The sequence below is a fragment of the Uloborus diversus genome, chromosome 1 (genome assembly GCF_026930045.1).
Source record: "Uloborus diversus isolate 005 chromosome 1, Udiv.v.3.1, whole genome shotgun sequence".
Lineage (NCBI taxonomy): Eukaryota > Metazoa > Arthropoda > Arachnida > Araneae > Uloboridae > Uloborus > Uloborus diversus.
In genome coordinates this window covers 226,690,184-226,762,272 of record NC_072731.1, presented here as the reverse complement: position 1 = coordinate 226,762,272, position 72,089 = coordinate 226,690,184, and the positions used below count along the sequence as shown (strand labels likewise).

General features: G+C 32.9%; 1 protein-coding gene across 1 annotated transcript; it reads left to right on the top strand.

Moving 5' to 3' along the window:
• The first annotated feature begins 28,497 nt into the window (after positions 1–28,497).
• LOC129225388 (mitotic checkpoint protein BUB3-like) lies at positions 28,498–55,919 on the top strand. Its single transcript, XM_054859916.1, has 6 exons — positions 28,498–28,592; positions 30,559–30,773; positions 36,313–36,382; positions 39,352–39,503; positions 43,040–43,220; positions 53,647–55,919. Exons 2-6 carry the CDS (start codon positions 30,570–30,572, stop codon positions 54,024–54,026), a joined length of 987 nt encoding a protein of 328 aa, XP_054715891.1. The 5' UTR covers positions 28,498–28,592; positions 30,559–30,569; the 3' UTR covers positions 54,027–55,919.
• Positions 55,920–72,089: the final 16,170 nt, after the last annotated feature.

The window sequence follows — 72,089 nt, the reverse complement described above, 5'->3', positions numbered from 1 at the left end:
GATAAGTAATTTTACCAACAATAGTGTTAATAATTCATTGAAATTTACACAGAACGAGTTTTTAAGCTTTAAAAAATGAGACATCCCTTTTTTTCTTTCAAAAGTTCTTCAGTTGTTTCCTCATCAGACGTACGTCAGACCACAAACCATTTTTGCTGATGTTTTTGACTGTAGTACTGCTCCTTAACTAGGTCTTTTTCTTGACGTGTCCAATATGTTCTTTCACTTGTTACCGTTGACACAGGGAGAGTGGCCAGTAATCAAAACAAGAAAGTAAAAAACGGCTCTCGAAAGTTAATTAGACTACTTTGGCATCTCTTGCATATCTGATTCCAAATATTTTATTTTTCACACGTCCTTCTAGAATCGAAACGCTCTGCAAGGGACTAAGCCCGGCTTAGATCTTCTCTAGAAGGGTAAAGACTTGAGACTGTTCACCATACTCATTTTCCTTCAGCTTCATATATCAAGTATCAAGTTTAAAATTAAAAAAAATATATATTAATGAAGGGAAAGAAATAAGAGTGATTCGGTGAGTTAGTAAGTTTAATACTGAGAAACACTTTAAAGCTACAAGTACTAGAAACACTTTATTACTGCTTGGAAGGAAATATAGATACCAAAAGTCACTCGCTTGAATTCCCGAAATTTTAGGTTTTATTTCGTGATTTGGGGCCTCCGTGGCTCTGTGGTAGAAGCTTCGTCTTCTAAGTCGGAGGTCGTGGGTTCGATTCCTGCCGGTGCCCTGGGTGTTATTTCTTTCTCTTGCGTTGTAAATCTTTCCTGTGTGTGTCCAGAGGCAAGGCGCTTGGCACGCAGTCCTCTATGTATGTGAAGCTGTTTAGCTTCAAAATAAATAAATAAAATTTAGTGATTTTGTGGGGAGAGCAAAGGTGAAGGTTGGGGGATTTCTCACGGAAATGTTTTGAAATTGAGTTTTAAAAACGAAGTTTTGTCAATCTTCGGAGGGGTTAGGAAAAAAATGTTTTGGGTACTGGGTAGAAGCAGCTTTTACCTTTACTTTATGAGACGAACCGCACTATGCTTGCAGGCCACCCCCGGACTGTTAAATTGGTTTTAGCTACCAATATGAAGGTAATCTTAGCTTCAATGAGAAGACATCTGCCTCCCGATCGACTATCGTTATTCCTGATGATGATCCATAATAATTGGAACACTGTTGAATCTGGATATCGTAGTTGGGTTGTCGACATATGCCTATAGTTCTGCCGTCGCACCGCCTTGTTGTAGTAACTTGTAGCTCATTTTGTAATTAATTAGACCACAATAGGTGGACTTCAAATTTTACGTTATTTATTTATTTATTTATAATGTATCATTATCTCCGAATGAGTAATTTTTTTATGATGTTTCCTGACGTATTATGAGTTATCACCTCAAGAATAAAAGAAACTCAATGAAGAGACTTTTCCAGGTCCTTTTCGAAACATTCGCTTCAACTCCCCCAGTCCGATTTTAAAAAACAATTTATTTTCTTCATCATTTCGGAGGATTTATGGTTGTTGTTTTAATACCACTCGTTGTTAGCAAGTAATTCTAAACGATGACGAAGAATCGGTCGTTCACGAACAAGCGATTAAAGACGGATTCTCGTGACTGTTGTGCCATATTAGCAGGTGGTATTTTTGTCGAAGTTAGGAAGAGGTCACGCCCCAATGCGTGAACTCAACTCTTTTGACACCTGGTGATCCATCGCATCCGTTCTTGCTCACTTCTTGACTTTGCGAAATGGGTTCCTCTCTTCCGAATTCGATATGGTCGAACGGATGTTTGCCATGTTATTTGCATTCGCCCAATTGCACACACACATTGTGCAATGAGTTCACTTTTATTTACTTTCATGTTATTCAAAATTTTCACCAGCATATAGCACCCCTAAAACAGAAGTGATGCATATGAAAAATATATCATGTGGAGAAAATCAAGGTTTTACGCAACACTACTTTGAACTGATTTAAATACTATACGCCCAAAACATGTATGAATGTATCATGCTTAATGGTTTTTTTTTTTGAAGTTTAAACTAATAATAAATTCAGGTCATTAATAGTGTAATTATGAAAAATAATGCAACCAGACCCGCGCCAAGCCTGATCGGCGCCGTCGTGCAAATGTCTTTTGAGCGCCTTTATGCAGTGACGTTCCAAGAAAATATAGTTAACAACTGAACTGAGGTTTTGTAGGCACATATGACGTAGAAAAAAAATACGTTAGGCATTTAATTTATTAAAAAATTGTGTAAAAATGTGTGCAATTTTGGATTACAGTGTACGTTTTTACTTCATATCTCGAAGTTATTACGAGTTCAGTATCTGATATGCAAATGCGTTTTGGAAAAAGAAAATATTTTAAGTATAAAAGTTGAGGCGTTCTAAACATCCCTCCAATCTCTAATTGATGAATAATTAATCAAACTTTTATGCCTGTTAAAACATGACAACAGGGCATGAATTAATAATTTTCTTTTTAAATTGAAGTATAGTGGATATCCTACCTTAAAATCTGAAACTTAAATCCCTTTTGGTAAGTCCAATATTTCTAAAATATGGAAGGTTTAGAATATGATATCTAAATACATTGTCCGCAGCTCATTTTGACACACGTAAGTTCGAGCAATTATGATCAAGTCGTTACTTTTTGGAACTGAAAAGTTAACCAAAATGGTTATCTACAATATACAAATATTACGCGCAAGTAAAATATATGCAAATGGGCTTTCAGTATTTTTTTATGTGTGATAATATGAAAGAGTTGAATTACCACGAACAATAATTAAAAATCACAAGAAAACATATTGCACAAATTGTAATGCAACATATTGACCTCAAGATCAAAATGGGGATTGAAAATTTTCTTGCGTCTCCTATGCTCGACCTTGTGTACTATAGACACATCGAATTAGCATTCACGGCCACGGCACCACATTAGTGAGAAAAATGCTACACCAACAAGGCAATATTTTTTTCTTTTAGATAGACAGCGAGAGGATTGCTTGTTTCAGTGAGCAGTGTAATTTCACCACCATCACCATTAGATATAATCAGGGCCTGATGAACGCACGGTCCGGCAGGTCCATGGACCTCGGCACCACAAATTTAGTGTCACCGAAATGGGGAAAATTCCTTTATTTCTTCCCTTTTTTGAAAGATTCCACCTGAAAAATGTGTAGATTTTCTTGTTAAAGGGTCTCTAAATTTTTCCAGGGTCTGGGCATTACTTTGACTTGACCGGGCACGGGATAGAGTGAAAAGTTCAATTTTATTTTTTTGGTTAAAGGGATTCCAACCATTTGGAGTATTTTTGATTGGAAGAGCTCGGCACCTTTTTTAACTCTTGCGGCGTCGTGCACCATAGGGACGGCCCGGCCCTGAGTGCAACTTAAAGTTAAAAAAAAGTCTTCTAAATTAGGAAATTTTATTGATGTGCCACTATCGATTTTTCCGTTTTTCTCCTCCACGTGCCAGTCATGCAAGTTTTGCAAAAGAGGGTATTAAATTTAGATATCTAAATCTATTTTAAATTAGTAGCGTCATCGGTAAGGCGTTGGGCTCGTAACTGGAGAGTTCCGGGTTCAATGCCAGCCGGATCGAAGATCCTTCGTGATTGCTGATGATGATTGGGGCACGTTAAATCTGTTGTGGTCAAACAGTAAACCAAGTGAATCAATACCTCTGAGCTGCTGAACCAGGAGTTAAGCTTAGTTTAAGTTAAACTTATTTTTTTATATTTTTTATCTGCCTTATTTCATCTAACCCTGGACGCATTCTTTCCACAATTCTCGTTGGTCAGCTCGTTTTGCCTAATAATTATTTTATGATAATCAAAAATAGCTTCTGACTTCTAAGAAATAATGTGCATCATGCTAAATCTCTGCGGTGGAAAATACGCTAATTTTGAAAATGTTAAGATTTTTTATTTATAAAGCATCTTTTACTGAACGGGCAGTGTGCTCAACCTTTTTTCACTCAAGGGTCACATCTTCATATAAATAATAGCCGATGATAAAGTAACCCGCTTGTTTCAACAATGAAACTCGCGCCACGGCATTATAATTTGATAATATGTTTCGGTAATGTTTAACATGCAGGGAAATGCTTTATCGTGATAATGCTGAACTCGATCCGGTGACTTAACTGTTTTACTGGCAAGACTGTCATTTTAGGAGAATACAGAAATGTGAAAATAGGGGGAGGGGTCAACAATGACCACTATCTACTGGAGTTAGGATTCTGGAGTTAATGTTTTATCCACTGGAGTTAGGGTTAAACTACCAAATTTAAATTAAACTACCGAAATATAACCAAATAGGCAATCGCTGCGTTCAAATGTACATACAAGCAAATTTTCACCCATCATACCATGATGGGCGACTTTCTAGTCTCATATTAATATGACTCCTGCGGGTCAAAACATTGAAATATATTCAAATTTTTTTCTCGGGAAAAAGAAAGAAATTTTTAAACTAAGAATCGTTGTTATCAATATACTTATCTTCTTAATACGGTGATTTCGCCTGTTTTTCCAGAAACCGATTTCTGACTATTTGGCTCCAAATTTGCAACATCCGTTCTTCATTTGGAAGTTTACATAGTTTCCGACTCGTAACTTTGAGCAGAATAACCGAGAACCGACTACATGGCTCAGCTTCGCTTTCCGCGGACCTTACGATGGGCACCACAGCGCTAGTAGAACAAAAACGATCTACAGAACCCTTAAATTCAGTTGTATTCAAGCAACTTGGAAAAAAAAAAAGGAAAACCGTGGTTGTTCTCCTCCATGAAAAAGGTTCTAATACTTTCCCGCGAAAATTTTAAGTTCAATAAAGCTTCTCAACTCTCTTTTCTCAAAGATAAGTAAAAAAAGAAGGTGTTTTTGAATTGTGTTAAGAAGTGGTGAACTGATTCTCTTGCAGTTATTCTCAATGGAGTCGTTTCCAAAATCGTAAAAGTATTTTTTTTTCTGAAAGAGCATGCTTAAAAACATAGGATCTGACCGTTTTTAAAACTATTTGACTAAGTTTAATATTAAAAAAAAAAAAATTACTTTAATCCGTACGCTTTTATTGTTTACGCTTCTACCGATGACATCACAAATGATGAAATGCCATTTAGTGTTGCCATTCATTGAGCAAAATATTTAATTCGCATCTTTACTCACGTGTATTGGCAACGATATGGTTGATAGAGAGCACAATATTTGATTCGCTTGTTGATTATCATAACGTGGAAATGCGGTTGACATATGCGCCGAAGTGCATCATTTGGGACGTCATAAAGACCACGCCCTGTTTGAAAAATCGGACCTTTAAAACAATTAATTAAAAAATAACAGTTGGGAAAATTAAAGTATTTTCTGGGTCCATGTTATTTTTTGCTTATGGTAAAATATATTGCTGCAGGTGGAAGGAAACTATTTTATGTAATGGGAATTGTTTAGGCATCGGAAAGACTGAGCCTGTCATGAATGATGTATTATTCCCAGGGTTCGAAAATATCATGATATTTTCGAAAATATCGAAAATATCCGATATTTTGATAATATCGGATATTTTGATATATATCCGATATTTTTAATCAACACAAAATTAAGTCATTAAATAGTAACTGCGCCCTCAAATCACTGCTGTTTTTTCTTATGTTATTACCATAGTGCATCAGTTTTAAAATTAATGCTTCCTTCATTAATTGTAATCATAAATATGTATTTTATATAAAAATTTATATACTTTGAATGACCTAAATACAAATCATATTTACAATCATTTGTAAACTGTCATCATTTTATCTATTAGAAATAAAATATAGCATAACTTAAACATATCTATTAATTTTAATTGAATTACTTAAGCATTAGATGCTTTACTCATTTTTCTTTGGTCAACTACTTTTACAAATTTTATATATTTCAGAAATAAAAAATATGCATAAGTCAGTACACATCCATAAAATTCTTTTTTTCTTTTCTGTCCAACTAAAATTGCTACATTACTAATAATTTTATGAATCTTCTTTACTAATAATAAAGTCTCTCTGTCTGGAGGATATCTGTAGGGTTTCTAGATGTCTGGATCTCTGTGATGCGCATAGCGCATAGACCGTTCGGTCGATTTTCATGAAATTTGGCACAAAGTTAGTTTGTAGCATGGGGGTGTGCACCTCGAAGCGATTTTTTCGAAAATTCGATTTTGTTCTTTTTCTATTTCAATTTCAAGAACAATTTCCGGAGCAAAATTATCATAAGATGAACGAGTAAATTACGAAATTATCATGACGTGGAATGGGAGATTGAATAAACATAGCCAATTGGCGAGAAATTCGTCATCCATTATTTGTAAATACCGAACAGGTATTTACAGGCGAACCGAATGAACTTTTAATTTTCAACTACGGGCAAAGCTGTGCAGGTACCACTAGTAGAAAATAAAGAAGGAAGATCATATTATTTACATTATATTAATGATATATTAGTATGTTACATGAATGTATTACTTTGGGTTATTTAATTAAAAAATATATATTAGTATGATTAATGTATTTAATTTCTATATGGCAAATATCGTACTTTGAAAAAATAAATATCAAAAATATAAAAAAATCATGATATTTTCAAAATAAATATCGGATATATATCGTGATATAGATCATGATATATATCGACCGATATATATCGGCGAACCCTGATTATTCCCAAACTAATCTCTCTTTAAAGTTTTGTTTTTCTTATCAAAATTATCCATTCTGCAAAAAAAAAAAAAAAAAAAAAGCGTTCCACGTTCACTTTCATAGTAATTGATCTCTTCAATGAAGTGTGAGGCCGGCCTTCCCCTAGGAAGTGTGCTCTACCCTATGTTCTACAGTACGAATGCTATTGATTCAAATTTTAATGATAAACTTTTGGTTTGAACATTAAATCATTTAGTTTGAACATTACATTTGTTTCTGAACTTTGCAAATAATAGTTTTCCGTTTCTGGCTAGGGACCTTAGGAAGAAGTATGTCAATGAATTTAGTAAATGCAGTGGCTATTTTAATAAATATATAGGTTGCACGAAAACAAAGCAGAATTTGTTTGCTTTTGTATAGAAACTATTGAAACATCTTGCGATTATAACTTGATTTTTTTCCTGTAGACTTCAGCCCAAAAGTGAAATAGTATCTTGAAAATATTTTTTATTTTATTTTTCGGTTTGTTTGACCAAGGCTTCACTCGATGCCTGTCTTATCAGGCTCAGTCATTTCTCAAAAGATCAAAGGCGCCGCCTCGCCCGTAAGATGGCGCTGTAGTATAACCGGGGGAAATCATTTGTTTACATTAGTTAACGTATTATTTCTGCTGTAAAAAGTGATGTTTTTTCATTCTTTAACGTAAAATTTCATTGATATGGTTAACCGATGTGTAGTAGTGTAGTACAGGGTGAATTGATACCGGAACGGCGTACTAGGTCTGTTTTTCAAGGAAAATAAATTCCCTTTTCAGGTAAAGCTAGTCCCAACTCAGTATTCAACTATTTCTCATTGACGTTCACTTCTGGTAAAATGCATCCCTGAAGCACAGGGAACTCCAAAGCTTTTTGAGCCTTGGTCCCACTTTTAGTAAGTCGGCCCCAGAGATTACGTATACATTTTTTGAGACATTTAATGTGAGTTGATATTGAGAAGGGTTCGAACATTACTCTTCCTCTAAATTAAAAAAAAAAAAATGTCTGAGAAGGAAACCTTGTTGTTTATAAATTATATAATATTTTACTGCATATTTAAAGGAGGTATTTAATGGCGCAATCGTCAAGATTTCGACAATAATTGTTTTATTTTCACAATATTGGTAAGACTGTAATACATATTTGCTCTTTTGATATTATTTAGTTACAGGTACGTCGCTCAGCTTGGTGAATTTTCTCTTTACCTTTACTTGGCGAAAACTGAAAAATTGCACTTACATCATCGTCGGCGAAAATTAAAAAATAAGGCTTACATTGTCGTATGTTTGCTTCTTTTTCTAATTTTACAAAATTTACACACTTTCAATTTTTACTTATGACAAGGTTAATTTATTCTGCTGATTATGTCACATAATAATGGAGAATCGAAATTGATTTAGCGAAATATTTTAACGAGATTCCTCATATTATTTTAACATCTCGTTTTTATTTGGCGAATTATTTTACTTTGTTTAATAAAAAATCCGCGAAAAAAAAAAACAAAATAACATACTACTTCAAAAAATAAATAAATTCGATGATCGAAAGCATTTAAAGTTTTATTACATATAATTCTATTACCATTTATTTATTAAAAGTTTCAATAATCCTCTCAGTAAATGAAACTACCCACGAAACGACACTAAAAGTTTCAGTAAAATATAAAAAAAATATGCTGAACAAACTATATTCGACAACTATAAAAGCTTCATTTTATTGAAACCAAAAAATCGAATACGGGGACAACAAATAAAATGAACGAGCTGATGTGTGCCTCACATGACTTCCTTTTACTCCATTTTAATGTCATTTTCCCATTATTGGCAATTTTAATGTGATTCAATAGTTTAATCTCTAAATATTAAAAACAATGGCCAAATTAAAACCAGATAAAAAAAAATCGCCAAATTTTCCGCCAAGTTGGCGACAAAACTTGGCGACCAAAAGACTGGCGATATATCGCCAAGTGTCCGCCAAATTGTAACACCACTTAAGTTTGCATTGATATTAACAATGATTTCCCCCAAAAAGGTGCAAAAGACCCCCTTAGGAACATCCGAAAGCAACCAAAAGGGGAGGTGCACAACTAGACCCCACTACGAGTCTATGTACCAAATTTCAACTTTCTAGGACATACCATTTTTGAGTTATGCGAGATACATACGCACATACGCACATACGCACATACGCACATACACACATACGCACATACATACAGACGTCACGAGAAAAGTCGTTGTAATTACCTCGGTGATGGTCAAAATGGATATTTCGCGTGTCTATACATTCTTAGGCACTTTTCCGCATGTGGTCGAATCGAAAAAAAAAAACTCAACATTCATTTGGGGGTGAGCAAAATGGAAATTAAGGGCGATTTTTGAGTGAAAATTTTTTCGCGAATACAATACTTCCTTTTTTGTAAAAGGAAGTAAAAATAATCGCCAAGAGTTGAAATGCATCGTGACGCACATATATGAAATTCTTTGGCGTCACAAAATTTGACAGCATTATATTTCTTGCCATTTAATATTCACATTAAAATCATGGGGGAATTATCGAGTCGCGGAACATGTGAAATTGGCAAAAACTTTTTCTATTGCTAAAATTGCTGTCGCCAATGTTTGTTCTTTTGATACTTTGATGGAACTTTTATTGTTTTTTAATTAATTAATACATTTATCTGGCGAATTATTTTACACTTTAATGGATCCTTGGCTGAATACAGTAACATGGTTGCTTCCTAATACTGTTAATTTTGATTTGGCGGATTACGAAATAGCTTAATTTAATTTTCCAATTTTTAAGCAATCACGATTGCTTATTGCTTTCATTAGACTCTTTTTGATGTCCTATCATTTTTCCCACCGCCATCCTCCACAGCATCACCGTCGACCGGGTCCTCACGATGCTGCACCTCTAGCGAAAACCGTCTCCAGGTTTTGTCAATATCCTACACTTACACGCATACATACACGCACCTACATACATATACATATATATACCTACACACATACACAAACACATACACACACAAACACACACACACACTCACATACACACAACTACCCACACACTCATGCCTGCACACAGACACAAACACATATGCCTACACACACATACACATACCCCCACACACACATACACACAACTACCCACACACTCATGCCTGCACACAGACACAAAAACACATGCCTACACACACACACATACCCTCCACACACAAACACACACGCTTACATATACACACACACTCGTGATTGCGAAAAACATAATTTGAATTCAAGATGACAAAATTCAAATTATTTATTTATTTTCATTTTAATGTAACTTTTTATGCTACTTAATGGCTTTTTCTTAAATTTGATCTTTAACAAATAATTTAAAAATTTGTGGAACTTTTCATGTTTTTTTTTTGGGGGGGGGCATAATTAATTTATGTGGCAAAGTTTCTCCCCTTTAAATTTCCTCACAATGCGTAAACATTGGAATACCGTTTACCTTTTTAACAGGCTTGTTTTTATTTTTTTTAACTGTTATTATTATTTTTATTTATTTATTTTTTCAACAAGCAAAAGTTTTGTTCAAAAAAAAGAAGAAATTATTATTATTTTTTTTTTAAAGGCTGGAATGTGTAGGTTTATAAAAATCTTTAAATGAAAAGCTGCCATGTTTCCCTTTTCTGAAATTTTTATTGGCATGTTTTTCCGGGTGAATTCATTATTGTTTCAATGTACTTTTAAATGATTTAAATTTCTTGTTTTTTAACACTCCTTTATGATATAAATTGTAATTTATAATGATCGATACTAACGATCAGTTTTATGGCAAAATTTTTATTTGATATCTTTTCTACTTACTTTTCTTTAGAAAAATTGTATCTCAATGCATTTTTTGTGCATTTTAATAGTTCTTATTGTAAAAAAAACTAAAGATATCAAATTGAGCTATTCACCATTTTCAGAAAATGTTTTTAAAAAATAACTAATTTTGAATTAAACTTTAAAGTATAAGAAAAAAAATACTAAAAGCTCTCTGAATGTTTCCAAAAATATATTTATCAACTAACAAAAATATCCGGCGTTGCCTGAGTTAGTAATAATTATGAGAAACAATCGCTACCTTCATTTGTTTTCTGTTTTAACTGATAAATATATTTATCAGTTGTGCTTGATAAAGCATATGTAACTAATTTTTGCATAATAAAACCAAAAAAAATACTTTTTCTTGATACAAATTATTAAGCATAGTTCATACGTTTAATAGACAGTATGGTTTCGTCCATAAGATGTAATGTTTAATTATATAAAATTACGCATTATTTCATTCAGAGCCAAATTTCCAATGTTTGTTTTTTATTAATTGGAAGCAGAAATACCCCCCCCCTCCCCCCCCCCCAAAAAAAAGAAAAAATAACAGTATTTCCAAAACATTTATTCACATACGTTTTCGAACAGAAAACTTCTTTTTAAGCTCGTTTGAAATTGTTATTCAATGTATAAATTGCAATAAATGCTCACTCCTATTTATATTTATTGAAGGTTTGCAGTTACATTACTCAAATAATTTTGAAAATGCTTATTGCGAAAAGTTGGAATAATTAATCACAACATTTTTTCATACACGGAATTTACATTGATTTGTCTTCCTCAGCTTATATTCATCTGATTTTGTTTCCAAACTTAATTTTTCTTGAAAACAAAGTTTCATATTTTTTCACTTTTTGCCTAAAATATCTTTTCAAACACTTTTCCTCAGGAAGAAAAAAAATCGCTTTTAAATTAACTCAAATACTTTTGAAATCAATTTTGAATAACTATTCTCTTTAAGAATAATCTTATCTGTTGTTTATATAGTTAAAAGTTGCCACAAAATCCACCAGATGTCACTGGAGTCTGACCAGGTTTTTTGTTTGATTGATTGGTTTCATACTACAACTTTTATTGAAATGACTGAGCCTGATAAGACGCGTATCAAGTGAAGCCTTGGTTTGACTCATGAGCATTGTTTGACGATCAGTTTCACAGCTTAAACATCTACACTCAGGAACTCGATGATTAGCTGCCCACCCTAGAACATGTATTTGTGTCAATCAAAAATATTCCAAACTGTTTCCGGCAAGGACAAAAAATCTTTTTTTTTTCTTCGTAGTGAAAGTTTTAAAGTAGATGGTACGCTTTCATTTAAGTTTTTTAAATGCTATCGTACAAGGACGGATACAAGGGAGGGGCAATGGGGGTTATCACCCCTTCTTGAGCCGAAATACAGGAACTCTCCTGCGGCATATTTTCGATTTTTAAAATTCCACAAAAAAAGTTTTAGGGGAAAGGGGCTTTCCCAGCAAGGAATTATTTCGGAATTGAAGTCTTGAAAACGCTATTGTAACCCATCTCTTACTACTGTAGGGTTATGGGTTTGAACTTTTTTTACGAAAGTTCAAACGAAAGTTTTTACGAAATTGAAACTCCAAAAACTCAATTTTAGACCATGATATTAGAGAAGGTTCGGGAGCTCTCCTCTGAAAATTTTTCGAACTTGAAGTCCAAAAGCCCTATTGTAACGCACTTTTGATCACTTATGGTATCGGGTGGAGTTTAAAGCACTCTCAGGAAATTTGCAGAAATTGAATTTAAAAAAAAAAGGGGAATTTTAGACGACCTTCCATGACATTAGAGGAAGAAATAAGGGAACGTAGACAAAAGTAATTAATAAAAATCGCCAATTTCCTTGGAAATTTTCTAAATCCGCCGTTGCTATTGTGAAGCTTTTTTTTTTCTTTTGTCAAAAACGTTTTTACTTGATTTAAAATTGATTGTGTGCCCCTCACAGCCTTTCATAGGTCCGAATGACATAAATTCTTCAATAGCAATTGTTTTTCGTTTCGGAGGGATTCTCATATGTGACACCATCGTGACCAGCGAGATCTCAGCATCAAAATTAAAACATAAGGAAACCGAGGTCGTAGAGTGGGTGTTTGTCGACAGATTGTGCGGCAGGTGTTGGCGGGCACGATCAAAGAAATGGCGTGCTTCTAAAACAAGTGAAAATCTGAAAATGCTCCTCTCCGAAATAGTGTCCTGTTGTTCATGAAACGAAATTACATAAAATGCAGCGATAGACGTAGAAGAAGAAATCAGGCTTAGTCGGCTCAGTTTCAGTTATTGCTGTGGCTCTTTTATAAGGGTGAATATACGCTATTTAAATTTCAATGGCGCATGGAAAATTTTTAGGTACAACTAATGGGGTTGTTTCCTACAGTCAAAAGTACTACTTTTTGTCACTGAAATTGATAGAATAAGCAAAAAATAAACAAATAAATAAATAAAAAAATAAATAAAAATAAATAAATAAATAAATAAAATAACACGGACCCAGAAAATACTTTAATTTTCGGAACAGTTATTTTTTAATCAATTTTTTAAAATGTCCGATTTTTCAAAGTCACAAATGATGTACTTGGGCGCATCTGTCTGCCGCGATTCCACATTATGATAACCAAGATGCGAATTAAATATTGCGCTCTACGCTTGCTATCAACCATATCGTTGCCAGTACGCGTGGGTAAAGAAGCGAATTAAATATTAAGTTCTTTGAATGGCATTTCATCATTTGTGATGTCATCGGCAGAAGTGGTAACAATGAAAGCGCATCGATTAAAGTAATTTTTTAAAAATATTAAACTTAGTCAAATTATTCAAATAAAAAATTTTGAAAAAAAAAGAACCGAATTCAAAATTGCTCTAAAAAGGGAAAAATAATTTTATTCTTTAAACACCATCGATAATACTTATTAAACATTATTTTGAAGTTGGGGCAAAAACAAAAAGTAAAATCCAGTGCATAATGTATGTGGTAGTGACGAAACTGGGCCTGGTTAAATTTGTAGTTGTAGTTGAGTTATGACTGTGAATGATTTTATCTATCGTTTTTGCGCCAACTTCAAAAATTATGTTTAAAAGTATTATGGTGTTTAAAGAATAAAATTGTTTTTCCCTTTTTAGAGCAATTTTGAAGTCGGTTCTTTTTTTTTTTTTTTTCAAATTTTTGTTATTTCATTCTTTTTGGTGTAAATGTGTTTCATAAATAGTAAGAAGTTACCGTCACGAAACTTCACCTTATTTTTTCATAAAAATGCTCCATACTAAAAAACAAAAACTATGAACACGCCTTAAACTTTAAGCGATTGGCACTAAAAATTAATCTTTGTTCCTCCCTGGAATTCATTTGTGTGTTAATTTAACTATAATCATTTAAATATTGCGTTTTGCTTAACTGATTTACATTTCACAGCATACAAGTTGCTTGTGATGCAATCCTGTATCGCCTTACTTAGCCCAGATCATTTGTTATTGGTACATAGATGATAAAGATAAAAATACTTCTATACTATAATTTATTATTATTATTTTTTTTTTCAAACGTATGAATAATCACATGGAGAGTGGATTCAACTTTCTGGTTTGGGATAGAGTCATTTTACTTGATGCATATCTTTATCTTCTTTACTAATAATAAAGCTGAAAGTCTCTCTGTCTGGATGATGTTTGGATGTCTGGATATCTGTGACGCGCATAGCGCCTAGACCGTTCGGCCGATTTTCATGAAATTTGGCACAACGTTAGTTTGTAGCGTGGGGGTGTGCACCTCGAAGCGATTTTTCGAAAATTCGATTTTGTTCTTTTTCTATTCCAATTTTAAGAACATTTTCTGGAGGCAAAATTATCATAAGATGGACGAGTAAATTACCAAGTTATCATAACGTGGAACCGTAACATATTAATTGGCGAGAAATTCACCATACATTATTTGTAAATATACAGGCGAACCAAAAGACCTTTTAATTTTCTACTGCGGGAAAAGCCGTGTGGCTATCACTAGTACAATATAAACCTTGAAACGAAAATATATAGTCACTTTCTCCCCCGGAAAATTTTCGAAATTGTAGTTTTAAAACTACAGTTTTAGACACTCTCTGGTGATGTTTGAGGAATAACAGGTTCGGTGGCCCCTTCCCGGTAATTTTTTAATACTGAAATTTCAAAAACGCAATTGTAGATAGTCTACCGTTGTGTTAAGGGGAGGGAAAGGGTTCGGAGGCTCTACGGTTAGATTTTCAAAATTGTAGTTCTAAAAACGCAGTTTCAGACTATCTGTGGTAATGTTGGGGGAAAAAGAGATTCAGGGGCTCGCCTCTGAAAATTTTCGCGATTAAAGTCTTAAAAACGCTATTTCAGGCTATCTATGGTTAGGGGACAGGCAAATTTTCAGTTCATCTAAAACGCAGTTTTAGATGAGTCTTGATTGTAGAGAGGCTGTTATTCGGGCGTTACAGTGAGGGCGTTCTCCTGGAAGTTTTCCAAAATTGAAGTCGCAAAGCCAAAGAAGATGAATCACACACAAATACCCTGTAACAGATATTTTTCGAAAACCCTCAAAAATGGATTTCGCTATTCAGCACACATCGAAAATCAGAACTCGAGAATTTTAACGAATCAAATATCCTTCTATGGCATGTCAGATATAGAAGAAAGCAAAAATGATTTACGAAAAATAATTAAAATACCTTAAGAACAGACTGTTCTGCTTCCATCAGTGAAAACCAACATCACTGAAAGTTTTAATAAAAATCATCTAATGATAAATTTAAACAATCAGTTTAAAAATGGTAGAGAAGATGATAGTAAAGTGAAATGAAAATTTCTCCATAAAACTTAAGCTACTTTATGAAGACAATATGGTAGGGGAACATGGGGCAAAGCGAAATGGCGGAGCAAAGTGAAATGCATAGGCGGATTTACGGGGGTGCCAGGGGGTGCGCCGCATCCCTAACAATTTTGTTTGGATATTGAAAATAATTAAAATTAATAATTTTTCATCCGGGCACACAATTTAAAAAATAACTTTTCTCTAATCTACAATCCAAGTTAATTTGCTTGAAGACAAACTCAAAAAAAAAAAAAAGAAAAAAAAAAAAATTTGAATTCTGAAATTTTGAATTCAAATTATGTTTTTCGCAATCACGAACTGAGACAGGACCCTACTCATTGGAGTTATTGTTTCTAGAAACGGCTCCTGTCCCCGCCCCCCTAAGTCTGCCTCTCCTCCTGGGCGGTTACTTGTGCATAGTTGTGTGTGTGCGTAGACCTAGACCTGTGTGTATGCACGTAGGCGTGTGTGAGTGTATGTGTGTGAAGTCGTGTGTGTGTATGTGTGTGAACGTGCGTGTGTGTAGGACATGGACGCCTCCGACCAGGAGAAGCGGATAGCTGAAAACCGGAGCAGCCGCGCCGCGCCGCCAGCAGAGGACGGTGGACGGTGGTGCTGCAAAGGCTTCTGGTCCAAGTTGAAAAAGGCACGGACACCAAAAACGGTCAAATGAGAACAATAAGCAATCGTGATTGCTCAGAAAAGAAAAAAAAAACAATAATAAGCAGTTTATTGTGTAAACTGCGTGTGTCACCAAACTTCGCCAGTGCAAGAGAAATTTTGCAACGTATAAAGAAGAAGAGTACTTTTATCCATTTGAAAAAAAAAAAGATAAATGAACACATTTCTTAAATTATTTAGTATTCAATGCTGTATTATTGAATAATTGTATACTCTGTAACTGAATATTTATGAGTACAAAGTACAATCAGTACAATTTCTTTTACATTGAAACAACCATGGCTAATAAAGTCAAAAAAAAAAAAAAAAAAAAAAAAAAAACATTGCTTTGTTATATACTTTATTAAAAATCATTAAAACTGTTTCAAGTTCTTGCACATCATTTCAGTAAACTGCTGTAAAATATCTTCTGAAACCAATTAAAAACCAACTTTTTTGAGGTAAATTTTCAAAAGAAAGCCCCTTCCCCCCACGTCCCACTAGATCCATGTAATTGTTGCACCCCCAGAATTTGCAGCCTAAATCCGCCTATGGTGAAATGGTGAAATATTTTTTCTGCTTTTTAGCTCCACCTATCTGGTATTATTTTAACTATTTAGTACCATATGTAGTCTATTCCACTCAGGAAAAAAATACCGCCGAAGATTAAAGCATTTGGTAGTACAGGATTTTTTTTAAAAATGATACTCATATTGTAATATTTTAGTCAAAAATTATTTTTGTTACTATACAATGATAAAGTTGCTGTTATTAACATTTTAAATATTAATTGAGACCGCCTAATATTTAATGCAGTATTAATTTAGTTAATATTAAGTTTATTAGTATTTTTAAATAAATTGTACAATTAGTCAAGTACAAGCGGGGCAAAGTGGATGGGACAAAATAAAATAGTTTGTTTCATTTACTCACTCAACCATTTAACATAAATCATTTGCGTTTTCATTCATTAATGAATTCATTTACGTTCCTTCATTTAGTAATTCACTTATTTATTCTTTTATTTACTTATTTTCTTATTTATTCATTCTTTTACTCAATCATTTATTTTTCTTAATATATTTATTCATTTAATTATTCGTTTATTTCTTCATTATCTTTTCATTTATTCATTCAACCTTTTATTTACAGATTCTTTTGATCAAAAATATGTTTTATAATCGAATGGAAAATATTTAATTGGAAAAATATTTCATTTTTCACTTTGCCCCATGAAAAAAAAGTGAAATTTTTTAACTTTTTTTGAAGACTTAAATTTACTGCCAAAAATAAAAAATACTGTTTCAACACAAGTTTTATTATAAAATGCAATTTTCTTTCTTTATGTATTGTAATTTTCAAAACACATTTCCGATTTGTTCATTTTGAATTACCTCAGTCATCTTAACCATTTCACTTTGCCCCACATTCCCCTATTTGTTGATCAGAGGGATTTTTAGTGTTATTCGCAAACTTCAAAAATAGTTCTTATCGATTGTTAAGGTGCAAATGAATCAATGAAAGACTAGAGCATAGTGGTCAAAATTATTACAAACAATAAATAAAAGAGAGAGAAAAACTTTTTATTTTATTCATTTTTGATCTCTCTCCCTCTCATCACTGTCACACATATTCATCATGCAGAATTATACTATTTTCAGAATATTTATAAAAAATTAAACAGAAAGCAAATCGTTTGATTCAGCTTTGAAACGCACACCAATTCCATCCCGTCTCTGAGTTCCCTTTATTGAAAAAGAGACACGGTCATTAAATTTTGGGAAGGAATACGTGAAAAAAAAAAAAAAAAAATGATTTATGCAACTATTTCTTGTTGAATAAGTTAAAATATTTTTTCCTTCAAAAAATCAAAAATCTCATGTTCTAAAGATAAAAAAAACTTTTGGAAAAAAAATCCCCCCCCCCCAAGAAAAAACTTTTGATGGCACAACTTGCGCCATAATCCCCCCCCCTCCCCCGTGGGCATTCATGCGTCCTTTTACAAAAACAATGAAGTTTTCGAGTGAAAACACTAGGGTTTCTAATCCCGCGCCGAATTCAGTTCCGCGGGATTGTAAGGAACCTATCCCGCGAGATCCCGGGATCCCACGGGATTAAATTTAATTTGAATGTCAAATAGAAAGAGTTGTGCTTTTCAGTAGCGTAACTAGGGGTTGGCAGGAGTGACTCTCGCCAGGGGCGCAGCAGTCAGGCGGGTGGCATTTCGACTGATTAAAAAATTATTTTTCAAAGAGTTTTTTTTCTTTTTTCTGATTATAACTAGGGGTTGGCAGGAGTGACTCTCGCTAGGGGCGCAGTAGTCAGGCGGGTGGCATTTCGACTGATTAAAAAATTATTTTTCAAAGAGTTTTTTTTTCTTTTTTCTGATTATAGAATTTGAAAAATGCTTTAAAAAAATAAAATAAAAAAAAATAGGAATCTGAAAAAAAATAAGAAAAAAAATTACGATGCTGCCTCCTATTTGTCGAATCAACTAATCAAAATGTTCCAAAAAAAGGGAGGTCACCATGACCTCCGATGACGTTCCACGTCGGCGACCCTGGGGGGGGGGGCGCAATTTCTTTAGTTCGCCAAGGGCGCTGGACCCCCATAGTTACACTACTGGTGTTTTTTAGGAAGAACTGCTTATTTGAATTAGTAGTTTTCTCTAACTCCGTACAATGATGGGGTTGTTTCCTTCTGTCAGAAGTACTAATTTTAGTCACTGAAATTGATAGAATAAGCAAAATAAATAAATAAATAAATAAATAAAATAAATAAATAAATAACACTCAGAAAATATTTTTATTTTCCTATAGTTGTTTTTTAATTTATTTTTTTAAATGTCCCAGTTTTCAAACAAGGCGTGAGATTGATGACGTCACAAATGATGCATTGTGGTGCATCTTTCTACCATTGTTCCACGTTATGATAATCAACAAGCGAATTAAAATTGCGCTCTACGCTTGCTATCAACCATATCGTTGCCAATACACGTGAGTAAAGATGCAAATTAAATATTTTGTTCTGTGAATGGCAAGGCATTTCATCATTTCTAATGCATCGGCAGAAGCTTAAACAATGAAAGCACCGATTTAAGTAATTTTTTTAAAATATTAAACTTAAACAAATTATTTAAAAAATGATCAGATCCTACGTTTTTGAGCATGCTCTATCAGAAAAGATTATTTTTAAAATTTTGGAAACGACCCCATTGTGGAGCACTACAAATCTCAATTAGCAATTATCGTTTGGTATACAAGAGTGTGCCCTAAAAATGTCCAATGCGTTTTAACAAAGCATCGCTCTTATGGGACGAGAAAGGATTTTTGCTCATAGAATACAGTAGACCCTCGTTTTACGCGGGTTTATTTTACACGATTTCGATTGTACGCGGTTTACGATTTGACACCTTCACTTTATTTTAAGCGGATGAGTTTCGGTTTTACGCGGATGCGGCAATGCAAACAGATAAAATTTTCCCCTCTTTCAAAATCCAAACTCCTAAAGTTTGCAGATTACTCGCAATCAACTGCATTTTGGCGTGCTAATAATCGAGCTTGGGCCACTGGAGAGATTTTATGCGATTGGTTCCAGAGAAAAATAGTATTTGTGTTGCACTTTGTGCAGGGGCGTCAAGAAGGGGGGGGAGGCAAACCTATGCATTGCATGAGCCCGCGAAGCGGGCCTAAGAAAAAGAAAAAATCCCTCCCACCACTTTTTTTATTTTTTTCTTTCTTTTTCTTTTCTTTTCTTTTTTTTAAAAAGCTTTTTAGTTTAAAGAAATTCTTTCTTCTAGAGATTACAAGTTCTCAATCTTGCAAGTTCGAAGTGAGATTTTTTTTTTTTTTTTGTCCTTATCTTCAGAACCCTCTATCGATTCAATCAACCAAAAATAAATATGATTTTTTTTTTTTTTTGCGTAAATTGCAAGGCTGAAAAAAACGCTTATTTCTGAATGATTACCAGAACTTTAGTTAAATGGACAAGGAGTAAAAAATTTAAAAAAAAAAAAAAAGCGCTTGCATTTTTAGCGTTCGAAACTTAAAACATTGGCAAACGGCTCAGTTTGATGAAATATTTTAAAATATGTATTGATTTGAGTTTTAAGTTCAGTGATACAAAACGAAACTAATTCTAGCGTTGTTTCAAGAGTAAAAACGGTTGCCTAATTTGGGAAAACATTTTGGACGAAGCACTTCTCATCAAATGTCTAAAAGGGGCACTGTTATGTCACTCAAGGGTGCCCCTCTGGGGGTCAGGGTCATTACATTTTGGGGGGGGGAGGGGGTGCCCTTTCTCTTGGGGGAGGGAGATGGGCTCCACTGTGTCACTGTATTAATTAGAATCAGTGTTGAATTTACCTATAAGCTAAACAAGCTATAGCTTTAGGTGAACTTTCTGAATGGTTAGGGTGTTGTTTTCTCATTAGTTTAGTACCTATTTTTACTTTCTTCTATATCTAATATATAGAAGAAAGTATTGGATTCGTGCAAATTTTCGAATTTCGAATTTTGACGGATTCGAACGTTTTGAGGTGTGCTGAGTCCATTTCGACCATTTTTGGAAAATGTCTGTCTGTCTGTGTGTGTGTATGTATGTATGTGTGTGTGTGTGTGTGTGTGTGTATGTATGTGTGTCACGTCTGTGTGTGACCAGTTTTTTGTGGCCGCTCTACAACAAAAACTACCGCATGAAATCGAACGAAATTTAGTACACATATGTGCCCCTATGTGAACTTGTGCCCATTAGTTTTTGGCGCGAATTCCTCCAAGGGGGGTGGAGCAATGGGACGTTTTTCGAGTTACGCGTGCTTGCTATTCCTCAGGAAGTTACAGGAGGAATCAAACAAAATTTGGTCCATATGTTGGTATTAACAGGAACAGGTGCTGATTCAATTTTGGTGTCAATAACTCAAACGGGGGTTGAGCTGTAGAACGTTTTTTGTTGTCAATTGTGACTGCTGTATCTCAAGAAATAATGAACGGAATGAAAGAAAAATTTATCGGCAAGTAGCCCTTAGTGGGTATAAGAACTGATTTTATTTTTGTGTCAACAGCTAAAAAGGGGGTAGCGCAATCACCCGTTCTTTTTTTCCATTTTGAGTGCCCTATCTCAAGAAGTAATGCTACGTTCTGGTTGAAATTTGGAATATATGTGAATCCATATGTAAACAGGCTTTGGTTCTATTTTGACGCCAATCGCTCCAAGAGGTGTTGATTTTTTTTTTTTTTTTTTTTTTTTTTTTTTTGCGAATAAAAATATTTTTATTAATGCAACAATAAGAAAGATAAATCGTAATAGATCGTCGTCTGCGTATTTCTCGTGATTTTAATTGTATGGAAATGATAGGAAATATTATCTCAATGATTTAAAATTTTGAACTGTTGCCATCTTATGTTTGTTAACAAATAAAATATTTGTAATTCATTCAAGCAAGGCTTTTAAAATAACTTTCAATTTTCGCTCTTTGCTTTGCTTTTGCAATAATTCAGACATTGGGATAGTCGTCAAGTTTTTGCATGTGTCATTTTGTTTTTGTTGGGAATATTGCTTCCTCGTCAAGCATGGGGAGGGATCAGAAAAAAAAAAAGAAAAATATAGAAGAAAGTTTCGTGATGGCCACAACATACTAGTTACTTTCTTCTATATCTAATATATAGAAGAAAGTATTGGATTCGTGCAAATTTTCGAATTTCGAATTTTGACGGATTCGAACGTTTTGAGGTGTGCTGAGTTCATTTCGACTATTTTTGGAAAATGTCTGTCTGTGTGTGTGCGTGTGTGTGTGTGTGTGTGTATGTATGTATGTGTGTGTGTATGTATGTGTGTCACGTCTGTGTGTGACCAGTTTTTTGTGGCCGCTCTTCAGCAAAAACTACCGCATGAAATCGAACGAAATTTGGTACACATATGTGCCCGTATGTGAACTTGTGCCCATTAGTTTTTGGCGCGAATTCCTCCAAGGAGAGTGGAGCAATGGGACGTTTTTTGATTTACGCGTGCTTGCTATTCCTCAGGAAGTAACTGGCGGAATCAAACAAAATTTGGTCCATATGTTGCCATTAACAGGAGCAGGTGCTGATTCAATTTTGGTGTCAATAACTCAAAGGGGGGTTGAGCTATAGAACGTTTTTTGTCGTCAATTGTGACTGCTGTATCTCAAGAAATAACGAACGGAATCAAACAAAATTTTTTTGACAAGTAGCCCTTAGTGGGTATAAGAGCTGATTTTATTTTGGTGTCAACAGCTAAAAAGGGGGTAGCGCAATCGCCCGTTCTTTTTTTCCATTGTGAGTGCCCTATCTCAAGAAGTAATGCTACGTTCTGGTTGAAATTTGGAATATATGTGAACCCATACGTAAACAGGCTTTGGTTCAATTTTGACTCCAATCGCTCCAAGAGGTGTTGATTTTTTTTTTTTTTTTTTTTTTTTTTGCGAATAAAAATAGCTTTATTAATGCAACAATAAGAAAGATAAATCGTAATAGATTGTCGTCTGCGTATTTCTCGTGATTTTAATTGTATGGAAATGATCGGAAATATTATCTCAATGATTTAAAATTTTTAACTGTTGCCACTAATGTTTGTTAATAAATAAAATATTTGTAATTAATTCAAGTAAGGCTTTTAAAGTAACTTTCAATTTTCGCTCTTTGTTTTGTTTTTACAATAATTCAGACATTGGGATGGTCGTCAAGTTTTTGCATGTGTAATTTTGTTTCTGTTAGGAATATTGCTTCCTCGTCAAGCATGGGGAGGGATCAGAAAAAGGAAAAATATAGAAGAAAGTTTCGTGATGGCCACAACATACTAGTAATTGTATGGAAATGATCGGAAATATTATCTCAATGATTTAAAATTTTTAACTGTTGCCATCTTATGTTTGTTAACAAATAAAATATTTGTAATTAATTCAAGCAAGGCTTTTAAAATAACTTTCAATTTTCGCTCTTTGCTTTGCTTTTGCAATTCGGAACTCCAGCGCTCGAATACGCTACCTTGCGGTGATTTATAAAACTGCGTCTGCACCTAAAACATTGCCACGTTGCGCATCACGTGTGTCTGTTGACGTAAACACAGGCAGTTTGTTCTGAGTATTTATTAACGCAATCGATGTGTCTTAGTTTGCTTTCAGCTACAGAAATTAATTCGTCCCTTAGTAGTATTCTCGAGCTTCTCAAAATAATGTTAGTTTTTCTTATTTCTTTCAAAAAAGTATTAAATGGTGGAAGCGTAAACAAGAAAACTCTGGATTAACAAAACTGGATAACGTTATACCAGGTAAAAATTTTTATTGTTTTGTATGAATTTGTAAGAATATGAGTTTTTTTTAATCTTAAATTAATTTAACTAATCATATTTTACAGCAGCATTTAGTTGGAATGGACAGTATGCAAAATATTTTCTTGAATATATTATCGTAGAACAAAATGAATAACCGAGAAAGAATTTACTTTATTCCTTTTATTCTCAGCTGAAAGGATTCGCCAAATTTGTTTAGGGTTATAGTAGTTTTAGTATTGTGCAAGCAAAGTAGCCTTGGCGAGTTTTCGCGTTTTTAGTTAAACCATTTTTAATTTTTATCATGAGTGGAATAAAATGATAGTAAGATTACAGAATTCGATAAGTAAAAAGAAATAATGGTCAATCAACTGAAAAGAAAACTACCACCATATATAAACTGTGAGTACACATTTTATTTATTTTGTTCTGAGTGAATTTGAATAAATATCAGTTTTTCAATTCGATGAAAAAAAAAAAAACGAACTTAACAACATTGACTGGACACTTTTCTTTAACCTAATTCCACATAAATGATTTAAATAAAATTTGTTACTACAGTATCCTACTGAAATAGACAGTATGCAAATAAATTTTCTTGAAAATATTTATCGCAGAACAGATTGAAAAATCCAGAAAGAACGTTAAGAATTTGAACAATAAAAAATAAAAGTTCGCCAAAAATCTGTTTATAGTGTTATGGTTTTAAAATTATGTGAAAGAATAATGTATCTTGACAAGATTTCGCATATCAGGTAAATTATTTCCATGACGAATGAATTAAATGCATGATTTCTTTGGATATCCAATCATATAGTCATAGAAATAAATTATCTAGTGTTAAACGTTACTCTTGACAGTCTGCCACGTATGTGCACTATGTGACAAAAATGTCAACAAATGCTGGAAATGTCACGAAACTGAACTTAATATGTACTAATGTATAGAAAAAACGGTACAAAATGAAAATGCCGTTCGAAGCGAACCAAAAATTTATGAATTCCGAATTCAACATCGTGAAAATGGCTGCTTCAGAACAACTTACTGTGTGTTCTACATTAATTGTTTACTTTCGTAATACTTTTTGGTTTCTAATCTCTTTCTATATGGGTCAGAATATCCACAAGACTTTGAAAAATCTTTTCAAACGAATAAAGCGAAAAAATCATACATACGAACAAAAATCACAACACTTTTAGCATTTTCTTCGCTACCACATGCGTTTGTTTTAGTTTTCAATTCCGCCATTAAACAGTGACTGCAGTGCCCCCTATAGTTCGTTGGAGTTGCGAATAATTCAGACATTGGGATGGTCGTCAAGTTTTTGCAAGTGTAATTTTTTTTTTTGTTAGGAATATTGGTTCCTCGTCAAGCATGGGGAGGGATCAGAAAAAGGAAAAATATAGAAGAAAGTTTCGTGATGGCCACAACATACTAGTTTAAATATTTCCACCATTTCTTTTAAAGAATTTTATGCATTGTTTAATCTAGATAATTTTTCAATTCGGAACTCCAGCGCTCGAATACGCTACCTTGCGGTGATTTATAAAACTGCGAATGCAACTAAAACATTGCCACGTTGCGCTCCACGTGTGTCTGTTGACGTAGACACAGGCAGTTTGTTCTGAGTATTTATTAACGCAATCGATGTGTCTTAGTTTGCTTTCAGCTACAGAAATTAATTCGTCCCTTAGTAGTAGTCTCGAGCTTCTCAAAATAATGTTAGTTTTCCTTATTTCTTTCAAAAAAGTATTAAATGGTGGAAGCATAAACAAGAAAACTCTGGATTAACAAAATTGGATAACGTTATACCAGGTAAAATTTTTTATTGTTTTGTATGAATTTGTAAGAATATGAGTTTTTTTTAATCTTAAATTAATTTAACTAATCATATTTTACAGCAACATTTAGTTGGAATGGACAGTATGCAAAATATTTTCTTGAATTTATTATCGTAGAACAAAATGAAAAATATTTAACCGAGAAAGAATTTACTTTATTCCTTTTATTCTCAGCTGAAAGGTTTCGCCAAATTTGTTTAGGGTTATAGTGTTAGTATTGTGCGAGCAAAGTAGCCTTGGCGAGATTTCGCGTTTTTAGTTAAACCATTTTTAATTTTTATCATGAGTGGAATAAAATGATAGTAAGATTACAGAATTCGATAAGTAAAAAGAAATAATGGTCAATCAACTGAAAAGAAAACTACCACCATATATAAACTGTGAGTACACATTTTATTTATTTTGTTCTGAGTGAATTTGAATAAATATCAGTTTTTCAATTCGATGAAAAAAAAAAAACGAACTTAACAACATTGACTGGACACTTTTCCTTAACCTAATTCCACATAAATGATTTAAATAACCTTTGTTACTACAGTATCCTACTGAAATAGACAGTATGCAAATAAATTTTCTTGAAAATATTTATCGCAGAACAGATTGAAAAATCCAGAAAGAATGTTAAGAATTTGAACAATAAAAAATAAAAGTTCGCCAAAAATCTGTTTATAGTGTTATGGTTTTAAAATTGTGTGAAAGAATAATGTATCTTGACAAGATTTCGCATATCAGGTAAATCATTTCCATGACGAATGAATTAAATGCATGATTTCTTTGGATATCCAATCATATAGTCATAGAAATAAATTATCAAGTGTTAAACGTTACTCTTGACAGTCTGCCACGTATGTGCACTATGTGACAAAAATGTCAACAAATGCCGGAAATGTCACGAAACTGAACTTAATATGTACTAATGTATAGAAAAAACGGTACAAAATGAAAATGCCGTTCGAAGCGAACCAAAAATCTATGAATTCCGAATTCAACATCGTGAAAATGGCTGCTTCAGAACAACTTACTGTGTGTTCTGCATTAATTGTTTACTTTCGTAATACTTTTTGGTTTCTAATCTCTTTCTATATGGGTCAGAATAACCAAAAGACTTTGAAAAATCTTTTCAAATGAATAAAGCGAAAAAATCATACATACGAACAAAAATCACAACACTTTTAGCATTTTCTTCGTTACCACATGCGTTTGTTTTAGTTTTCAATTCCGCCATTAGACAGTGACTGCAGTGCCCCCTATAGTTCGTTGGAGTTGCGAAATTAATTCAGCGTTGTGTTTGTCGGTGGGCAAAAGGGATAATCAAAATTAACGGGTCGAAAAATAAAATATGTAACCGAAAGTCGATGTGAGAAAGTGATAGACTGTGCGTCATATCGTTTCTTCTCGCTCGCTCTTCCTCTCTGTCGATAAATATCAACGATTTGTTGAACCAAGGCAATTTTTCTTTTGTATTGCCTTAATTTGAAAAAGAGTGCATAAGTTTTAAAAAATTCTTTATTTTGTTCTCCTATTTTTACTTTCTTCTGTATCTAATATATAGAAGAAAGTATTGGATTCGTGCAAATTTTCGAATTTCGAAGGATTCGAACGTTTTGAGGTGTGCTGAGTCCATTTCGACCATTTTTGGAAAATGTCTGTCTGTCTGTGTGTGTGTGTGTATGTATGTATGTATGTGTGTGTGTATGTACGTGTGTCACGTCTGTGTGTGACCAGTTTTTTGTGGCCGCTCTACAACAAAAACTACCGCATGAAATCGAACGAAATTTAGTACACATATGTGCCCCTATGTGAACTTGTGCCCATTAGTTTTTGGCGCGAATTCCTCCAAGGGGGGTGGAGCAATGGGACGTTTTTCGAGTTACGCGTGCTTGCTATTCCTCAGGAAGTTACTGGCGGAATCAAACAAAATTTGGTCCATATGTTGGTATTAACAGGAACAGGTGCTGATTCAATTTTGGTGTCAATAACTCAAACGGGGGTTGAGCTATAGGATGTTTTTTGTCGTCAATTGTGACTGCTGTATCTCAAGAAATAATGAACGGAATTAAAGAAAAATTTATCGGCAAGTAGCCCTTAGTGGTTATAAGAGCTGATTTTATTTTGGTGTCAACAGCTAGAAAGGGAGTAGCGCAATCGCCCGTTCTTTTTTTTCCATTTTGAGTGCCCTATCTCAAGAAGTAATACTACGTTCTGGTTGAAATTTGGAATATATGTTAATCCATATGTAAACAGGCTTTGGTTCAATTTTGACGTCAATCGCTACAAGAGGTGTTGATTTTTTTTTTTTTTTTTTTGCGAATAAAATATTAATGCAACAATAAGAAAGATAAATCGTAATAGATTGTCGTCTGCGTATTTCTCGTGATTTTAATTGTATGGAAATGATCGGAAATATTATCTCAATGATTTAAAATTTTTAACTGTTGCCATCTCATGTTTGTAAACAAATAAAATATTTGTAATTAATTCAAGCAAGGCTTTTAAAATAACTTTCAATTTTCGCTCTTTGCTTTGCTTTTGCAATATTTCAGACATTGGGATGGTCGTCTGGTTTTTGCATGTGTAATTTTGTTTTTATTGGGAATATTGCATATTCTCAAGCATGTTTTTCCCCCCTATTTTGATTTCTAGTATTGGTATTTGTTTCACGTCCATTTTTTTTTTTTTTTTTTGCTCTTTACTTTTTACAATCATTTCATATCTTTTTCATTTCTAATTTTAGCTTTGATTTATTGTCTACTATCTCCTTTTGCCACTGTTGGTGTTTATTTCTACACAGGAAGATTGCTTATTGTTATTCGCACTGATTAATCTAATTGTTTTCGTTCCGATATAAATACCAAGTTTCCGAAAGAAAATGTAGCTAGAAACATATTTGTATCATAGCAGATCATATTAATTTAGCAAACATATCAACTCAGGGTCAGTTTCCCAAGTGGTTTATGTTGCAAAATATTTTCGTGTCACACTTGGATGAGTAGGATGATCGTGATAGTAGTATGAATGACAAGACAAGTTTTATTACGATGGCTTTTTTCAGATTTATCAGAAAATTAACGGTAAAACAAGAGTTTCTGCAAACACAACAGCATGAGAGCTTTTCATTTTCGCTCATTTTAAGCGCGTCTGGTTATTCATCGGTTGACCGGCTACTATTTTCGAACATAGCCAAGGAGAAAGCACTCCGAGCGTCACTCCACGTTAGTCATACTTCAATGCTCTCCGTTAAGAAGTCTTTAAACTACAACCGTGAAAAGCATTGGCTGTTTTGTTTGAATTGCCAAACTAGAGAATTGACGGCAGTATTTGTGAAGTTTTTTTTTACAGTATTAATATTGTTCCTGTTATTTATTTCACAAGATTTTGTACCAAAAGTAAATATACCGGATTATTCATCGTATCTTTTGGCCATAATCATTTACTATGTCATATTCGAGTTAGAATTGTTGGTTAAACAAATGAAATGATGTTACATTTTAATATGGAAAAATCACAAAATATGTTCATATTCTTGTACTTTAATGTTTCTATTTTTTATAAAATGATATTGCAATCTCTGTTTCACTTCCTCATTCATTCCATTTTCCATAATGTATAATAGTTTATGGAATAACACAGGAGAACTCTCGAGAGGTCCTGAGTCACCCCAGTCACTGAAATCTTCTATTTTCGAATGTGTACTTCAATAGATTTGAACCCGAACTTTAGTAGCTTAATTTCTAAATGTTTCCTCTCCAGAGCACATGCCTGTAATTATTGTTTTTCATTTGTTGCAAAACCAGTTTCATTTTTTGAAGGAAACTTGTAGTTGGAGGCCAATTCCAAAAAAACGAAATCGCTTGAGTAAAATGTGGACAATTTACTTTCAATTTCAAGGTTCATACCAATTATACCTGTGAAAAATGCATAAAATTTAAAATGGGTATGCTAAACTTGGATGCCACATTTTGATTGTGTTTAAAGAATTTATTTGTATCGTTGAAGATGAAAGAGTTTTCAGTTGATTGAAATTTAAATGTTAAATTGTAATATGTTATCACTTACTAATACTGCTTGATTCATAAACTATGACTGGTATTACTTCTGAAGTAATCTTAACTTACTACTTAAAGTATAAAAATTATTGTTTAAACATGCAGCTTGTCATGTAACCAATTTTTTGATATTTTAAATGGCTAAGTTTATAAGTTGTAACTGATTTCAAACTATTTTTATAGAGATTTTTAAAGCTAATAAGATGTCACATACACCTTTTTGTTCTTTGTGATGGAGGTTGCCAAGAATTTATGAAGCTTGTTTTTAACTTTTAAAAGTATTTGTTGTGGTCTAGTTTAAAAGTTATGAAGTTTTTTCATTGAGTTGTTATCATTTATGACTGGCATGTTTCCAACATCTGAAAAGATAAAAAGAAATTGATCAGTAGTTTTAATTTCATTTTCATTCTCATTGAACGTCACAGACCAGTAAGGTATTGAATGGAAAGACTAATCTAGGGCAAGTGCTTAACCTACGGCCTTTGGGCCACATGCGGTGCGTGATGCTGACTTGTGCGGCCTGTTATTTTGTTGTTTACTGTTACAAATAAAAATGCATTTTTAGTCACTACTCAGTGTCATGAATTTTTCGCTCAATGTTTAGAAATTATGAAAAATTAATACTATCAATAATATACAAGTATTGATTACAGCAATTCTTGGTTTGTAATTTTATTTCTTTTTCCGTATTTAGCCATGTTATTTAGAAAAAAAATCACAAATATTTTGAAATTTTATGTTTATTTTGGCCTGCAAGAATCATTTAAAAATGATGTGTAGCCCTTGGGTACAGGTTGAGCGATGAGAACTGCTGTCCTTCAGCACTTGACTTGTTTATTATATGCCTTACTTCATTATTTTTTTTATATATTTTAAATTTTATTCTAAAACTTTTGACTCAACCAAAAATCTTTTAAGGGTCTGTTATTAACTTTATTTTAAAGAATGATTACTACGTCATCAAATCCATGCTGTTAAAAAATGAATGCAAATTTCTTCAGGCATATCGCCAAGATTACCACTTATTATAAGTATAACAGCTATGTTCAAAGCTTTCAGAGCTAAAGTGGATCAAATTCATTTTCACTTCAGCTCTAAATGCCTCTACTTTCATCTTTTGATTTATAGCATAGATATAGCTATAAAATTAATAAACATTTTAATTATAAAAAAGTTATGTACTTCTTTTATAACTTTCTATTTTTTTAAAACTATTTAAGCACTTGACTTTGAGTTCCAAAGTCAAAAATGGCTCAACAAAAGTAAGCAAGATGCTTGTTTAAAATTATGAATTGTTATTCAATAGATTACTTCAAGATGACTCTAGCTGACACTCCAAATGAGATCCAGCTGGATAATATGCATACTGATCTTATATCAAATATCACTTTTGGCTCATCATCAAATCAGTTCCTGCTCACTTCATCTTGGGATTCAACTGTGCGATTGTATGATGTTAGTAACAATACAATGAGACTAAAATATACTCATGAAGCACCTGTTTTAGACTGCTGTTTTCAGGTAATGAGGTTTGTGGTGTACTGATAAAAATTTGTATGATACATGTTTAATACATATTTAAATGCTTGTATTTAAAAAACAACCTTTGCAATCTTCCTAGTTACTTAACTTAATTTTTAAACTGTACGCTATTTAAAATATCTCTTTTTGAACTTAAGTAAATAATTACAAAACATATAGTACAACTGTATATATCTAGGCAGAAGTATACAGTTGAACTCTCTTACAACGAGAGTGGATAATTCAGTATATTTGGTCGTTATAACTGATTGCTTTTAAAAAACGAGTGCGAAAAAATTTATTTTGGGCTGTCATATGCGTTTCTTTTGCTATTGCTTCCAAAGAACATTCATGACCGAAAAACATTGTCATTTTCACTCTTGGTTCAAAAAAAAGTTTGAAGTATTTCTGCTGATCACAAACCCTCAATTATGTTAAGGTTGTTCAGATTAAAATTCTTCACATTTGTTGTTACTGTTGATTTTGTTATTGTTTCTATTTATTTTTTGATCAGCATTAGCTAAAGTTTGAGCTACAACAGAATTGATAATATTAGCATCAATTGATGTATAATTTTCAAATGCTTCCTGTCATCATTTGCCCCCAGGATTTATGACTCATTACTAACATTTGGTTAACTTCAGAATAGTAATTTTCCAAAAAAAGGTAAACTAAGCCAGAAACCAATATATAAACGTTATGAATCAAAGAAATATTTCTCGCTTTTAGTGGAGTTGACTCTTCTAAAGTGAGTTATGCTCATATGAACTTTACATTGTACAACCAAATCCTGATTTCATCACTAAATCTGGGTTCTCGTTAAATCAGAGCTCACTGGAAGGGTCTGAATTGTAATTAATGTTATGATATACAGTGGCTCCCAAAAGTGTTCGTACACTTTGAAATTTTTTAGTAAAACCAAAATAACTCGAAACTGAATTCGAATATGAAGTCCAATATTTTTTCACATCTTTCCTATGTCATTCTAAATACAAACCATTGGTTTTTTTCAAAATATTGACGGATCTTCTTTTTAAATGGGCCAGAAAACGAAGAGACAGAGAAATAACACGCCACAAAAGTCATCGTACACTCAAATATTTTCGAATAAATTCATGATTAAATTTATCATATGGCGTTTTATTAATATTTTTGCATTGTGTTGACCCTTATAAGTCATTTGGCTTTACTTTTTTGTTTATTTATTCCTTAATATTGTGCTTATTACTATAAAATGGCTGGTATTCGTAAAAAACAGCAAACATCATTCAAAATTTGAATTTTTTTCCCACAGTAGTGGTAAATTGGTTTGAAATGTCTCTAGTGTAGTTAACTTATTTGCTTGTATAGTAAAGTGCTTGATAAGATGCTTTAAAGAAAGAAATCGGACCGAAAACAAGGCAAGAAAAGGTCAACCGGCAAAGTTGACAAAACGTAATCGGAGATTTAAAGTTGAAAAATTTATGAAAAATACACATTTAAGTGCTGTAATAGTTTCTGCAGAGTTAAGTGAAACATTTTACATTTAATTTTCACCTAAAATTGTTCGTCAAGTTCTCTGATTAGCTGTATTAAGTGGGACCTCTTCCCGCAGAAATTTTCTCGGTCGCGCGAAAAACAGAAAGTTTATGCTTTTTGTCGCAAAATCAATGATAAATAAGCTCAAAACGTTTTAGAATTACGTCTTATTTACAGATAAAAATTAATTCAACATTTTTGGTTAAATTGTTGTATAATTGTAAGTCGAAGAAAAAATTAGGAACTTTATCTTTAGAACGTAGTTGAATCAGTTAATCAGGACGGTGGAGGTGTTCTAGTGTGAGGGTGCATATCTGCATCAGGACTTGGTAGTTTGGAATTTTTTGATGAAATAATGAATCATGCTGTTCCTTTAAATATTTTAAAAACCAATTTTGAACTCTTAGCCAAAGATTTGGTTATTGGAAACAACTTTGTTTTTTATCAAGATAACGATAAGAAGCACACGGTTTTCAACATTTGCGTCTAGTGCCTCGAAAATTGTCCTAAAGTATAGAAAATACCCCCTCAATCTTCAGATTTTAACTTAATGTAACGTATTTAGAGATATCTGGAGGCTAGATTACGAAAATAGGGCTTTAAAACGAAAATTGAGCTAGAAACAGTAAGACTCGAAGTGTGGTTGAACACTTACTCTGAAATTACGCAAAAAAAAAAGAAAAAAAAGAAAGAAAGAAAAAGAATGAAATCAATTCTCAGACGTTTAAAAGGTGTTATGAATACTGTATGATATTCTACTAATTAATTACTTAATCAAAAGTTAGATTATTCAATAATATATAGACATTTTATAAAGTGTACGAAGACTTTTGTGAGATAAAATTTCCGGCACTTTTTGGTTTTTGATTTTTAAAAAATTAAGTTTAAATATTTTTTAAAAACTTTTCATGTAGTTTTGTTAAAAATTGATCATAGATCTTATAATTAAATACCTATTAAAAAATATTATTTCTAACCAATGGATTGGGGCCTGTTTCTTTGAAAGTCGAAGGTGTACGAAGACTTTTGGGAGCCACTGTATGCATTACTATGATTCATTTAATACTCATCATGAGGATCCATTATAAAATTTAAATTATTTAAAATTTAAACTTATTTCAATTGAGGGACTCACATTATTGAGGTACATTTGAATTTTTCAATATGAAACATTTAATTTTGCATTTTGTAGCACTACCTTACCCTCTAGAATCCCCCGTACCTACCATTGTATTAGGTAAAACTTTTTGGATGGGGCCTCGAAGACAGCTCTTATGTTTTGATCCTGATCAAGAGCCGAGCTACCCCTGATACAGCATCTCTTAAGATATTGATTTGAACTGGAAACTTGGACGATGTTGTAACTACAACAGGTTGAACATGCCCCAGTTACTATTCATTATCGCACATGTTATCTTTGACCGGCAGGCATTGAACCCACAATTTGTATCAGGTAGCTGCAGGCCCATAATTTCAGAAGTCAGTGTTCACAATTGAGACTTTTCCTTGCTTTTAAATGCACGTATCATGCGGTCAAACCTTGTTATCCCGACACCCAGAGAAAAAAGGTTCACTCTGAGTGTCCCATCATTTTTTCCAAAGACTGGAGCTTTTGACAAATGGTTTTAATCTGTACAGCCCAACCTCCCCCCCCCCAAGGCATATTGAGATGAATATCATGGGCAAAAACACAGAAAATTTAAAATTGAAGTTTTTTCTAGTTAACATGGGAAAACAGAAAAAAAAAAGAATGAAAATTCCAAAAAAAAAAAAAAAAGTTCTTACTTGATGATTACTTTATTTGTACAATGTTTCCATTAAGATAAATATATACCTTTGTGCTGAAGAATAAAATAAGAAATAACAACATCAGAAAGCATAGATTACAGATTCCTGCAGACACGTGTTTTGGCATTACAAGGAACGCCTTTTTTAATGCAAAATGTAATGAGTTTATGGATGGAAAGACATCCGACAAAAGCCAAGAGCTAGATAATAAAACAGCTTAAAAGATAAAAATAGTGGATTAACCAAACACCAATGAGAAAATTATAAACCAATAAAGACAATAGGAATGCAAACAAAGGGCATAAGCTCTCTCATAGGCACAATAAAGCTGAAAGAAAGAATTCAATTGGACATATATTAAGCCAAAGCTAAAACAAAAAGAAAATGGGATACTGTGAACCGCATGAAAGGAAAAGCTGAATGGAAGAAAAAACATCAGGAAATGAAAGAAAAAATTAAATGAAAAAGTGGGGGGGGGGGGGATGTCAACCTAAACAAAAATGTTAAAAATAAACAAAGCAAGATTGATAAAAATAAATGGAAAATGTAAATAAAAAAGTATGCAAATTTATAAAAATGGATTTGGAAAGGACTGTTAAAAATATAAGCGCCAAACATATATTGGAAAAATACGGAACTGCTTTAACATCATTCACTAAGTTAGAACTGTTCCTCAAAATATAGAAAGATTCCCAAAAGTCAAGATCTCATAAATTGGGGCATTTTTGGATAATCTGAAAAGAGTTGAAATCAAAAGAGTGATTCGAATCCCAACACTGTTGAGCAACATTAGACTTATTTAATTGTTGTTTTCTCACGTAATTTTGATGCTCCTTCAAGCGAAATTTTAAAGCACTCTGAGTCTGTCCAATATAGGCAAGTTTACAACTACAGTTAATTTTATAAATTCCACAACAATTAAGAGGGTGAATAGGATCTTTAAGAGAAGAGAATGAAAGCTTATTTATAGGAGAGAATACCACCTGTAATTGGAAACGTTTTGGAATCTTAGAAACCTGGTAGCTTACAGATATAAAAAATGGCAAAACAACCAAATTCTTTCTGATGAAAGTTCGGTTAAGAACATTAATTTGGAATTTATTTGAAAGTTTTTTTATAAATGGAATCAATTAAAATTGGTGAATAGTCTCTACCAATTGCCACTGCTTTAAGATAATTAAGTTCCACATTAAGAAGTTCTGATGAAGAACAAATATTAATAGCACAACAAAAGAATTGAAAGCAGAATATTTTTGATTTGGTGGATGAGATGATGGTCTATGAGGAGGTAAAGAAACAGCAAAAGGTTTGCAGTAGTTCCAAAACCAATTTCAATACGAGAAACATGTACATCAAGGAATGAAATGCAATTATCCCGTTCTTTCTCACAAGAAAATTAAATATGAGGATCGATGGAAAATAAAACCTCATCACTCTCAAACTGATTCTGGTTCATTAGAACCAAACAATCATCAACATACCAAACATAGAATTGAAACTGCAGTTTTTGGAACAGCTTAACCTCAAAATAATGCATGTAAATGTCGCTAAAAATTGGGTTAAGTGGGTTTCCCATAGCCAGACCATCTAACATAGTATAAAATTTCCCATTAAAAACAAAAAAACATTGCTTAAGACATATACAAGTAAGGAAAATAAAATCCTCAATTTCATATTGTAGGTGAAATGAAGTTCAGAAAGTCCTCTACGAAAGCATAACAATGAACCCTCAACGAGAACATTTGTAAATAAAGAGTTAACATCAAAAGAAGCCATATTTTTTTTTATGAAATAAGTTTTTTTTTTTTTGAAAGCTTGTCCTAAGGTAGCTGATAAGACACTTGGGAACACAACATCTAGGGCAGAAGTGAACAGTCTCCTTATCATCTCCACAGTATTAATATTAGGGTAGGCAAGGGAAGATAAAGCTTTAGCTAAGGAAGGATGACTTGATAGCATTCTACATTTGAAAATATTTTCAAAATACTGTAAGCATCTTTGCCAAAAATTTTATGTCTGCTGATTCGGCAAGATATTGCTAACCGGTTCCCCAAACCTCGAGCAGCTGCACAGCAAAGCATTTTAGCTAGAAGTACATATGTTAAAGTTCTAGCTTTCACAAGTTTTAAAAAGTCAGTTCTGTTGATTGAGATCATATTTGATTGGCTAGAAGTCTTTATTTTTTATTAATTAGCGACAGTCTTATTTCAGAAAAATATTGTGTATTTTCTAGGATGCTGTGCGTTGTTGCATTGGAGGTTTAGATGGTAATGTGAAAATGTATGATTTAAACTCAGATTCAGGTAAAGTATTTCTTAATTTGGAACTTTTTAAATCATTTTTTAATGATTCATATTGAATTGTATGACTCAAGCTTAAATACTTAACTTAAATGTTAATTAGTTCACTTGTATATTTCTAATCTAATTTAAATTTTAACAGTAAAAAATCTAAAAAACTGCTTTGTAACATTATCAATTTTTTATGTGTTGAATTTTAGTCTTGTTAAGACTTTTATTTAAGATTTATAATTGTTAAGTCTTTTAGTTATTTACAGTTCTTGAATTGATGTGAAAATATTTCTCATTTATGTTTAAATTAGTTATATATTAACATTATCCATAATCAGGTATTTGAAATTGTAATGTTTTTTGAAAACATAACTCTTATAGGTAACCTCAATTTTAACTAATATCTTTTTTGATTAAAGTGAAAAACCAACGTAAATAAAGCACAAACTCTGAAGAAAATACAGCATATAGCTATTTCAAGCATACAATGGAGCCTCTTCATAAGTGCAAAAAGCTCACCAAGACAACCAGAAAGTCGTGAGAGAACTAACATCAACCACGTAGACACCGGTATTTACAGGCCACCATTATAGGTATGCATTTTAAATACAGGTGTCCACGTAGTTGGTGTTAGTTCCCTAGCCTTAAAATAGCTATATGTGCTGTATTTTCTTCAGAATTTGCTTTATTTATGTTGGTTTTTCACTTCAATCATATTGTAGCACTAAGCCTATTTGATAAATTTTCATTTAATGTTTTTTTGTTTAGTTAACTATTTGTTAAACTCAACTGGTTCTTCCTTCAGTACATTTGATTGAAATTTAATATTATGAGGCATTGTACAATAACATAGTTTTGGTTGCCTTTTTGTTTTTAAGAGTAATTTTAATGCAAAAGTAATTATTTATTTTCCTGATAAGGACCAACTTGAAATTTTTTTGCTTTAAATAATAAGCACAGCTCAGTCAGCTGTGCTACAAATATTCAGAAAAATGTGTTTTTATATCAAAAAGTTATCATTGGTTAAAAGTTAAAATATTTTTAAACAGTATTAGTGTTAAGCATAGCATGAGAGACTAGAGCCTTTGCATTATAGAGGAGAAAGATGTGACACTAATTTGTCTTTTGACCTGTATGAGGTATGCCAGGATTCTTGTTAGGGAGGAGCAAGAATCAGCACAAAAAGAGGGTAATTTCTTGTGTTTCAGAGGGTTCCCTTAGTGTTTCCCGGTGTTATGATCTCAGACTGATTGGAATTAAAGTTCCTCCACCCCCTAAAAAAAGCCATTCTATGCTATTTTTGGTCAGGGAGGGGGAGGCGGTTAAGCGGCTCTCCTCTAGAAGTTTCTAAAAATTTAAGCTGTACAAACACACTTTTAGATTATCTTTGGTGGTATTAGGGAGGAGCATGAGGATTAGATTCTCCTTTAGGGAGGGGCTTTTTTTGTCTTTTGCAGAGAATTGATACAGTCGTTGTTTTTCCATCCCCATTTAAAAATTTCTAATCTGTTGCTTCCAAGTTAATGCAAACCAACACCAATTGTGAAATTTAGCCTTAAAGCTTAACTGGCTGCTTATCAATTATAGATAATCAAGAGTTTTTTTTAAATAAAAAATTAATTTATTCTAATTACTATAGTTGGGGGATTTTCATCTAGAAAAAAATAGGCAGACTAAGTTTTGTAAGTTATTCAAATGTAAGGATTATTTTCAGTCTTTCTTAAAGTTTTTGAAAATCATGTCAGTTATTGTAACTATGAAATGTTGTAACTTTATTAATAATATAGCTTTAGAAATGTTTTGCTTAAAAAGTTTTTTGATATGCTTTTCTGATAATTTGGGGGGGGGGGTGAAATATAATTATAAATAAATAACATAAGCTGGCAGCTTATGTGATTCCTATTCTGGGCTGATGCGTGCTAAAAAGCACGAAACTGCAGTCCTCGGATGGAATAACTGAGCTGGTGGTGTATTTTAAGTATTTCTGCCTTAGCCCTAGCTTAGGGCGGTAACTTACTACAAAATTAGTGTAGTAATAGGCAACTTGAAGTAGCTGCCGATCTACTTTCCAAGTTTGGACAACACTAAGATTGACCCTTGCTGTGTTACTGGTAAAATTTCGTTCAAACCAATGTTTTCTTACTTTAAAAATTAGTGAAATATTGGCAAAGTTTTATTTGCAAATCCATTGTAACTTTTGTGGACATTTCTCAAGAACAAAAAGCAAAATGAACTTTTTTCTTGAAAATTAAAAATTGAGTCACTTCCAGCAATTGTAATAAGTTTGGGGAAATGTTCAAATCACTTTGGATTCAGAAGTTGAGCTTATTTTAATTTCCAGAAAATAACATGTAATATTTCTATGACAAAAAAACGTGGTCCAGAATATTCAGTAAATTACCGCCCATTAGCCAGGGCTAAAGCAGAAATACGTGAAATACACCGCCAGCTCAGTCATTTCCAGCCGAGGACTGCAGTTTCGTGCTTATTAGCACTCATCAGCCCGGCATAGGAAAGTGACTGAGCTGGAGATGGAAAACCTCTTAAGGTAGCCAAGAGTGTGAAACAAACTGGTAACTAATCCAGAATGTTGCAACGATTGACTGAAAACAGGATCAAGATCGCTGGGTTAACTACTGCTGAATTAGTGCAATAAAACTGGAAAAAAGAGTCTTGTTTTGAGAATGAAACTTTCAATTACGTTATATGTTGATAGTAAAATTTATGAGACTGATTTACATGTTTATTATCAAATGGCATAATTTGTTTACGCATTGAGCTGTTCTTATGTTACAAATACGATCACAAAGCAGAGTATTCAAAAAGCTGTGTAGTAGATATGCAAATTATTATATAAATGTATAATGAACAGATTTCGGTTCATTGAAAGTCTATACTGCTTTTTTAAAAATTGTTGCCTGTTTTAGTATAGTGCTATTGTTTATGTGTTCTCATTATTCTTTTTTTTTTTTTTTGTACAGAAGCTATAATTGGTAAACATAATGCTGGTGTAAAATGTATTGAATACTATCCAGAGGGCAATGTTGTTGTTACTGGAAGCTGGGACAAGCAAGTTAAGCTGTGGGACACAAGATCAAATACTTGTGCAAATTCATTTGAGCAGCCAGATAAGGTAAATTTATACCATAGTTTGCATTTTTAAAACATGATTGAAAATATCTCCTTTAAAATTACTTTTACTATTTTAAAATTTTTAATGTATTTTGTTTTTGTTTAATTATTTTTGGTCCAATTTTTTCTTCAAACTAAAGTGTAAAGTCTCTAGGTCTTACTCAGGTGACCCGCAAAGGCGATGGTGCACCCCCCTAAAACTCTACATATCGCCTCTTTCAAAAAATGAAATCAAAACCCCCAATATAATCACCCCCTTTAAAAATTTCATAGCTCAGGCTGTGCCATGATCCACCCCCTCTTCTGAGCTCTTCTACATTACTAGACTGAACTCCAAAGACATCTTGAATAGGAAAAGTTAAATGTAGTTATTTCAATCTAAACATTTCTGTTGCTTCATATTCTGAGTATTTTAGCTCTTTCAGTTTTACTTTGAATTTTTTACATATTTAGATACCTATTATGGCTCTTTTATTAGCAAGTAAGTGTTGATACAGGAATGCAAAGTATTTGTTTCTACTAAAGCAAATTTTTTGGATATTTTTAAACTATTATCTTGTCCATAGAAGTGCACTAAGGTTTAAATATTTCCAAAAATTTAGAGGATGAATTTTGCAAATTCTGGAACCTAAAGGCTGTATAGGAAGTTCTCTGGTGGCAAGCCAAATCTAAAATGTGCAGCTAAGATGAATCGTGTAGTAATGCATCGTGTTTAAAATAGTTAGGTAATGCATCATATTTAAAATTAAATTTTCTACATTTGAGTACAAAAATGTTTTTCAGATACAATTGGTTTAGAGTTTGTGAGGTAAAATTCTTGTGTCCCGGTTAAACATTTCAAAAATCTGGCAAACCTAGTTATTACTATCTTTAACTGTATCTTTTATTAATATAAATATTTTGTACATTTCTTACTACGTACTGTTTATTATTCAAGAACAATGCATTACTTCACTCTATGATTTTGTTTAAAAAATCTTCTGAGATATTTAATTTTTTAACTTTAAGCCTAATAACTAATTTTAGCTCTAAAACATTGATTATGCATAGATTCAGAGGTTCACTAATAAATTTTTTGGAGTGTAAATTAATAAAAACCTAATTTGTAGAATAGTATTTAGATCATGTGAAAACTTCAGCTTTGCTATTAAAAGTTTCAGATTTGAGGTGGAGTAACATATTTTCATTATTATCACATGAGTACTATATATACTAATCTGAGGGATACTTAGTATCCCTTAGAACTCACTAAATTGAAACTCATGCAAATAAAATATTCTGTAATTTGATTTGAAAAATGATGTTTGAATAATAAAAAAATAAATTGAGTTAGTGCAAGTGCATCATCTGGCTTATACTTAAATTTTCGATTTTTTATGAGCAGTTTTGTCAGATTAAAATGGATCTGAAAATGCAAAAAAGTTGCCATTAATTCTTGAATGCAGTTCTAAACAGCTATGTCTATGCAGGTTTTGAATATTAAGTAATGGCACAAGTACTAGTAGCAATATATTTTGACATGATGATCAAATTTACTTTAATGGACATTGTGAACTTTGTGAGTATGCATTACATTAAATCATAGTTGAATATTATTAGTTGTAAAATACCTTGTAAACGTTTAAAATGTCGAAATATAATTTACTTAGGAGCACACATTTTGTAAAAATAGTTGACCAGGGTTTATTTACTTAATATTGCAGCAGAATGCACAAAAAATATTGATGAGAGAAAAAAAAAAACATTAACTATGTGATTTAGTATTTTCCATTTCCTTTATATATTTTTTACTAGTAACCATTGCCAGCTAAATAGTTGCTGCATTGTGTTTTCAGTTATTAGTGGATTTTTATCATTTCATCATTCTTCATACAAAATTTTAAAGAAGCTAAAAAAGACCAAATAGAAATACTAACAAATTAAAAATTGAGTTGATCATTTTGTAATGTAGTACTAAGAGGTAGAATTCTTATTGCTAGAATACTTTTACTTCTTTTGTAGTACAAAACATACATAAAAAAATTTATTTGCGAAAACAAACTTAGTTTTCAAACAAAAATATGGAGGAGGGAAAGTATAAAAAAACTTTCAGCTCTCTTTTTAACAAATAATAAATTATTACAGCAGATGAATTCAAATACAGTGACTGGCATCTTATATTTTGTGAAAATAACGTGCATAAATGTTTTCAGAAATTGAAAAAATAAATTAAAATGTAACACATTTAACATAAAGTGTACATTTGACCTCCACAATAATTTGCCTATGTTTGTAACATAATATTTATTTCGTACCTTAATGAAAAATATTAAAAAAGCAAGTACAGAATTATGACAATAACAATTCCAACTTTTTTCTTGTCAATAGTTTCCTGTGCTGTTTAAATAAAAGGTATTATAAAATGAGCATTTAATAATAACTTAAATTTTGTTGGCAGTTACCAAACACTGTGAAACTTCAGTAATTTGATGCGCAAATAACTTGACTATCCCTCTAACTCGACAGCTTTTTTCCAAATGGTTGGCCTAATACTAATTTCAATGGGCAAAAACCTCTCTAACTTGACACACTTTTGTAGGAACCTCTATAAATCAAAGTCGACATACAGTTGCTATTCAAGCTCAATTTTGCTACCAACATTCTTTCTTATTGACCTTTTCTCAAAATTTTACGTTGCGGTTTCTTGGTCAGTCGATCCTTTTTTGGAAAACTTTTTTAGAGAATTCCATCTTTTGTCCAGGGGAGTCGGCCACCACACTCTGTGCAGTAGGTGCAATTCTAAAAGGCTTGAAAGGGTAGAACAAACATACTCAGAAGAGTCCTCTTGAGAAAGAAGGCATCATGACATGTTTCTCAAAGAAATGTGAGCAGGACTTTTTATCTTTTTTTCAGACATGGGACTGACAAGAAGCTTTTATCTCCAAAATTATGGACTTATTCCTCACCAGGGGTGGGTGTTCCCATAGGGTATACTTCATATGCACCGTATACTCTCAAACATTTTTTAGATATATAGCGTATTATATCCTCAAACTTCAAAAAGTTTCATATTACGACATATTATGCATATGATCGCAGACACATATTGTGCAAAATGGTTTACTGGGAGTATACCTCCAGAAAAATTGATGTAAACATCACTGTTCCTCACAAGGTATTCAAATGGTAATTAGGGATTTTGTTATGTATTTTTCGAAAAAAAGGAAAGGAAATTTATTTGCTGGAAATTTTCATAATGTGAGTGTTTTTATAATGTGAATGTTTCAAAATGTGAATGTTCCCTTTGGGTTGTCGAGTTACTGAGGTTCCACTTAACTCATTTTATCTGGTACAATTTCTGAGATAGTAAATTTTTCTAATCTAAAGTAAAAGTTTAATTAATTTGTTGTTATGCCATGTGTTGTAGAGAATGACTATCGACAGTTCATTCTTAAAATTTTTGATAATACTTTGCAGTGCAGCGCATAAAACATCTTTAAATTGAAAGGGAAAACATTTATTTCTTTTATGTATATTAATAATTTAAATGCCTTTTAGGTTTACACAATGGCTATATGTGATGACAAATTAATTGTTGGTACTGCTGGTAGAAGAGTACTTGTGTGGGACTTAAAAATGGGATATGCCCCACAGCGTAGAGAATCAAGTCTCAAATACCAAACTCGTTGCATTAGATGTTTCCCCAATAAAACAGGCTATGTGCTTAGCTCTATTGAAGGTATGTAACATGTTTCACATTTGATCTCTCTATTTTTCCTCCATAAAAATGAAAACATAAGCTTCCTGAAATTTCTTTTTTTATATTGGACCTGAATCTGCTAATCAATTAAAGCAGTAATGATGAAAGCTGTTCATCCCCTTGGAACCCAAAATATTTATATTCATTACTTGACAGTTTCTAGGATAGGAATGGGTGGAGTAAAATAGCTCATGGGATAAAATGGGTGAGGTTGTAATCGTAATGTAAATGCAGCCAGTGCCTGACCTGGGGAAGGGGGGGGGGGGGAGCGGGCCCTGAGTGGCAATGTCTCAGGGATCTCAAATTCAACCTATTCTTGTGTGTGTGTGTGTGTTTTTAACTTCAGGTAAAAACTTATAGGAAGATGGTTAAGAGCAGCAGTTTCAAGCTTTTCCCCCCAACTTGAAAAAATTTAAGATCCAACACTGAAACACAATTAAAATGGATTTTTTGAAGCCAAAATTTGTTACAGTATTTCTTAGTTTGTTAGCAGTAATTTTTAATTTATATCATGTTTAAAACATTTTACAGTCAGCCCCGCTTAAACGAATATCAACGGTTCCGACGCACCTTATTCGGTTAAGCAGGGTATTATATTATATGCGGAGTACAAGAAACGTATTTTTGAAGTATTTTGCTCGTATTATGTTTGTTATTACTAGGATAAGTGCTAAATGATTCTTTGTAACTTAAATATATTACTCTTAAATTTCATCAATATTAAAATACTTATTTATTCATTTTTTTTGTAAATGATAAAAAAAATTACTTGTACTTCATATGTAAATGCATAAAAAAATTATATTTTTATTTACTTAGTTTCATTTTTTCTTAAGGACCTCTTCCTCAATTTTGTTAGTATTTTGGTTAATTCTCAAAACCAGAGTTTAGAAATCCCAAGTTCTTTCACAATTATCTGTCTGTATTTTCCTATTTTTAATTGCTTCCAAAACTTTTAATTGAACACATAAGTTTACATTGTTCCTTTTGCGTTCATTTTACCACACAATTAGTCCAAAGCAGAGCAGAAAATCAACAATTAACCGATTTCGGAAAAAGCCTTTCCGTATTCTCCAGCTACAACCTTATCAAACCAAGTCTAACAACGTCATTGACAACTGTCTGCTCCAAGAATAAGAACTAAATAGCCCTGGGAACCACTTTTCTATACAGAAAGCAGCCCAGTTCTTTGAGGCATTAAACGGGACAGGACCAGAGCCAATCAAATGTTTTCATCTCCACTCACTGCATGGGATCCAATTCTCCTAACACCCAACCCCTGCACAACCTCCGATGCATTTTTCAGCCTGAGATAAGATTACAGCTAGAAGCAAACTAGGATAACTGTTAGCTCCTCTTTTGTGCTTTGTTACAAGTGATCTTTTACTTTCAAGGGGTGAACTGGGATTTTTTCGCAAGAAATAAAAGAAAAATTTGACTTGTAATTGTACTGTATGTACAATAAATGAATACAGTCGGATCCCGACTTACGCGAGGAATGCATTCCAAGACCCCCTCGTGCAAGTCGAAATTTCGCGTTGTGGAACAACGTATGTTTAAAATTTTTTTTTATAAGCATACCAAATCATTTCAGACATGTGTTAACACCCCTCAAATTGTTTCAAACCATTTCTTAACTATATATTACCGTATCTTTTACAAAGAACTGACTTTTTTTATGTATTTTAGAAAAAGCGATCTACTATTTAACATAAATTACTGTTATGAAGCTCAAAATCAATGATCAATGACAGACATGAATTAAAACAGTACAGTACTTACATTAAGTACATTACTGCATTATAATAGCACTGAATGATAGATATCGTAAGCTTAATTATAATTTTTAAAATGATAAAAACGATGGTTTATGCAGTGTGGGAACACTCGTCTTTCTAGCCTTTTTAAGCCACAATGAAAGCAGCTTCCAATTTCATGATGTTTGTACTTTGTTCAGATACAAATCTGCGAGCTTCAGTATTAAAACTAAATTCTGAACTTTTACGGATTTCCTTTTCTTGACTTGTACTTATCAAAGACTCACTCATATCCAATTGTCGCACTACCTTCGAAGCACTTTTTAATTGTTCAAGCATATCGAGAATCTTGACCTTTTCTTTAATGGTCAGAAACTTTCTCTTTTTTTTCCACTTTCCCCAACTTAAGACGAAAAAGCGCGTTTGGGAGCCATTTTATTTTATCAACGTTGATATGTAAAATAAAATAATAATAAAAAAAAACCTTAAGAATCGGAGCAGTTATTTGTATAAACTAAAGCAAAGCGTTGTTTAGACATTTTGCGAACTTCTGCTTTCACAGATGCTAAAAGGGTGGAAGTCCATTCGCAAAACTAATATTTACTGCTTTAGCGCCAACGAAGCCCGTTCTAACACTCCACCGCTCCTTTTTCAAAAAATTTCATGTTGCAGGCGAGCAATTTGTTTCCACAATAAGAAAAAATCATTTCTCATGAAAAACTCCCGTTATAGCCATTTTGCGTAAGTCGGATCGCGTTGTAGTGGGATCTGACTGTATTAGGAAATGCACTTAATTACTAAAGGTGATGCATCTTTATTCAACACACAATTTTATGTATCTAACTAGCCATTTTCTTAATTCCAAACTTATCTACATCTGTTGCCACTCATACAATATTATTTAATTTGCACGTTATGGTTATTATTATGACAGTAGTAAAAGTTATTGCTGAAGAAACTTTGAATTAAGTGAGATGAGAAAGAGTTGCTTAAACGGGGAAATTTAACATTATTGCTATAAGATTTTTTTTTTTGTTCCACAGATTCATATTCCTGTAAGCGGGGTATTCGATTATCCGGTACCCAATTAAGTGGGGATGACTGTATAAGCATCAGATATTGTTTTGCAAAACATACAGTTAATAAATTTCTAAAAATCTTCTGTAGTTTATTAAATCACAAATCAAAGTTCCTTACAGCAGAAGCTTATCAGATCTTCTAAAAGCAGCGAGATAAGAAAACACTGATTATTTTTTTCTGTGTGTGTTTTAGTTCAATTGTTGCTGGGGTAAAATGATTCATAGTTAAGCTTAGCAGGTTTTTATATCTAATGTGTCATGTTTTTCCTGCAACTTTTATGAAAAAAAGTAAACAATCTTTAGTTTACTACCACTCTTAAATTATTCTATTTACACATTTATTTAAATTAAAAAATAGCAGTGATAACAAAAAAAAAAAAAAAAAAAAAAAAGCCACCAGAAGCTATATCATCAACTTTAGATCTTAATATAGCACCCGTCCTTCCTTTCCAACTAAACCAGGTGACTAAAAAACAGCGTAATTAACAAACTGCTCAAACTGTCAAAAGAAAGAAAAATTAAATTTTTACTTGTAAAAGTTTTTGTCTCTGAGAAAAAAGGAAAAGTCTATGATAACATTTATAAGACAAATCACACATGTTGATCAGGGAGGTACACAGAAATTTTGAGGCCCTTCACAAATGACCTTAATGCCGCCCCTCTCTCCTCCATATTGTTTACACCTTCACCCCTTCATATAGTTCACACCTCATTCAATTTGTAGTCTTCACACTTCCCCCCACCCCACCATATAGTTACATAAGGAAGATTTTAACCTGTTTAAACCAACAAACCAACAGATGTTTTTACAAGTTTGTCGCTTTTGGAACTGCATATTAAAGAATGGTACTTTACAAATGGAATTTGAAGCTTTTAATATCCAGTTTGTACATTCCTCAGTTGTTGCTGTTTGTTTGGTTATGCTTGCTTGAAGAGGTTCATCTAGTCAACAATTTATGAAACGTTGAAATGAATACTCAAAAAATTTTTTTCATACATTTAATTGCTTTAAAAAAAAAAAAAAAGATGCTAAAAGTATGCTCTTCATGAGCTCTATTCCATAAGCTCTCCAAATACAATTTCTGTGGTGACGTCCGAGTTAGGATCAAGGGATATCCCCGAGAATTGTCTGGGGTCTGCTCTCTGAAGGTTTTTCACTATTGAATATTGAGTTCTGAAAAATGCAACTGTAGGAACTATTTGTTGTAAGATTGTAATTCTTGCTAGTGAGACTAGACGAGAAAAGAACAGAGCCCCCAATCCCGATATTTGCAAAGAGCTTGCCTTTAGCAGCTTAGGACTTCTAGGCATCATTCATCTCCTAGGAGTCCCTTGCAACCATCAATCAGCATTATTCTAAACTTCAAATATGTTTTCCCTCCTTAGAAATGAGCTACTGATAGACATGGCCCAAGATAATGAAGGGCCCTAGACCAGACTATATTTGCTAGGTCCTCGGAAGTCAAAACCGTAAAAACACAAACATTCATGAGGAATCGAGAGGGCCCACTTGAGTCGTTCAAACACTTGCTGAAAATGACTCACTTGTACAGAACGTCCCACATTTAAGCAACACCAATTGGTTGTATTAGGTTTAATGCGCAGCAGCTTTTATAGGCTAACTGTCCGTTTAAGTAAACAGAAAAAAAAAGGGAATATAGGATAAAATCTCAATTTACTTACTTTTTTTTTTTGAAATAGACTAAATCTTGAAAAATTTTACTTATTTGGGGGCCTCTAAAATCAGAGGCCTTAGGCCCTAGACCATGGCTAGTTAGGTTGTTTAATAATCTGACCATGCTTATAGCATCAAAACTAAGTGGAGAATTTCTTCTCTTTAAAAAAGGATTGGTCGTATTTGTGTATGATGAGTTTTCAAACACTGATATAATGTACTACCTTTTTTGACGTAACTCGTGCTAGGCACTAATGAGTTCCAATCATTTATTCTTATACAGGCCTCCCTCGTACAACATAGTACCAAATTTGCTATTATTATAAAACGGTTTCGATATTACACGGTACAAAACTTTAACTCATAACTATGCGGTTTTGATGTAACACGAATTTTAAAAGAAAAAATTCAATTTTTGTTCAATACACTGTTAAAAAATGTATGATAATAACTAATAAATTTTTACTTGGTTTTTATGAAACTTTTACGAAAAATTGTGTCTTGGGCTCAAAAGTTTGGTTTTCCCGTATAACACTAACTTTCAACTTTTAAATACATACTTGATTTTTCTCATCAGTGTTCTAAAAGCGAAAAGGTGAATATTATTTTGTTTCCAATACATTGTAAGAAAATAACATTAGGGTTAAACATAAGCAAAATTTGGCAAACGATAAATAAAAAATGTACGCGAAACAAAATTTGAAATAAAATAAATAGAATGATTCCATTTATTACTTTCTTCTATATCTAATATATAGAAGAAAGTATTGGATTCATACAAAGATTCGAATTTCGAATTTTGACGTTCTGAGATGTACTGAGTCCATTTCGACTATTTTTGGAAAATGTCTGTCTGTCTGTGTGTATGTGTGTGTGTATGTGTGTCACGTCTGTGTGTGACCAGTTTTTTGTGGCCGCTCTACAGCAAAAGCTACCACATGAAATCGAACGAAACTTGGTACACATACGTGCCCCTATGTGAACTTGTGCCCATTGGTTTTTGGCGCGAATTCCTCCAAGGGGGGTGGAGCAATGGGACATTTTTTGAGTTACGCGTGATTGCTATTCCTCAGGAAGTAACTGGCGGAATCAAACAAAATTTGGTCCATATGTTGCCATTAACAGGAACAGGTGCTGATTCAATTTTGGTGTCAATAACTCAAATGGGAGTTGAGCTATAGAACGTTTTTTGTCGTCAATTGTGACTGCTGTATCTCAAGAAATAATGAACGGAATGAAAGAAAAATTTATCTGCAAGTAGCCCTTAGTGGGTATAAGAGCTGATTTTATTTTGGTGTCAACAGCTAAAAAGGGGGTAGCGCAATCGCCCGTTCTTTTTTTTCCATTGTGAGTGCCCTATCTCAAGAAGTAATGCTACGTTCTGGTTGAAATTTGGAATATATGTGAATCCATATGTAAACAGGCTTTGGTTCAATTTTGGCGCCAATCGCGCCAAGAGGTGCTGATTTATTTTTATTATCATTATTTTTTAGCGAATAAAAATAGTTTTATTAATGCAACAATAAGAAAGATAAATCGTAATAGATTGTCGTCTGCGTATTTCTCGTGATTTTAATTGTATGGAAATGATCGGAAATATTATCTCAATGATTTAAAATTTTTAACTGTTGCCATCTTATATTTGTTAACAAATAAAATATTTGTAATTAATTCAAGCAAGGTTTTTAAAATAACTTTCAATTTTCGCTCTTTGCTTTGCTTTTGCAATAATTCAGACATTGGGATGGTCGTCAAGTTTTTGCATGTGTAATTTCGTTTTTGTTGGGAATATTGCTTCCTCGTCAAGCATGGGGAGGGATCAGAAAAAAAAAGAAAAATATAGAAGAAAGTTTCGTGATGGCCACAACATACTAGTTTTATATTTTATTTTGTTGTTGCTCAGACAAACTTTATTGCTATAGAAAAGCCAGATTTTTTTTTCTTATAGAATGTGTTTTGTTCTTAGCAAATAAAGTTTTTTCTTGTTGTGCATAACAGTTTTAACCTCAGGTATGCAAAATAATTAAGTTTTATCCTTTATAACAAATCTTATTTTTCAATCAGTGCGTCTTTGCATGTTCCGGTTACCAGTTTTTGTTTGTATGCTCTATTGAACCGAAATTTCAGCTATTATAATATTTATACCTTATGACTTGGTTTCGATATAACAGGGTACACATTCCTTGATTTACATTATTTCAAGGTCTTTTATGACACGGTTTCGATATAACACGGAACATGGTTTTGATATAACATGGTACACAGTGACATGATTTATGATATGTACATGATTAATTAGGTTAAAAAATAAGTAAAAAAAAACATTTATAAAAAAAGTCACGTATAACACGGTTTCGATACTACATGGAACAAATTAACCATGTTATGCAAAGGATAACTGTATTTAATATACATTTCTTATATTTCTTTTCAATAGGTGGCCCGTCTCCACCCCCTGTGCATGCCCCTGATTGTTGATAACAAAGAAATACAAATTGTTTAACAAAATCAAGAATTGCAGTTTTTTAACTTTCCCCAAAAAAGGAAGCTAATATTGTGAAAAAGGCTTTTAAATATTCGAGAATTCAATTTTCACTCTGCTTCAATAACATTAATTTAAATTATGAATATTAATTGCTTAGTACAATGTTTTTGTGTTTGTTTATTGTAATTATATCCAAGCCTACATATGTTTAAAATAGCTTGATGACCCATTTTAGCCCATCATGGGGTAAAATAGGTCAAAACTTTTGTGAATATTTTTTGTTAATTAAAAATGCAAAATTGTTTTCCAAAAAAATCATTGAAATATTCAATATGAACCTAATGTCAAAATGTAACTTTTCTTAAACAAGGAAAACTATAACGCTTTTGTGCTATAAAACTTCAAATGTGAATCTATCAAAAATAACTATTTTACCCCACCATAATCTACACACACACACACAAAAAAAAAAGCATTTCATTGGATTTTGAATACACAAGCCATCAGGCCCACCATTTAGCGGGATTAGATCCAAAAGGGAAGTCAATTGCAACCCCCCGCTTTGAAATATTGTTTTCGCACATATGGGGGAGTGGTTTTTGTTGTTTTCTGATAAAATTTGCATTGAATACACACCCTTTGTCTCCCCTCTACTGGAAAAAATTCCAAATGAAGAGCTTGCAAGCCATTTCTTATCTATTCTTTTGTAAAATTTTGGTGATAATGTTCTGCAATTTTTTTTGCAATGATTAAAATGTATAACAAGACCTTTCATTAATTATGGGCATGAGTAGTCATGTGGGAAGGACATTTTTCTAGAAAATTTTTGAGGTCAAACATTCAGTTATGTAGTTGTATATTTTTTGTTTGACACAATACAATTTCTGATGTTTTCCTTCTTTGATAAATTTCAGATTCATTCAAACATAACTTTACAATTCCAATTTCGTACTGGAATTTTGTTGCACGGAAAATTTTGCACATTGCTTCATTTGCAAATGACAGCAAGCTGCTTCCAAATTTAATAAGAAGAAAACACTTACAGAAGATAAATAACCTTTTTCTTGATAGGTGAGAAGTGAAGTAGTGAGGAATGGCCATGCAAAAGGGAAAGAAAAAGTACCGGCATTAAATTCAATTAAAAAAAAAAGTGTTCTCATATATAGGTTATGATTAAGAAAATTCTTCATTCTTCTCTTAACTTTTAATCATTTGCTGAGATCATACTAATTTTAGATTCTGCTGATCTTTCCTCAGTATTGTGGTTTGCAACAATTCTTATACAATGAAACTTATATGAGTTGGGGCATAGTGGAATGGTTATGTTACGCGTTGCCAAGTAACAACTTAGTTTTCTGGGACTAGAAACTTATTAGTGCAATCTGGACTATTTTCATATACGAATATTTACATTATTTACAGTCGTATTCACCAAAAATGAACATACTCGGTTCTTCGTCTGCACTTTGCCTCAAACGGAGGACTTTATAGGAAATTACAAACAGTTTGTACGTAATAATAATAATACGGCACTACAACAATTGTGCCTTTGGAACACAGTTCGGCACTTCTAGAAATTTTGTCCTGTACCAGGTACGTGAGACCACTGATGTTTTTCCCAACTCCACAACACGGAGTCCTGGTGTCGTCTCCTCAATCCAAATTTTTTTTTTGGAACAGGAACCCAACAACAGGCATGCCCGTGCCACTTTAATTTTTTTAATTGGTTGACTTCTTGGCACTGCGATCATAGCTAAGTTAGGAAGAGATTTGATTTGCTTGACCAAAAAGTCTACAACCGCCCACTGCACTCGGCATCACGGCACAAGATCACACGCGACCGTGATAATTGGCCTTCAAAAGTGCGACACCGCCTAAGGACCTAACGGTGTCTTAGCCTATTCATTGCACAGACTGGACGGCACTGTCTGTTAATCTTGAGTGACCTAGCCAGGTTGGCCAGAAATAGGGACACGTAGAAAGGAGTACGTCACAGAGCAATCACTTGTAGCAACTATATAGCAACTACCTCCAATAGCGACCAATTTCCTATGGCAATGATTTTCCCTCTTATCTATATAATGTTACAAATCCTGTAACAGGAGCCATCAAAACCTTTCACAAAGACCAGCAAATTAGGAAAATTCAGCACCAACAAATGAAGGAATTTTCATTGAGAGAAAATAGTAAGAAAAGATAGTGAAAGAAGAGCCAAACTACAACATTTACCAGTCACTTTCCTATGCCGGGCTGATGAGTGCTAATAAGCACGAAACTGCAGTCCTCGGCTGGAAATGACTGAGCTGGCAGTGTATTTCACGTATTTCTGCTTTAGCCCTGGCTAATGGGCAGTAATTTACTGAATATACAACATTTAGTTTGTATAAGGCACACATAATTTATGGAACGGGAAAAAAACTTGAATAAGGGGGTAAAATCATCTTCTTGAGGGGGGGGGGGGTCAAAATGATTCCTTTCGTGTACTGTGCCCCTCTGTTTAAAAATCATCTGTCCTAAAATTGTTATAAAAAGGAGGGAGTGGTTTTTTGTACCCTAGGAATTTGAGAAGCTTCTATACACATGTTTACTTTGAGACAGGTTATCCGTGTATCTACCACCTGCAAAAGTAGAATTAGCAAAAAAAGTTCCATGAACCCCCTTTCAGTTTGCACTCTAAGCACCGTTGTTTTTAACAAAAAAATAAATAAATAAATAAATAAATAAATAAATAAAAATACAAAAAACAGAAAAGAAAGAAAATGGGAAAGCAGTTTATAAAAAATCTCTTATGTTCTGTTATTTTCATAGAAATGTCGCACAATTACATAACACTAAATGCTTTAAAAATGTTATTGCTCTTTGATAATTTTTATTATTTGTGTAATAATTTTTGGAAGTTTGATCTTATGTTATACATTTTTACTCTCTTTATTAGAGGGATAAATTTATAATAATCAATATTACTTGCTAAAGTTTGTAGGTCTCATAAGAGTCCTTTGAAAGAGTTACAGATGGTGCTTTGTTGTATTTTTAATTTATAATATTAACTGAATAAGTTAAGTAAAATAATTAATCAATGTTTTAAGATTTCAAGATCATAGGTTAATCTTGAACAAAATAAGGTTTTTATTTCACATATTATGTGTGTATTAATTATTTATTTGGTCAGTATTTGTGTGAATGGCCATCGCTATAAATTGCACCCTTTTGCTTTCTTAAGAAAAGGAAAGCATTTATTTTAAACAAGTCCAACTTACAAGTAAAGTATTAACTATTTCCTGGACTATGCTCTTTGAACAAAATTGCATGTTAAATCTTGTTGTATTTTATAATCTATTCATATGATACTTTGGGGTGGTACCATCAGATGCTATGATGCATCGGCTATTAATGGCTTTGGTTCTTTCAGGACGTGTAGCTGTGGAGTACCTAGATCCCAGTACAGAAGTTCAAAAAAAGAAGTACGCTTTCAAGTGTCATCGCATTAAAGAAAATAATGGTGTTGAAATGATTTATCCAGTCAATACAATTGCATTCCACAGTGGTTACAACACATTTGCCACTGGTGGCTCCGATGGTTTCGTGAACATTTGGGATGGCTTCAACAAAAAAAGGCTTTGCCAATTTCATCGCTATCCAACACACATTTCTTCATTAGCATTCAGTCCTGATGGCACAGCACTGGCTATTGCATCTTCGTTCATTTACGAAGCAGAAGCTGCTCCAGATAACGCAACGCATACCATATACATCAAAACTGTCACAGATCAAGAGACAAAGCCAAAATAGTTATCCAACCATTATTTTTAACAAGAAGCAAACATACTACTATATTTAAATGTGCATGAAGCTTGGGAGTTCATGCCGTAACCTGTTTTTCTTATCAGGTTATTTTATACTGATTAAAACGATCATGTTCTTAACATTTGTTACGAGTACAAGAAATAAGTTTTCGATGTTTATAATGAGTTCAAGAAACAAGTTTTGTAGTCATCTCAATTTATAAATTTGTTTCTAATTCATAGTGGATGGGGACATCATGCAGATGACGCTTGATTTTATGAACCTTTAGTTTACAAGTTTTTTTTGATTTTATATGCAACTTACTAGCACAGAAAAACCTTCTATACAAACAATATAATTTTCTAGTTGCTTTTGAAATCTTTTTTTTTGATGAACCCAACATAAAACTTCAAGCAGCTCGTTCTTAAGAATTCCAGCAATGAAGACTAAGGGAAGGAAATAATTTTCAGTTTTATTTGGCATCTAACTTTTCCCATCATTGCTTTTATTTTTGCAGAGGAACAGTTTCAAAACGGTTCAGTAGACTTTTGCTTTGTATAAACTTTTGGATGTCTTTTTAAAAGAAAAATTACTTTTTAACAAAATGGAACCTGTTTTTCGTTCAAAATATTGTAAGGAAATAAATTAATGATTATTATGGGAAGCATGAATGAAAGATTGTAAAAAAAGTAATTCAATTGCAGATACTAATTTAGATGCTGCGTGCATTTGATTTATTGAATACAGTGCCCGCCGCTTATTAAAATCACATTCATTCTGAGGATATTTGATTTTATAATGCGGCTGATTTTATAAAACGGCATGGCTACACTTTAAAAAAAAAGGGTTTTAAAGTTTAAATGCTCAAAAGAAGAAATAAATTACGGTTGTTTATATTTTATTTTTACTGTTGCAAAATCAATTGACATTTTAACTTACATAATGTACAATTTTTTAAAAACCCAAGGGTCTTAAAATATTGACGTAGCAACAGACATTTTAGCAACAGAATTTGAAAGTAAACATTGAGAAGTCCCCAGTTTAATTGCAGCATCACGCTATTTACATTTAGGAAACTTATCATACTTATGCAAAATTTCAAATTTACTTTTCACACTCAAATGGTGACACTTAGCGTGCTTGAAAGCTAACAATTTTAATTTAAAATGAATGTAAAAATGAACTGCCAACCTCTGTACATAGCTGAATGAGGACGAACTGATTGAAACTCAGTGAGTTGGGCTGCAAGATTAAAAAAGGTCACCAAGTGGAAACAGCCAGAAAAAAAAAAAAAAAAAGTACAGCCCGCACCTTGAGCTTTGTTTTTTCTTTCTTTTTTTGGTTATGTGGAATTTGTTATCTCATTAGTACTACACTGCTTTCAAATCTTGAAAGAAAAAATAAAATCCTGGTTCTATTCAGACAAGAAAGATGAAAAACCATCTTTTCCATTTTTAACATATGCTTTCCAAAAGTTTGATTTTATAAAACAGCATGGATGATTTTATTGAAAGATAATCCTCACATGCTTTAATATGGTAATAATTCTGTTCTTCTAGATTTGATTTTAAAAAGCAGCTGAATTTATAATCCTGTAATTTTATTAGTAGCGGGCACTGTACATGATTCTTGTTTTCAGTGTAGCTTACTTGGAAAGTTTTTACAAACTTTTCTTGAGTCGAGCTCAAAAATCAAGCGTCAACTGTGTTATGAAGTGTCCTTTAAAACAAAAAGTGACCAACCATGTTTATGTCAGTAAAATTCTTGTCTTCTTTTCATTTTCATTTAACAAATGTATATTCTTGAATAAAAGGCTCCTAGTTATAAAATGTTATGGATGCAAAGTTAAAGTTGATACACCCACAATCTAAATATATAAAACTGGTATGTGGGAAGCTAAAAAAAAGGCCTCATTTCAACTCATCGTTATGAATTGACCAATGGCTGCAGCTAAAAATGTCACTTGTTAGATCTAACTGAGCAGTTCCCAACCTAAGGGAAATCATCCCCCAAAGTGGCACGATTTGGCTTCTCAAAAGGGTGGTAAGTTTTTGAGGGGACAATTAGTATTTAAAAAATAAAATAAAAATTTTAAAATGCCTGCGAATATTCAAATTGAAAACTTAAAATGAGTAGACCATGGAAGGTCACGCTCCTTTGCAGGCCAACTATAAAAAAATGGAAGTTAATATCATGTAATGACAAGTTCCTTCAACTCACACTTAGCTCCATCAAACTCTCCTGTCTAGTGGAGTGCGATGGGCTTAAAAAGGTTGGCAGCGCCACTGCTTTAGCTGATGTGGCTCTGTATAATGCTTTCAAAGACGAAAATTGAAATAACTGACACTTGGTTTAGTTGCCAGATGTAGCCATAAACTTCATTTTAAATGGCTGAGGTTTTTTTGTTTTAAAAACTAAATGTATGTTTCATATTTTATGTATTTCTTTTTATTTACAAAATTGTTTAAAAAATAACCCATTGAATGATACTTGATCGGGATAGAAACTTATAAAAAGAAGTGTCATCAAATTTTTTCCCCTTTTAAACGAATTTATCAGATTTATTTTCGATGAATTTTATTTCAAATGAATTTTACTCTCACCTTAAAACATTTTAAAGATGCTAATGGAAGAAATATTTTTGATTAGGGCCTATTGATTAACATAAGAACCATCTATCAAATTTTGTAACTCCTGTATTAAAGAGTTGAGAATGGTCATTGGGGCTAGAATAAACTTTTGTGACCAGTGAGCAAGCACAGCAATCTTTAGGGACTGCGTCAGCAGTTCAGGGGGTTGGCCAGTTAGAGCAGGCACGTGTCAGAGCCCTCTGATACAGTGAAACCTGTGTAAGTTGACCACTTGCGGTGCAGTACTTTGGTGGTCAACTTAGACAGGTGGTCAACTTATAGAGGGTAGTAACGAAAATTTTTTTTTGTTGCCATTTCTTTCCCCATGCATTCATTTTTTAACTAATTGGAATACTTTAAATTCACTTTCATTGTTTAACATTACTTTAAAACAATAAGTAAAAATGTTTTTAAATATTTTTAGAGATTATTTACCAGAATGACGCGTAAATTATCATACAAATTTAAAATGTCTGTAAATTGATCGAAGAAACAAAATGTCTCATTGCTTATGAAAAACTACTTACTTGACATTAGCAATTCCTAAAAATTCATAACAAGTCAAAAGTGACTTAAATTCTTCATTTGATTTTTTTCTTGTGCATTTGTAACAATGGTAATCTACTTTTCAACAAAATAACTCCTTAATGAAGTTGAGCGCATTTTCAGGGACTTAAAATTAGCCCAATGTTTTTCGATGGAAACATAAATATTCATAGGTTTTTCTAAAATGTCTGGTTACTTATTTGAGGCATAACTGATGAAACTTTTAGTACAGTCTAATGCTTTTGCCTAGTGGTCAACTTACGAAGGGTTTTTTACAATACTCCAAACCAAAGCTGGTGTATATTAGTGGTCAAGATAGAGAGGTGGTCAAGTTACAGAGGTTTTCCTTCATTATATAAGATAGGACTAATTCCGTTCCTGACAAACGCGGTCAACTTAGACAGGTGGTCAACTTACAAAGGTGGTCAACTTTACAGGTTTTACATTAGTTATTTATTACTGCTTTAAATCTAATTGTAGACTTCGGTCTTTTCTTTCTTTCCCCTCTGAATGGTGGGTGGTAGAATTTCATTTTTTATTGTTGTTTTCCTTATTTTTAATCATGAAGAACTTTCACTTTTATTTACTCAGAATTCACTTATATTTCACTTTCATACTATGCTGTGTTCACAAAAGAGATAGACCAAAAGTAAACAAACAGGTTGCCAGAAGGAATGCTATTATGTCCTTTTTAGCCTACTTTCCCAGTAAAAGACAGAAAAAGAAGAAAAAGGCATGAAAGAAGGCTTAATGCATCTTAAAAATATCGCAAAAAACAAAAAAAAGTCAAAAATAAATAAAATAATTGAATAAATATCGAAAAATTAAAAATTGGAAAGTAGGGTATTGAGATGGGGAAAAATGTCAGTCAGTCTGTCTGTCTGTCCCACCTAATAACTTTTGAATGAATAGTCCGATTCGAACAATCTTTTTTTTGTTCGAAAGATCTCGGCAAGGTCATCTCATTCCCATACTTCACTTTTTGATTTGAACTATTTTTTGTTCAATTTTGAACAGTTCAGAAAAACTTAACATTAGCGCCTACGGGGAAGTTCAAGGCAATGCCGAAGTGTGAGGCGAATTTGCTTCAAACAAACTTTGTAGGAAAAAGCGTTTGATGAAAAGCTTGTATATAAAATATCTTTTTCATTTGAACAATTTTCCGTTCAATTTTGAACAGTTCAAATCCCTTAACATTAGAGCCTATGGTGAAACTAAATACTGAAAGTCAATGTAGATTCCGTACCTGAAGGCGATACGAAAGATCATATATACGAAATGATCATAACGTGGATACGAAGATACGAAATGATCATAACGTGGAACTGTAACGTCGGTACAAGCCAATTGGCGAGAAAATTCACCATACATTATTTGTAAATATACAAGCGAACCAAAAGACCTTTAATTTTTCTATTACGGGCGAAGCCGTGCGGGTGCCACTAGTATAACATAAAGCAAATACATGTAATGAATTGCTTCAAAATTATTTCTGTATGGTAAAAAACTTAACCATTGCAAATATTTTGATTCAATTTTATTTAATAAAATAATATAAACTTAAGAAATTTGAATAATTATGAATTTTATTTAACATCATGAGACATTTTCAGTATTTAATCTTAAGTGTTAATAGTTAATGCTTATTGTGATATTACACTACTTAGTACACAGCATGCATCTTTTCATCCACCCCCGAATAAGGGACACCTCTATTTAAGGGACAAAATGTCTGGTCCCATTAGTGTCCCTTACTGAGAGGTTATACTGTATAAAGATGGGTGCCCTCTCCCCCCAAAAGTGATGGAGCATCCCTTTAAAAAAAAAAAAAAAAAAAAAATCAAAACCCTTAAACATTGCTGAAATTTTTAATTTAAGTCTGTGCCATGACCTCCTTATGAGAAAAGTGTTGCGCTATAATTATGAAACTTCGAAGTTTTGGTGATTTATGTATTCTTTTTCTCGGTCAGTTAAGATGTTCAAAAGTTTATTGACTACAATATATTAAAATGACTATATTTATATAGTATCCCTTTTTTATTTTTTGGTTCATTAAAAATCAGTCTTTAATGAATTGAGTTTATCCTTGTTATGTTTTCTTGTGATGAAACAGCATGCTAACCACCATCAAAGCTCCACAAAAGTTTATTGTACCCAAAGTTTCAATTTTCTCCCTAAAATTCCCAGTTTTTTTCTTTGTCTTCAAATTTTTAGATCTACTGAACTCAGAACCAGTCGTTGGAAAAACTTTTTTTGTAGCTAACTACAACTACTTAGTTACAAATTTAGTTAACTACAGCTACAACTACTTTTTTTTAAATGTAGCGACTACAAACTACTTTTGAAATGTAGTCACTACTATACTACTTTTCAAAAAAATAAATAAATAAAAAGTATTCACACTAGGGTGTCCCGCAAAAAATGAAAGTCTTTTTCAAGTCGCATACCCTTTTATATTTTTCCTCTTATGTCAAAACAATGTAAAAGAAATGCTCGAAACTTCTGTTGATAAAACTTTGCCCCCCTATACCCCACATGTACTACAAAAACATTTATTCCAATCAAAAAACATTTATTTCAATCAAAAAACATTTTCATATCCCACTCTTCGCCTAAAATTTAAAATTTTCTCCACAAAAATTGTTATTTTTTTTATCTTATAAAAAATACACATAAATTTAAATAAAATATCAAGTTCAAAAATTATTAGCGAACACATTTTCAGATCAAATGAATAATTTAAAAAATAATGTATTTAAAATGAAAAATTTAACCTAAACTTGAAAAAAAATCCATATCTTTGAGCACTATGTGGGAGACTGAAGTATTGCAGGAGAGCAAACAATTCTATTCAACTCTAATTACCTACTTTATTGTTTATATTTTTCAGCTTGATTTTTTCGGAAAATTTACAAAAAATCAATTTTTTTGAAGAAAGTTAATAAATTTTAGGCCAGGTGTGGGATACCTAAATGTTTAATTAATTTGAATATATGTTTTCACGGTGCGTATGGAGTATATGTGGGCAAAGTTTTATCAACAGAAATTTCAAGCCTTAAAAAAAAGTTTATTTTTATTTGACCTAGCATTACAAGTGCTAGTTCACACTTTCAGACGCGAATCGGCATGGGTTGCTGTTGTTCAAATAATATAAAATCTTTTTTCACCATTGTTTTGACGTAAAAGGAAAAATACAAGAGGGTGTGCAACTTGAAAAATCAACTTTCAGTTATTTGGGACATCCTATTACACACACACACACACCGTTTGAGGATTGAACGAAAAAAGGTTTAGATTGATAAATTAACTCATCTGAACATGGACTACTACTAAGAGTTATCTACTGTTTCTTTTTTCTTTTTTTTCTTCCAAAAAATTCCGTTATCATACTCTTATGGGTCATTCTCCAGAAAACGTAACTTTTGAATGCTAATATTTTCCAATTTCGAAACCTTTTTTTTTTTTTCTTTCTACTCTTACATGAAAGTGTTACCTACTAGAAGTAACCATAAACAATGGCGCATCTAAGTTCCAATTATTTTACTCATAAATAAAAAAAAAAAATTAAAAAAGTGCCTTGTTCACGGAAATTTTAAAAAAAAGAAAAAAAACTTCTAATGTTTAAAAATCGAGGCCAGTTTAATGTAAAAATACTTATTTTGTTAATTTGTGCAAACAATGGGCTATTTTAATGATTAGTGGGAACATAATATTAAGCTCTCTTAATTAAAGTACGGCTTAATTAGTAGCTTCGAATGTATGTTAAAAAATAGTATTTAGTAAATTTGAGGATATACTGGCAATTTATAATTATGGTAGAATGCCTATTGAGATATTTCCCCTCCATCAGCTATTTTCACCTGAGAAATGATGATATTGATAAGTTCTGTCACGGAGGTGAGATTCACGGAAGTGAGGATCTTTCCATTAATGACCTAATGCTACACTTAGGTCATGGAAATAAGCGTACAAGATATCGTTTATAGGGTTCAGTCATTAATCAGGCAGAAAATGTTATTTATCTGGGTATCTTAATAAATCAGGACTTCAATTTTTGTCAACAGTGCAGCACTGCTAGTAACAAAGCCAACAAAATGCTTGAGTTTATCAATAGATCCATTTCAAACAAATCTAAGAAGGTTCTTCTGCCTTTATATAGGAGTTTAGCAAGACCTCATTTGGAGTACGCTGTTCAGTTTTGGTCGCCTTATCTGAAGAAAGATATTTTTGTATTGGAAAAGGTTCAAAGAAGGGTAACTAGATTAGTAAGGGGACTTTTAGATTTAGATTATGATACCAGACTTAATAGGCTTAACGTGTATAGTCTAGAGCAAAGGAGAGTCAGAGGAGACATGATTCAGTTATTTAAATTTATCAAAATGAAAGATGTAAATGGATTAAATTTTTGCGGGCAAAGCAGGACGAGGGGTCATTGTTTTAAGCTATTTAAATCTCAGGCTAACTTGGAAATTAGGAAAAACTGCTATTTTAGTATGGTTGTGGGCACTTGGAATAGCTTACCAGAAGAAGCGGTAATGAGCAAGGGGGTGGATAGCTTTAAGAGGGGCATTGATCTTCATTGAGGACTAAATTATTGACTAGGACCAGCCTAGCTTGGCTCAGAGCCTGTTGCTGGTCGTCACATTGTATTTGTATATAGGCCTACTAGATACATATTTCAGGGAATTTTTTTTTCTTCGTTTCTACAATCTGCACATGTTAAGCAAATGAAAACATGTTCACTTCTTTTTTTTACATTAATTTACATCCCTGAAATACAATTTCATGGAGGTGAGAAGTCAGAATAACCACACTAACCGGCATAGGCGGATTTAGGCCGAAATATTTGGGGGTGCAACAATAACAGGGATCTGAGGAGGGGGGGGGATATTCCCGGAATAACAAGGCAGTGGCGAAATCAGAAAATAATTTTAGGGCGAGACACACTTTGAAGTCTAGAAAACGCGAAGTAAACCATATTTTGTAAGATTAGGGGATGGGCAATTCATAACATTTCAAACTGCAGAAAAAGTCTTAAACGAAAATCGATATTAGAAGCAATGGGTGAATCTAGCTACTGGTTTGAAATGGGATTCACGCCCCAGAAAAAATTTGAAATAGTAGTTTTGAAAACGCAGTTTTACAGTTCTTGGTGATATTTTAGAGGCAAGAAAGATACGTGTGGCTCCAAGGCTATGTTTAGAAATTTTAGTCATATAAATGTGATTATAGTCCATATTTATAGTTTGGGTTCCAATCGTTTGTTGAAAAGCAGATAGAAATACGTAACCCCTTCCCCTCCCCCATGCTACCTCTTTAACTTTTCATGATTGAAGTTCCAAAAATACTACGGAGGACAATTTTTGATGCTGTTACCGGACGGGGTGTTCTGGAGCTCTCCCTTGGAAAACTTTCGAAATTGAAGTCGTAAAAATGAAGTTCTTCTACAATAATCCATGGTAATAAAAAAAGGATTATCCCACTTAAATATTTCGAAATATTAGTTTTCAAAACCAAAATATTAACACTCTTTGATGATAATAGAGAAAGGGGGGGGGGGGGTCATAGGCCCTTGTTCGAATATTTTCCAAAATTAAAGTCATGGTGTAAGTTACATGGTGTAAGTAACACATGAGTATAAGACCATATTTGGTAACGTTAGGAACACTGCAGTTTTTCAAAACTGAAGCTCTAAAAACGCAATTTTAAACGATTTTCGATGTATTTAGGTGATTAGAAGATCTTCCTTGGAAATTTTGCGAAAGTGAAGCCCAAGAAACGAAATTTGAGGTACTCTGTAATAACTTTAACTGGAGAACGGGTTTTGGAGAAAAAACATTTTGAGGACTAATAGAAAAAATGAAAACGAAATAGAAAAAAAATATTAAAAAAAGGGGAGGGGAAGACATGAAAAAAAGAGGATTGTGCGAGAAGGCACATAATTCGCCGCCAATAATCTGAAGCTGCTGAAAAATTTATATGTCAATATTTCTTTTTGAAAGAGAAATTATGATTTTTCCCCAACATTCTTTTTCTTTTTCGTAAAATAACTGCGTTTTCCCAAAATAAGATCTTTTCTTCTCTTCAATAATAAAGAATATTTTTTTTTAAACATCTACTCAGCATTTTGTGGGGAGGGTCACCAGTCTTGTGCCCCTTCCCCCCTGGATGCACAACTGCAGCAAAATGTCTGGAAGTCCTCCTTCAAAAAGTTTTGATTATTTACCTTAAAATTGTTGGTTTTCGGTTGATTTCGGTGTAGATTTTATTGATCAAGTTTCTTGCAATAGCCATGTTTTTTTTTGGACTTAATTAGCCTTTGTTGTTTTAAAATAGAAGAATTTGTATTGATATACGAATAAACACCCAATTACAGAACATGCAATTATTCTATAGAATAACACAGCACAGAATAATAAATTGTTTGAGAAGTTTCTTTATTTGCATGAAATTATTTATTAGGTTTTTTTTTTTTTTTCTAAATGGATAAAATTACTTTCACTAGAGACGTGTGGTGATACACTGGATTCAAGTAAATTTACTAGTATAGCAGCTATGTATTTTTTTCCCCAACTGCGTTTCTGAGTGAAATATACTAAACTAATTTTTTTTCAAAACCCAACCAAAAATTTTGGGGGTGCGGCGCACCCCCTGGCACCCCCGTAAATCCGCCTATGCTAACCGGTTGCTATCAAAAATAAAATTTCTAGCTTGTTTGTATTATTTGTATTAATGAAACAAAATCTTGTGACATAACTACTCAAATTGTCCCGTTCGGTCACATGGAATAAACATAATAATGTTTTTACATCTGCAACTTAGTGAAATTTTCCGGAGAGAAATTCTGATTCCCTAGCGTTATGACTTTAATTTACGTTTGACACCAGTTTCTGATTTTTTTTTCGGAAGAACCCTCCTTACCTTTTCATAACCAAAGACATACCAAACCTTTTCCCTTCTTTTTTAAAGTCTTATCTTCAAAGAATTTCCGGAGGAGAGCCCTCGCACCTCCTCTCCGTTCCCAAAAACTGAAATAAAACTAAGTTTTTAAAACTACTGTTCAAATAATTTACAGAGGGGTGCCCCAAAGCATCTCGGCTCAAAGATAGCCAAAATCGACTCTCTGCCTCCAAAAATGTTTGCCCCCTCCCCCCTCACCAATTCCCCAGTCACCGCCGCTGACTGTAATGATGCCAAATGCTTCTGCACTTGCTTGGAGGCTAAACATTGCTGCTTCAATTGTTTGTATTTTTATGTAGGTAAATACTCATTATATTTAATCGTTCCAGAAATATTTAAAAAGGGTAAAAAGAAGATTTAAGTATTGTGCAGTAAAATAAAATATTTTGTATGATTTTCAAAGTTTTAATTTAAGAATCCCGTTACTCCTTTCTAAAAACACCAATTAAGGAGTAGTTTATCAAAAGGTAACATATCCATTTTCCAAAAATGTTCAGGAGGTGAAAAAAAATGAAACTAATAACAAAATAGTTTTATTCCATTTTTTGTGCATATAATTGAGCACAAAGGCATAGCAGATTATGTCCCAGAGTAAGAAATTTTCAAACATATAAATCAGGGAGATATTAACATTTTAAAATTTGGATATATGCATTTTTGTTTGAAAAATGTGATGCCCTTTTGAACGAAAATCTAAGTGTTGATAGCTCCAACTTCACCAAAACTCTAATGCATGGCCACCTCATGTCCTGACATTGAAGTACTTGAAAACCTAAAATTATAGTAGATCCAGTGTTCATGGGCCTAACAGAACAATAAGTTTTGATCATCATAAATTTATAACTTATAAAGGTATAGACTATTTTTGTTAAGAGGAAAAAATTGTCCAATTTGTTAAATCCCGGTTACTGTTTAAACTAGAGATGTAGGGGAGAGTGTTGTATTGTACCTTGGGACACTGCTGCTAATTTCCAAGAATATTTTTAGCTGCTATGTTTTTGCAATCTCTAATAGTAACTTTCACCACTAAATGGTGCTATAGTAAAAATCAGCATCAAGTGAGTAAAATTGACACTTTTGTGAGAGAAAGAAAACTTCATTACTCCAAAGTAAATATTTTCTTCATTTTTATTTTATTTTCTGTATTTGTATTTGTAAATTCAATCAGCTGAATCTTATTTTATTATAAAAGAGAAGTACTTTATGCTAATGAGAAAATAATGATAGTTCATCTAGATTGACCATTATTTTGGTTTTTCTTAAACCACACGGTGATAGTACCTTGGGACAGCCAGGACACATTCCAAGGTACAACATATGCATGGTTCTTAATAATTAAGATATGTTTAGGAACATGGAACAATGCTATAATCTGAAGTAGTCTTTTAAACACATTTAATGTTAGATAATAATTCATTATTCATAATTAATTATTCGTGATTGAATTCACTACTATGGAATCTCTCTTTTTTTTTTTTTGGTGCAAAATTGGTTCAAGTATATGGCTGTTTCTTGAATCATGACTTTCCCATAGTACAACAGAATGTGTTTCAAGGAACAATAGGATGTTATACCTTAGGACAGCTTGCAACTTTTCTACTTTAAATGGCTGGCAATATTTTGTTTTCTAACTGTCTGAATTTTAAAAAATATATTGCATAGACGTATGTTGGGGTATTTTAATATGACTTTCAGATTTTAAATTTGATTCAAACAGTTGACGTTAAAAATTAAAATACGAAAAGTGTCCCAAGGTACAACACTCTCCCCTATGTCTTCGTCAATACATTTTCCATCGACTTCGAGGTCCTCAGAGCTTATTTAATGACACGTTTTCCAAGGAAGGCTGTGAATGCCCTCTAACGGTAGTAAAAAATTTGTCTGTTCCACGAATGATACAAAAAATCACCTGTCGCCGAATGGTTATTTTGTCACTTTTCAAACAACGCCAAACAGGGATTCGGAGATTTTGGATATGTGCTCCTTAAAAAGAGAAAGTAGTTTTCGTTCAACAGATTTGGTTAGGTTATCTTCCCTTTTGTTTGAAATAACCTGACAAAATTGTTGGGGACGGATTCCTTATCTTTTGATTCAAAAGCCAAACTTTACTCTTTGAAAAAGTATGGATTTGACCCGCTTTTAATGCTAGAGACTAGGGTATTTGATTGAGTTCATCCAGGGGTGCCCACAAGGGGGGGGGGGGGAGATTATGGCGCATTATGCGCCATCAAAAAAATTTTTTTTTTTGGGGGGGGGGGAGGGCTTTAAAAATTTATTTAAATTAATTTTTTTATGTATTTATTTGAATTTATTTATTTTTTGATTTATTTTTAGTTTAAATTATTTGTTTTATTTTATTATGTTTATGTTTTATTTCATTTATTTATTTAGTGTAGCGCAGAAAAAAATAAATAAATAAAATAAAAAATAAAATAAAATAAGATAAAAGAATAGTTATAAATAAATAACCAAAAAAAATATATTTAAAAAAGTAACTAAAATTAAAAAGTTAACTAAAAATATAAAAAAATATGTTCAAAAAAAGTAAATAAAATACAAAAAGAGAGCTAAAAAATAAAATAAATAAAAAAGGGAAAGAGTTGAGGAAAATTTTAGGGGAGATTTGCGCCATTGAACTTGGGGGGGGGGGGGGGGATGGGCACCCCTGAGTTCATCTGAAATTTATTGAAAATACTAAAAAACAAGTTTTTTTTTTAAAGAGGTGGATATGTTACCTTTTGATAAATTACTCCTCAATTATTACATCCTCTGATTTCAGCATTTGATTTGATGGGGAAGACAAACTATTTGATGCAAATATGTACAAAGTTAATGGAAATATGTGTTAATAATTTTACTATACTTTCTTGATAACTAGATGTACATTAAAAAATTATTTTGACCAAATGAATTCACCAAGGAAAAGAACCGACTTGAAACAAAACTGAGGAAAACAATCAATTTACCATTCGTTTAAACAATGGTTAATGGCTTTAAAAAATGAAACAATACATGCATTGTCAATACTACAACATTAATGCTACTTCTAAGCATAATATTCTAACTCTGCAAAACAATGAACTAAGCATTGTTACTGTCTTACAAATATTTGTAGTCACAAATGTAATAAAGGAAAATTTTTCCGGGAAAAGAATTTAATTAAATTTATAGTTTTTTAATTAATTTATGGTTACATTCGAGTTTATGTGCAATTTTTGCTTCTGTTACGAAAATAGTATCTGTATGCAAATTAATTTAAAGTTAAAGTGTAATTAATTTTTAACATTTCCTAATATTACTAACTGTATCATAATCAAATGTCTTGCTCTAAAGTCCATTCATTTTTAATTCATCCCAAATATGATTCGATTTCAGTTATAAAATCTTTTCATGTTTGAAATACTTCTAAAATGAGTGAAATATTATATTCATTAAGCTGCTCTTTTAAAATTGTTCATGAAATATTTTAGTATTAAAATTTCATCTTGTGTAACAAGTAAATTAATTTATATTCACTTTTAAATTTCAATTCAAAATTTAATTAAAGAATAAGTTGAAGGATTTGCTATCTTTAGTGGAATATTTTTAAGCAAATGGATCCCTGCAATTGAATAAGAAAAATTGTTTGATGTAACTGGGAGGAAAGAAGGAGGGATTGGAAGTCTTCTCGTATAGGATACGGATCTAATTACGTTCCGGAGTATATAAATTGTTTTTCCTAGAAAATGCTCTGCGACTGGAATTTAAAAATCTGTGGTGTTACAGCCAAACAAGTGTTTTTCAAAATGAAAATTTGATTGTAGTTTATGTGAATGAAAAGCGAGAAGAGTGTTACTGTTATTTCATCGTTCAATGTGTTTTGTCCACAAAAATTTTATTCAGTGAGGTAAATTAAGTTCCTGGATTTTACAATTTATTTATTTATTATTGTTATTTTTTTCGAGGGGAGGGGGTCTTAAAGCAATCCTTTTATTTTTTTCAAACGAATACAACCAATTTTTTCCCACTGTACATACTTTAAAATTTGATCTTCAAACATACAGCACAAATTATTCTGATGACATGATGTGTTTCTTGTGTGTGTGTGTTTTTTGATGAAAAACAAAATCTTTAAGGAATTACTTTTTCCGAAGGGGGATGGGGACCTTTTATTTGTCACCCTCCCCCCTAATTTGGAGGAAAAAATTCTACTCACATTGAACACCCCCCCCCCCCGAAGAACCCATAGAAATTTTATGTATTGCATATGTTTTCACTGCATTTCTGAGAAAATTAGATGTTGAATCAGATTTAGTACTTCTCACAATTAATTAAATGTCATAAAAGTTTATTTGAACCTAATTGTGCCAAATCCCACATTTGAAAATCGCTTGTAACCATATTTTTTCAAATGTGTACTCACTTTTCAAAATTCTTCCAAAATATTTTGTTGAACAAGTTCGAATGTTTGCAATCTTCTTCAAATGCATTTAAAAGCCGAAATTGGAATTGTTTACGTTTTTTCAGTCAAATTTGTGCCCTCAGAAAATTGAGTGAGTTTTTATAGTAAAGGGCTGTTCATAAATGTAAAGGGGAATGTGACAACTTTTTTCAGCATCTTAGACTTACAAATGATGTCACGCTTTGAGGGGGGGGGGATAACAAAAAGTGTGACACCACGCATTTTTTATGAGGGTACGTTTCTGAAAAATAGCGTGACTTGTATAAATTTAGAAATGATGCTTTATTTTCAATTTTAAAATAAACTAGCTGCGTGCCCGGCGTTGCACGGGCTACCTAAAAAATGTAAGAGCAGTCCAGTTGATGCTTTTGTAGTACACTGACACTAGTTTCTAACGCGTTAAGGAATAAATAAATGCGCGTAAAGCAAGGTTTGCAAAACACCAGTAAAACATATTTTTGCCAAAACACCTCATCAACGTTAATAATCGTTATCAATGATACAAGTTATGAGTACATTTTCAGTCAGCACAAAAGAGGAAAATATATGCATTATCAACTATAATCTTTACTCACGTTAAACTGAATTACATCTGATAGACTATATCGGAAATATTTATGCACAATAACAATCCGCTTTTTACATAAAATAGTCTACTACCCGGCGTTGCCCGGGTGTTTATTAATGCAACATACCACTCAGATAAATATTTGGATGGATTCTATCCACATGGTCGTACAAGAATTACATCAATCCGTTTTCCAGGTACAAACCCTCAAATAACTTGTAAATCACTCATTTACTTTACGACGTGCACGGTCCTCCTCGAAAATGAAAGTTATGTCATGTGACGCGAGTTCAACACTCAGGCTTGAACCAAAAAAAAAAAGTCGGTGAAATTTTGTGGCAGATTGCGGAAAACCCCCATAAAGTAAACATTTTAAATCCCCTGATTACAGGAAAAGCCTCAAAACAAAAACAAGAATTTTACCTGAGCATATTCGAGAAAAAAAATGGCAACAGATCTTTCATCTGAATGATTTTCTTCACGCTCACATACATTTTAATAAAAGCATTGTTGCGGAAAGTTGAGATGAAGCACTGAATAATAATTTAAATGGAGGAAAGCCTTCGAAAAATACGGATTTGATTTTGAAATCTAAGAGTCATAATTAATAGTTTTTAATTGATATCTTCGCTAATTATTATCGGAGGATTATGTTAAATAGCTAAACATGAAGACGGGAGGATTACGAATCCACCGATACCTGGTTCGACGGTCAGTTCACTGTCGTTCGGGAGAAGAAGCTTGGACATAGATAGATAGATAGATAGATACTCAGATTTTATATGTATAAGACTAGCTGCGTGCCCGGCGTTGCACGGGCTACCTAAAAAATGTAAGAGCAGTCCAGTTGATGCTTTTGTAGTACACTGACACTAGTTTCTAACGCGTTAAGGAATAAATAAATGCGCGTAAAGCAAGGTTTGCAAAACACCAGTAAAACATATTTTTGCCAAAACACCTCATCAACGTTAATAATCGTTATCAATGATACAAGTTATGAGTACATTTTCAGTCAGCACAAAAGGGGAAAATATATGCATTATCAACTATAATCTTTACTCACGTTAAACTGAATTACATCTGATAGACTATATTGGAAATATTTATGCACAATAACAATCCGCTTTTTACATAAAATAGTCTACTACCCGGCGTTGCCCGGGTGTTTATTAATGCAACATACCACTCAGATAAATATTTGGATGGATTCTATCCACATGGTCGTACAAGAATTACATCAATCCGTTTTCCAGGTACAAACCCTCAAAGAACTCAAATAACTTGTAAATCACTCATTTACTTTACGACGTGCACGGTTCTCCTCGAAAATGAAAGTTATGTCATGTGACGCGTATTTAACAATCAGGCTTGAACAAAAAAAAAAAAAAAAACAGCAAAATTTTGCTGCAGATTACGGCAAAATAATCGAAAAGTAAACAATTTAAACACCCTGATTACAGGAAAAGCCTTAAAACAAAAGCCTAATTTTATTTCTTTATATTCGCGAAAAAGAAATGGCAACAGATCTTTCATCTCAATGATTTTCTTCACGCTGTAAATTTTAATAAAAGCGTTCATCCGGAAAGTTGAGTTGAAGCACTGAATAATAATTTGAATGGAGGAAAGCCTTCGAAAAATAGGGATTTGATTTTGAAATCTAAGAGTCATAATTAATAGTTTTTAATTGATATCTCCGCTAATTATTATCGGATTATTATGCTAAATAGCCAAACATGAAGACGGGAAGATGACGAATCCATCGATACCTGGTTCGATGGTCAGTTCACTGTCGTTCGGGAGAAGAAGCTTGGACATAGATAGATAGATAGATAGATAGATACTCAGATTTTATATGTATAAGATAATTTTAAAAACGGGCAGGCAAAAAGTTGATTGTGTTCGTTTGAGAAAAATGGAAGGATTGCTTTCAGGCCTCCCCCTTTTGTCACACTTCGCCATACCCCCTTCCTCCCCTTTTCACAAGTCACGCTATTTTTCAGAAACATGTCCTCCCAAAAATGCATGGTGTCATACCTCTTGTTACCCCTTTCCTCCCCTTGTCAAAATTTCACGCGCCCCCACCCCCTCAAAGCGCGACATCATTTGTGGACAGCCCCTAATCAGTACGGGCAATCGGGCATTTCATTTTCCAGTTTTCAAGTTCTCGGGGTCCTGCACCCAGGGGCGTGCACAGACATTTTGGGGCCCGCCACAAATGACTTTTCCGGTCTCCCTCCATATTATTTACCCTTATATCTCACCCCTAGTTTTAAAAATACTGGGCCCCCCTTCAGGCTCGGGCCCGGGCCAACAGGTGTCCCTTCTCCCCCTCCCCGTGCACTCCCCTGTCTACTCCCCAATGTAGACAGGCTCTATTGTTAAAACAGAATTCAAAATCACTTGTTCACTTGTTATTGCTTTCAACGCTTGTTTATTTGCCTGCCTCCACGCTGGATTGTGTCCATTAGCATAATGCATTTTCATGAATCCCCTCCATCTGTCACGCCATTGACAGGGTGATTTACCGGGACTTGCATCATCTGCCGTTTTTTAATGATTTCTAATAAGCACTCATTCCGCCGGGGAATGAATGCACGGAGAAATTTGCATTCCATGCTCCATTATTTATGTCTGACCTCGACCAAATAATTATGGAGAGCATTTATTGAATTCATTAATATGTGCTGAAGTTTTCCGCGGTTTTGAAAGAAGAAGCGCTAATGGCGGGAATATCTCGCTGTGTGAAATCGAAATCGAATAAAATATATGCTTGGTAGTCATCAGGGGCGTGCACGGGGGAGACACCTGTTTGTCCGAGGCCGCACCTGAAAAGGGCACAAGATTTTTAAAACGAGGAGTGAAATTTTTGTCGGGGACGTAAGGTAAACAATATGGAGGGGGGCCCGTAAAAGTCATTTGTGACA

What these genes read in the sequence shown, in the direction of transcription:
- LOC129225388 (XM_054859916.1), top strand. Translation starts at nt 30,570, where the DNA reads ATGACTCTAGCTGACACTCCAAATGAGATCCAGCTGGATAATATGCAT. An exon ending in TTTTAGACTGCTGTTTTCAG is followed by an intron (nt 30,774 to 36,312) that starts GTAATGAGGTTT and finishes TGTATTTTCTAG; the next exon opens with GATGCTGTGCGTTGTTGCAT. An exon ending in TGTGCTTAGCTCTATTGAAG is followed by an intron (nt 43,221 to 53,646) that starts GTATGTAACATG and finishes TGGTTCTTTCAG; the next exon opens with GACGTGTAGCTGTGGAGTAC.